At 42.1% G+C, this 53,101-nt stretch overlaps 2 protein-coding genes across 2 annotated transcripts; both read left to right on the forward strand.

Annotated features, from left to right (window-relative positions):
• The first annotated feature begins 5,460 nt into the window (after positions 1-5,460).
• On the forward strand, positions 5,461-37,919 carry LOC133544267 (SH3 domain-binding protein 4-A-like). The gene is made up of 5 exons (XM_061889429.1): positions 5,461-5,705; positions 16,009-16,158; positions 18,733-21,035; positions 35,263-35,451; positions 35,547-37,919. The coding sequence occupies exons 1-5, from the start codon at positions 5,603-5,605 to the stop codon at positions 35,769-35,771; spliced, it is 2,970 nt and encodes a 989-aa protein (XP_061745413.1). The 5' UTR covers positions 5,461-5,602; the 3' UTR covers positions 35,772-37,919.
• Positions 37,920-47,036: 9,117 nt separating this feature from the next.
• Positions 47,037-49,481, forward strand: LOC133544263 (ADP-ribosylation factor-like protein 4C). The gene has a single exon (XM_061889423.1). The coding sequence runs from the start codon at positions 47,613-47,615 to the stop codon at positions 48,192-48,194; it is 582 nt and encodes a 193-aa protein (XP_061745407.1). The 5' UTR covers positions 47,037-47,612; the 3' UTR covers positions 48,195-49,481.
• The last annotated feature ends 3,620 nt before the right edge of the window (positions 49,482-53,101 follow it).

The raw sequence follows: 53,101 nt of genomic DNA on the forward strand, positions 1-53,101 counted from the left end.
ACATGGGGAGACCCGAAAATAATACGTTACAGTAATCGAGACGAGACGTAACAAACGCATGGATAATGATCTCGGCGTCTTTAGTGGACAAAATGGAGCGAATTTTAGCGATATTACGGATATGAAAGAAGGCCGTTTTAGTAATGCTTTTAATGAAGACAGAATACTATAAAACACAACATGTAGGTGTAAAAAAGAATGTGCTTCTTCTATTTTTAAACAAAGAAAACAATCAGAAGTTGTCTTTATTTTTAAGTTATCGTGCCGTGGAGTAGATTTTTCTCCACGTGGCCGCTGATCTAAAATGAGTTTGACACCTCTGGTTTGGATAAACAAATAACAAAAAAATAAAGAGCCGAATCCTCTTGGTCTTTTTGCGTGTTTGTCTTGTGTGATGTATAAAATGTTCAAAGATATGATAAGGTAAAAAATGATTGGCTGCAAAAAAAAAAAAAAGTAATTTACTGAAATCTATCGAACAATTTTCTGTCGTCATGGCGCTAGCGAACGTGTCAACAGATGGAGTGGCCATCTCATGTCACATACCGAATCCCATAATCTTCTGCAGCCTGTACTCTCACCGCCCGATCGGATTAGACGTTCCTGGATCAGAGCGTCTAATCTGCACACTCCCACCTGATGGCCTACATATCTTCTTTCTCCTTCCAGGTTTGGACAGACCGGAACATGATTGACCCAACAACAACATAAACTTTGTTGTCTTGAGAGGATTCTCTCCATTTTCTTCTGCTCAGCACCTCTTTCAAATAAGTATCGGACCGTGAACTTCATTGAGTCAGGTGTGACAACAACAGAGAATAAGAACCAGACAGAACCAAATAAACAAAACTACTACAACACCATATGGGGGACACGTTAAGCTGGTGCCAGGTCAGGATGACAAAACCACAAACCCTCGGTTACTGACAGACTCAAGTCCTCAGTGATATTGTAGAACCCGGTGGTACGCTGGTTTTTGTTGGTAATCTGTTTCAAAAGGTCAGACATATACCGAATCGTTCGAAAACTGAAGTGATTTTTCCAATTAGACATTATCAATCAATGTTTACTTATATAGCCCTAAATCACTAGTGTCTCAAAGGGCTGCACAAACCACTACGACATCCTCGGTAGGCCCACATAAGGGCAAGGAAAACTCACACCCAGTGGGACGTCGGTGACAATGATGACTATGAGAACCTTGGAGAGGAGGAAAGCAATGGATGTCGAGCGGGTCTAACATGATACTGTGAAAGTTCAATCCATAATGGATCCAACACAGTCGCGAGAGTCCAGTCCAAAGCGGATCCAACACAGCAGCGAGAGTCCCGTTCATAGCGGAGCCAGCAGGAAACCATCCCAAGCGGAGGCGGATCAGCAGCGCAGAGATGTCCCCAGCCGATACACAGGCGAGCAGTACATGGTCACCGGATCGGACCGGACCCCCTCCACAAGGGAGAGTGGGACATAGAAGAAAAAGAAAAGAAACGGCAGATCAACTGGTCAAAAAAGGGAGTCTATTTAAAGTCTATTTATTAGAGTTATTTGTTATTATTATTATTTATTATTTAGAGTCTATTTATTTATTTATATATTATGTTAATTGTATCATTTTAACAATTGTTGATTTAAATAAAGAAACCAATGTCAAGTACATATAAATACATTGAATGGATAAATGAACATTCAAACACTTTTAACTACACTTGTGTTACTTAGAAGTTCTTCTTTTACGCATCTATTAGTGCTGGACATTTCCCCAGGATGCAGACGCAACTCCAGAAGTAGAGTGCAGGTAAAATAATTATTTATTTTCCATAAATCAGTCAGGCAGGAATACAAAACAGAACAAGCGTGCCGCTAGACCAGGAAGCTATGGTAAGCTAAAGAAAAAGCTTAGTATGGAACAAGGAAGCAATAATTGACTTGTCGCATGAAGCAAACACAACAGCCAGACAGAGTGCGACGAAAGGCTGGATTAAATAGCTCTCTGATTAATGTCCGGGAGCAGGGGAGCATCCCGAACACTAATCAGAGGCAGGTGAAAATAATCATCACCCATGGCAACCAAGAAACACAAAACCAGGTGTGCTGAAACAGAACTACGGGAGTCTTAAACTAAAACAAAACATTTTTTTTTTAAAAAGATAACCAGTCCCAGCTGGGCAATCCGGGCAACGGATCATCATATATTTCTTCAATCCAATAGTGTTTCGTGCTTTCTTTATCAAAGTTGTGGCACACATAACTTTCTGTGGCACACAGTGGGTTATTTAGCTGGCAAAATCAATTAAGAAAGACTTGTTGGCGATGACAACCTGGTGAAGGATCCGCCACTTGGATTCCTTCTTTAAATTCAACAGTTGTTCTTTGGTCCCTTGGTGGCCTACTTTGTATTTGTACTCAATGAAAATAAACTCAACGGCAAGAAATCTGCCTTCAAAGGACTCCGGCTTATTAGTGATTCCCAGAGCCCCAAAAAAGTCTGCGGGCTATAGAGCGTTTTCTATTCGGGCTCCAGTACTCTGGAATGCCCTCCCGTAACAGTTAGAGAGACTACCTCAGTAGAAGCATTTAAGTCCCATCTTATGATAAATGATAAATGGGTTGTACTTGTATAGCGCTTTTCTACCTTCAAGGTACTCAAAGCGCTTTGACACTACTTCCACATTTACCCATTCACACACACATTCACACACTGATGGAGGGAGCTGCAATGCAAGGCGCTAACCAGCACCCATCAGGAGCAAGGGTGAAGTGTCTTGCTCAGGACACAACGGACATGACAAGGTTGGTACTAGGTGGGGATTGAACCAGGGACCCTCGATTTGCGCACGGCCACTCTCCCACTGCGCCACACCGTCCCTTAAAACTAATTTGTATACTCTAGCCTTTAACTAGATCCCCTTTTTAGACCAGTTGATCTGCCGTTTCTTTTCTTTTTTGCTCTGCCCCTCTCTCCGTTGTGGAAGGGGGGTGGGCACAGGTCCGGTGGCCATGGATGAACTTGACTGGCCTGCACAGAGTCCTGACCTGAACCCGATAGAACACATTTTGGATGAATTACAACAAACACGGAGATCCAGGCCTTCACCTCACCAATGCGCTTTTGGAAGAATGGTCAAAAATTCCTATAAACTCACACTGCAACCTTGTGGACAGCCTTCCCAGAAGAGTCGAAGCTGTAATAGCTGCATGAGGTGGACCCACATCATATACCCTATGGGTTAGGAACGGGATGGCACTTCGAGTTCATATGTGAGTCAAGGCAGGTGGCCAAATACTTTTTGCAATATAGCGTAAGTGGCAGTTCCTTTTTTTGTTCCCCCTCGCACTCTTCTTTGTTGTTTTCATTGATTTTGACATAAACACCCAAACAATAATGAGGAAATTAACAGCACCACAACAGACCGATTTATCTTTGAAATGACCCCTCAGGGTCTCAAATATTATGTCGCCACAAGCAGTCGACCGTGTAAATCGATATCAGTTTAATCCGGCACTTTTTAGCATCTAGAACAGATCGTGCAGGAAGTGTTCTCTATGACAACTCCATTTTAAAGCTCTTGAAATCCATGCGCTGAAAAAATAAATATAATATTATATTGATCAGCCTTTAATGGCATCAGGGCTGACTTTGAACCCGCCGGCGAAACGAGATGAAACAACAAAATCGACACTTGCACGTACGAGTCGAAATGTGTACCAAATGTGAAATATGCAAACCCAAAGTGTGTTCCAGGTGGTAAAGAGGACTGGTGGAGAACTCGGGATAATAATCCTGCAGTTCCCATAACAGAGGTGGATGACAGGCGTGATTGTGATGCAAAGTGAGCTGTGCTGATAGCGAAGGTCCTTTCAAATCCCTCAGCGTCCATTCAAGGCCGCTAAAAGGAGTCGTTCAATTCACTCCAGCCCCCAAAGCACATAATAACAGAGAAACCTTCACGTCTTTGTATAATGCAGCTTTTTGTGTCGACTATCTCAGAAGCTATCTCGGGAATTTTCGCATTTGTTCATTCAAAATGCTTAAATAAATAAATATATATATTTTTTATCCAAACAAGCAGTATTTACTGAGTGTACATTCAGTGAAATTGAAAATCATGTCCAGATGTTTTTTGACGGGCCCGCGGCATCGTCTAAAAATACAATTAGAGCTGCTTTACTGCATGTCACGGTTAGGTGGATGATTGCAGGGCGCTCACAATTATTGTCCTAGTTCAATCAAACCATCCACACACACACACACACACACACACACACACACACACACACACACACACACACACACACACACACACACACACACACACACACACACACACACTACAGCTACCTGACAAGTGAAAACAATCACACCTACATTGAAATTCACAAAAGAGACTATAAACATATTCTGGAGGGGGGGCGTGGTCTGCAGGCCTGCAGCGGAGCGGGGTGTGTAAGGACCGGCCTCAAGGCCAGCGTCAGGTGAGTGGATTGGCCAACTGGGACTGGTTATCTTTTTAAAAAAAAATAAAAACATTTTTTGTTTCTTGTCCAGCTTCTCAAGCAAATCATATAGTTGATGTAGATGCCCATATCGGCTATTCAGATTTACTTTACAAAAGAGATGTGTAGGATACTTTTCTTGCTGCCTTATTTGTATTTGACTTTATTAAATGTATCTATATTTACATTACCCCCCCCCCCCTCCACCCGCAACTCCGAAAGGGACAAGCGGTAGAAAATTGATAGATGGATGGAATAATGCTGTATAATAGACTGTATTGATATCATTCACATGTGAATAATGCTGTATAATAGACTGTATTTATACTATTTATATTTGAATAATGCTATATAATAGACTGTATTTATGTTATTCACATGTAAAAAAAATACCTAAGTGTTTGTTGTCTGTTGTGAGCGAACTGTGGTGCTGAATTTCCCCCTGTAATAAATAAAGTACTTTCTATTCTAATCTGATTCTGATGTGGCGGGCCGGATCTGAGTTTGACTCGTGTGAGTTAAAGTCAACAAGTCCTAGTGTGTGAATGTGAATGTGAATGTTGTCTGTCTATCTGTGTTGGCCCTGCGATGAGATGGCGACTTGTCCAGGGTGTACCCTGCCTTCCGCCCGATTGTAGCTGAGATAGGCGCCAGCGCCCCCCGCGACCCCGAAAGGGAATAAGCGGTAGAAAATGGATGGATGGATGGAAGTTGTAGAAGGCTTATTTAGGAAATTTCAATTTAAAATAAAAAAAGAAATAAAAATTCATGATAATAATAATAATAGATTTATATATGTATAATTTGTATAATAATATATTTATATTTGTACAAGCACTTTACATTGAGCAAACAACCTCAAAGTGCTACAGTAAAAAATAAACAAACAATCCAGTTGAAGATGCGGGAATGTCTTTGTGCGCGTGCGCGGTTGTTCCCGCCCCTGGCTGTGACGTCACACTGCCTCCTTCATCCAGCAGCACTACAGCCTCCTGCCTCCTCTCACACGCTCACACAAACCCCGCAGATCGCAGCTCCTTGTCCGCTGCCCAACTTCTGCTCTTTTTGAAGTAAGTCTGTACTTCAGCCAACGTAATACATATGTTTAATGTTCTTGTGGGGATGTGAGGCGACGTCAAGACGGCAGGAAGAAGCGGGCGCGAGGTTGTCGTGCACCTTGCCAAAGTGGACGGACTTGGAGCCAAAAAGTGGTCAGTTGACGTTACTTTTATATTATTTGAACTAAAATTCACATCGAACTGATTACCTTTCGTAACAAAACAGATTTGCACACTGTGTTTGAGTAATTTAAGACACCCAACCCTAGTGCCACCATAATGACCAACATTAACATGCAGTAGCGTAGTAGGCCTAAAATTCAATGAAAACAAGACAGAGGTTTTATTTAACAAGTTTATAGATTAAAACTACTTTACAACCTAACCTCATACAAATGCAACTACTAGGGGTGTGGGAAAAAAATCGATTTTCACGTTGTGCGATTCAGAATCTTTTCTCATTTTTAAATAAATCGATTTTTTTATTTTTATCAATCCAACAAACCAATACACAGCAATGCAACCCAATTCCAAAACCAAACCTGACCCAGCAACACTCAGAGCTGCAATAAACAGAGCAATTGAGAGGAGACACAAACACCACACAGAACAAACCAAAAGTAGTGAAACAAAAATGAATATTATCAACAACAGTATCAATATTAGTTATAATTTCAGCATAGCAATGATTAAAAATCCCTCATTGACATTATCATTAGACATTTATAAAAATAAAAAAAAGAACAATAGTGTCACAGTGGCTTACACTTGCATCGCATCTCATAAGCTTGACAACACACTGTGTCCAAATAAGTCGTATTTTTGGTTCGTTTAATAGTTAAAACTAATTTACATTATTGCAATCAGTTGATAAAACATTGTCCTTTACAATTATAAAAGCTTTTTTAAAAAAATGTACTACTCTGCCAGCATGTCAGCAGACTGGGGTAGATCCTGCTGAAATCCTATGTATTGAATGAATACAGAATCGTTTTGAATCGTAAAAATATCGTTTTTGAATCGAGAATCGCATTGAATCGAAAAATCGATATATAATCAAATCGCGACCCCAAGAATCAATATTGAATCGAATCGTGGGACACCCAAAGATTCGCAGCCCTAATAATAATACAATATTTGTTACATTATTACATGGGTGTCAAACGTACGGCCTGTGGGCCGGGTAAGGCCCACTAACAGGTTTTATCCGGCCCGCATGCTGAGTTTGCCAAGTATTAAAATAAGCTGCTTTTTGCTTTAACGAAATAAACTGTTGTTTTAAATGTGTCCACTGGATGTCACAATAGCAATTCTGTTAGGCAAGCAAACGGTTTATACCGGGGCCAAGCAAGAGGTACACAGTCAAGGGTGACTGTGGCACCTTTGTTGCCTCAAAATGTCTCTGTCAAACAACCAGAAAAGTGAACTTAACCCTTTTGAATAGTTTTTACCTCCGTTTGTTACATTTTGTTGAGTTACCACCAGAGGTGGGTAGAGTAGCCAGAAATTGTACTCAAGTAAGAGTACCGTTACTTTAGAGATTTATTACTCAAGTAAAAGTAAGGAGAAGTCACCCAAATATTTACTTGAGTAAAAGTAAAAAGTATGTTGTGAGGTGGCGACTTGTCCAGGGTGTACTCTGCCTTCCGCCCGATTGTTGCTAAGAAAGGCGCCGGCGCCCCCCGCGACCCAAAGGGAATAAGCGGTAGAAAATGGAAGTGAAAAAACTACTCAAGTACTGAGTAACTGATGAGTAACCTGTTCGTTTAATGATGACGGCAACAAGTAATGCACAAAAACACAAAAATAGAAATGAACAAATTCAGAGCCAGGAATATCTCTTGAGCAACTAAAACAATAATATATATTAAATAATATATATTTGGTTTTACACTGTATTGAAAAAAAAATTGAAAGTAAATTTTACCTTTGCAACCTCTTTATACTATTGGCTAAGTTTTATTTTCATAAATGTAAGTTTCTCAATACCCGACCTGTTTTTTTTGTACCTTTGAAAAAGATTTAGAACTCTACATTACAACCCTCTACCTCTAACAACCAAAAAGCTGTGAAAACGATGATGCTGTGTTCCAAATTTAAGTTATTTACTGAGATTGACTACGCCTAAGGCTTTGCACTTTGTTTATTTTATATATATATATATATATATATATGTATATGTATGTGTATATATATATATATATATGTATGTGTATATATATATATATATATGTATGTGTATATATATATATATGTATGTGTATATATATATATGTATGTGTATATATATATATGTATGTGTATATATATACATATATATGTATGTGTGTATATATATATATATATATATATATATATATATATATGACCCACTGGCGCTGTTTTGTATGGTTTATATCCTGTTTGTACTGTTTTTGTAATTACTTGGATTATTTTCAACTGTTTGTATATGTTGAACTTGAAATTTATAAATAAAGGTTTGTATAAAAAAAAAAAGTGCAGTTAATCATGTGACCGCCTGGCTCTGTTTGATTGGTGAAATGGAGTCAATTGTCACCAGTGACTGCATTTGATTGGTGAAACGCAGGCATGTGATAGATCCTACTTTGAAGGTCTGTCTGACAACCCAAAACAAACAAAGCGTGCATTAACAGATCAATAAAAATCAGTAGCGAGTAGCGAGCTGAATGTAGATAAATGAAGCGGAGTAAAAGTAGCGTTTCTTCTCTATAAATATACTCAAGTAAAAGTATGTTGCATTAAAACTACACTCAGAAGTACAATTTATCCCAAAAGTTACTCAAGTAGATGTAACAGAGTAAATGTAGCGCGTTACTACCCACCTCTGGTTAGCACTGGATTGATACCTAGAAGAATTTACATGTGTTTTTTTGCTCCATCCCAAAAAGACTGTGACTTAAAGTTTAATCGTGGCGTTGTCGATACACGGAGACTAAGTCTAAGCTTAATGTGATTTTGAAGCTGTACCAATTTCCTCAGAATTTTCAACAAAGTTGAAGTATTTTGACCCAAGGATTATTTGGTCCTGATGGCTTCATCTGACCGGGATCTTCAGCTCTCGCTGGATCGGTTCACAGCCGAGTGTGAAACGACCGGAATGAGAATCAGCACCTCCAAGTCCGAGTCCATGGTTCTCGCCCGGAAAAGGGTGGAGTGCCATCTCCGGGTTGGGGAGGAGACCCTGCCCCAAGTGGAGGAGTTCAAGTACCTAGGAGTCTTGTTCACGAGTGGGGGAAGAGTGGATGGTGAGATCGACAGGCGGATCGGTGCGGCGTCTTCAGTAATGCGGACGTTGTATCGATCTGTTGTGGTGAAGAAGGAGCTGAGCCGGAAGGCAAAGCTCTCAATTTACCGGTCGATCTACGTTCCCATCCTCACCTATGGTCATGAGCTTTGGGTCATGACCGAAAGGATAAGATCACGGGTACAAGCGGCCGAAATGAGTTTCCTCCGCCGTGTGGTGGGTCTCTCCCTTAGAGATAGGGTGAGAAGCTCTGCCATCCGGGAGGAACTCAAAGTAAAGCCGCTGCTCCTCCACATGGAGAGGAGCCAGATGAGGTGGTTCGGGCATCTGGTCAGGATGCCACCCGAACGCCTCCCTAGGGAGGTGTTTAGGGCACGTCCAACCAGTAGGAAGCCACGGGGAAGACCCAGGACACGTTGGGAAGACTATGTCTCCCGGCTGGCCTGGGAACGCCTCGGGATCCCCCGGGAAGAGCTAGACGAAGTGGCTGGGGAGAGGGAAGTCTGGGTTTCCCTGCTTAGGCTGTTGCCCCCGCGACCCGACTTCGGATAAGCGGAAGATGATGGATGGATGGATGGATGATTATTTGTGATTTGTACATTTTCACAATGTGCGTGTTCTATTTTTGGCCAAAGTAAAACAAAGAAAACAACCTGGAGTTGTCTTTATTTTTGAGTTATCATGCAATAGGTTTTACCATTTCCGGCACACTTGGGAATAGATTTTCCTCCATGCGGCCATTGAGCTAAAATGGCTTTGACACCCCTGCATTTTTATATAATATTAGATATAAATGTAAGAATTTGCATGCAGTACATGTACTTTTTTATGTCACAGCGGAAAGAATAAATACATCTAGTAAAAAAAAGCATATTACTTCCAGGCTTTCGCGGGCCACATACAATGATCACCACATAAAGGATCACAGCACGTGCGGCTGGGGAAGATTATCTCGGACAGTCGGACCCTGAGCACTGGTACTCCACAGGGCTGTGTACTTTCCCCCTTGCTCCTCTCCCTGTATACAAACTCCTGCACCTCCAGTCAACAGTACGTAAAACTGATCAAGTTTGCGGACGACACCAGCCTGTTTGATATTTTTGGCCACATTACACGCAGTTTAACCAGTAACACTGTGTTTGAATATTATACTACTAGAATCCAGTAGGGGTGTCAAACTCATTGTAGATCGGGGGCCACATGGAGAAAAAATCTACACCTGAGTGGGTCGAACTCGTAAAATCACGGTGCGATAACTTAGAAATAAAGACAACTTCAGATTGTTTTCTGTGTTTAAAATAGAACAAGCACATTCTGAAAATGTAAAAATCATAATGTTTTTTTTTTTTTTTTACACTTACAAATCGCAGTTAATAGTAATCTTTGTTTTTGCATATATATACATATATATATATATTGATAATTTATGTATATACAAATTCATTAAGTTTCTACATAGAGTGAAGAGATAGCTCAGAGTAATTTACGATTTTTAAAGAAAAGGGGTGGGACTAAATAAGTGTAAACTTCTTCTCAATCCTTTTCCAATATGTAAAAGAAAAAAAAGAAAGTCCAATGCTCATTTGTTTTCGTTTTTTATTCTCTTTTGTTTTCATTTTGTTATAATGGCTGTTAAGGCTATAGCACTGTATTGGATCATTCTTGCTCTTGTTTTTTTTTTTAATATTTGAAATAAAACTATAAAACTATATGAATCAATCTTTATTTGTCGTTATTTATATTTTCTCAATAAATGATGCGATAAAGTTTGTCAGTCAACTCATTGGCGTTCATTTTTAATCTATCAAGATGAAAAAAAATCTATCAAGAAAAAAAAAAAATATCAAAATCAAATTACAGTATGTCATTTATATAGTTTGCTCATTTTCATTGACTGATGTACTAACGTTATACGGTTTATTTTGTACAAAGATACAAAGAATTGCTACTGCGACATCCATCCGTCCATTTTCTACTGCTTATTCCCTTTGGGGTCGCGGGGGGCGCTGGTGCCTATCTCAACTACAATTGGGCGGAAGGCGGGGTACACCCTGGACAAGTCGCCACCTCATCGCAGACTGCGACATCCAGTGGACACATTTAGAACAGCTGTTTCTTTCATTCAAAACATTTCAGGGTAATTTTTATACTTGGCAAACTCATTCTGCAGGCCGGATAAAACCTGTCCGCGGTCCTTATTCGGTCCACGGGCCGTACGTTTGACCCCCCTTTACTAGATGGCGCTCGTGTACCACTAATGGTACGCTTTTGATTGATTGATTGATACTTTTATTAGTAGATTGAACAGTACAGTGCACATTCCGTACAATTAACCTCTGAATGATAAAAACCGGATAAGTTTTTCAACTTGTTTAAGTCGGGGTCCATGTTAATCAAGTCATGGTAAATTAAATAAATTTGAGTTAACTCTGGACAAATTGGGCTTCACGGTGGAAGAGGGGTTAGTGCTTCTGCCTCACAATTCGAAGGTCCTGCAGTCCTGGGTTCAAATCCAGGCTCGGGATCTTTCTGTGTGGAGTTTGCATGTTCTCCCCATGAATGCGTGGGTTCCCTCCGGGTACTCCGGGTTCCTCCCACTTCCAAAGACATGCACCTGGGGATAGGTTGATTGGCAACACTAAATGGGCCTTAGTGTGTGAATGTGAGTGTGAATGTTGTCTCTCTATCTGTGTTGGCCCTGCCATGTGGTGGCAACTTGTCCAGGGTGTACCCCGCCTTCTGCCCGATTGTAGCTGAGATAGGCGCCAGCACCCCCCGTGACCACAAAAGGGAATAAGCGGTAGGAAATGGATGGATGGATGTGGACAAATTGCAAATTTTTGCGGTCAAATATTTTACACGTTTGAAAGTCCTATTCAAAACACATGCGAACACATTTGAGCTTTGTTTTGTTCCACCTCCTGCTTCATCTTCATGTTTTCTTCATTCGGACCGACCTTCTTCTTTCAGACTATTTTAGTACTGTATTGAGGGAGGTTTCCATCAACTCAATTAATCTTCCTTCCTGCTTCTGGCTGTGTTTAAATTTTATGAACCGGCCTGCTAGTCTTTGTCCTGCAACATTTCATGCAGCGGTGATGGGTAGCTGATAAAACTCTGCGCATATGGCTGCTGGAAATAGTTATTACAGCGACAGCCACCCAGAGATTAGAAGCTAATTAAACACGCGTCTCCCAGATGTTCTCGTCGCTGTTCAACCCCATCAGCTTGACAGGAATGCGTTGATATCGCAAAGTTCTTTGGCCAAGGGAAAAAAAATGCAGCAGCAGCATCCGTGAAGTGGTTAGCATCCAACTCCTTTACAGTTTCTCCAACAGTGCTGGATAAAAGTTCACGTGTAGGCATCAGAATGTGGGAATTCTTTGTCATCCTTTCTGAGCAGCAACAGGAGACTTGGTAAAGTCAAAAGGGTTTATTGTTGTTTATTGACAGTTTTTAATCTTCACAATTTAGAACATTAAAATGTGTCTGACGTGACACATTTTTTAAAGAGTATTTTTTTAAATTAGAACAGTTAACATTTTTTAATAGTATTTCTAATAATAGTAAATCACTACTTTATAACTTTATAATAGCGACTTTTGGACACATTGCGTGTATGATTGCCCTCCAGATTTTTGCCACGTTGCAATGGCACAAAATCTTACAAAAGTCAACCAATCCCCGTGAATAATGTGCCATCTGGCACTTTTGTCTAATCGTCGCAACTTCCCTACCATGTCATGGTGGCAGTTGCTCAGGAGATAGGGCAGGTCGTCCATAAACCAGCTGGGTTGGTGGTTCTACTTTGCGGGCGCATTTTTACGACACTTTAAAGAACCTAACGGCGCGTACTTGTAAAGTGCTACACTTTTACTACCGTACATTCTGGACGATAAGCCACTAATATTTTCTTACACTTTGAACCCTGCAGCTTAGACGAAGCGGCAAATTTATGGAATTTTCTTCGCTGACGGCCATAATAAGAATAATAATACAAAAAAAAACAACCAAAAACGCTAAGAGTGTGCTTTTTTTTGTTCTATGGCGCCATATTGTGGTCGGATTTACTCACTGCAGGTGCTGCAGTGTCCTTCCATTTAGTGCTTTCAACAACCGGAAGTAGAGTGCCGTTCTGTCTTCTAATCGCCCATAGCGTTTCTACTCGTATGGATTCTTCATTACTCTAAGCTACGTTTGTAAGTTTTACAGTAATACTAAAACTGTTTATACTCACTAAACCAGGGGTGCCCATTACGTCGATCGCGATCGACTGGTCGATCTCGGAGGGTGTGTCAGTCGATCTCAAGCCAGGCATTAAAAAATAGGGGCAACCCCCCCCTAGAGGGGGGGGGGTTGCCCACATCTGAGGTCCTCTCCAAGGTTTCTCATAGTCAGCATTGTCGCTGGCGTCCCACTGAATGTGAATTCTCCCTGCCCACTGGGTGTGAGTTTTCCTTGCCCTTTTGTGGGTTCTTCCGAGGATGTTGTAGTCGTAATGATTTGTGCAGTCCTTTGAGACATTTGTGATTTGGGGCTATATAAATAAACATTGATTGATATAAAAATGAGCAATCATCAATCATACCAAGACTTCACTTTCGTCAGTTGTTTGACATTCTCGGCACCCGAGGATCTTGTGAGACGACGCTGGCTGCTGCGAGCTCATATTTAAGAAAAAAATCACTAACAGGGCGGACGCAGAGAAACACATTTTATTTCTAGAGACTACGTACCTACTGTCAAAACTCTAAAGACCGACTGCACACTTCCTGTCTTCACCATAAAAGACCTGTTTCTTCCTGCCTGTGCTAACAAAATAAGAGTCTCAGAAAGCTAGCGTGCACAAGCTAGTAAGCTACGGAGTTTGATGCCAATGTATATCTCCCCCGCCCTCAGCGACTGCTTTCTCACTTGCTTGCCCACCCGCACAGTCACTGACGTCACTCACCTGCTGCCAGACATTAAAGGGCCACACACATATGCTACTCTCATAACAAAGTGTTTAAAAACGAGTATGCAAGTTGGACAAATGAGATGCCAAAAACCAACCACTTTCATGTGGTATTGGACAGAAAGGAGGACTTTTTTTTTCCTCCATTTGAAAATGTGGACGTTATCAGCACCACTGTCTAATTCCAATCAATGCAAGTCATCAGAATCAGGTAATACACCAACTTATATTATTGTCTTTGTGAAAGAAAGGAATCTATGTGTGTTACACATGCTTGTATTATCATTAAACACCATTAACTTGTTAACAAAAACGTCTGTTTCATAAATAAATACATATAAATTATAGATAGGAATGAGGTAGATCTCCTCGACTTGGTCAATTGAAAAGTAGCTCGCCTGCAGAAAAAGTGTGAGCACCCCTACACTAAACTGTCCCATGTGTGATATCTGTCTGAGTTTTTTCATGCATATTTGTATGTGCTATTCTAATGTAGTGACACTAGCGTCGTTAGCATTAGCTAGTGTACTTACACGTTCTCGAGTGTCTGTGTTAGTATTATTAACTTACAAAGGCATTATTTTTGTATTGTGTCAGTTTTACAAATTCATCAGTAAACTCACCGAGACGTCACCGTGGAGTTATTCAGTCTGTGTAGCTGATTGGAGTGCTAGCTTCTGCAGCTAGTAGGTCCATTACGATGACTTCTGTTTTGTTTGTTCCACCGTTTTACTGCCTTGTTACAGGCACCATATGCAACCAATTAAGGTATAAACATTTACAGAATCTTACTGTGTAAACAACTCATTTTGCAACGTATATCTGCGGCTAATATATAACTTTTTTTTTTTTTTTTCTAAAATGTTGTGGGTGCGGTTTATATCCCGGCGCGCTCTTTAGTCTGGAAAATATGGTAAATGCATTGCCAAGTCACCTCATGCACACCTCAATCAAGTTGTTCCATAATTTGATTCTTTAATACAATGCTTATTCTTCTCAGCACAGGTTGGGGCGGTATAGCTCGGTTGGTAGGGTGGCCGTGCCAGCAACTTGAGGTGTTCCAGGTTCGATCCCCGCTTCCGCCATCCTAGTCACTGCCGTTGTGTCCTTGGGCAAGACACTTTACCCACCTGCTCCCAGTGCCACCCACGCTGGTTTAAATGTAACTTAGACATTGGGTTTCACTATGTAAAAGCGCTTCAAGTCACTAGAGAAAAGCGCTATATAAATATAATTCACTTCACTGTCCTTCACATTCACTTTCTTTTGAACTATTCGCTTAACGATTTAGCGAGTCAGACACTGGATGTTTTTTTTGGAGCTCACTGAGATTTTAGGGCATGTACCCTGCCAACTATTGGTGGGGAGGCTCTTAACGCAATTTTTTTCAATTTAAAGCTCAACAATTAACCGAGAGAAAGCTCATGTCCTCCCAAACCAGTGAGTAGAAGTACCGCTGTAGATAAAGCCTGTATGGCAGGTGTCATTTCTTCATTGTGTTCCTTGAGTGTATTTAAATTCTTATTGTTTAGTTGTCTGCAGCATTAATGATGCTTAAATATGTTGTGAGATTCTATGTACTTGCTATGTTGACCTGTGAAAATGCTGTTTTTTTAGATTTAATTTCAATTTTTGGGGCTTTTAGACTATAGGTGCACCTTGTAGAAAAAATAAAGCCATTTATTATAGTACATTTACATTTTTGTAGTCATGGTAATCTTAATTTTTCATTCAGTTTTTCTTTTTTACTATTTTTTTTCCTATTTACTAATTTTTCAACACATGGTCCTATAAAAATACACAGAGGCAAAACTGCAGCTATTACGACTCGTATTTTTTCACGCAGTTTTATAATAACCAACGGCTGAAAAACATTTCATAAAACCGCCCATAAAATCAGACATTTAAGGCTACAATAATGTCAAAAATCATGGGAGATAATCTGAATACGTCGGTGTCTTCGTGTTTCCACCATAAAAAACAACATTATCATAACATTTAGTGTTAACATAATGTTATTATGACACAGTAAAGCTAACATTGTATTGAATTATCATTTAATGTCAGTTGTTGTAAACACCTGCGATGAGGTGGCGACTTGTCCAGGGTGTACATTGCCTTCTGCCCGATTGTAGCTGAGATAAGCACCAGCGACCCCAAAAGGAATAAGCGGTAGAAAATGGATGGATGTTGGAAACGCAATGACTTCAGTTAAACACAATTTCATTCATTTACAGATGAAAACCAGCCATCTTCTGGACGGACCATGGCTGCCCATCGAATCGTCCGAATGACAAGCAACAATCACCTCCTCCCTCGCTGCAAGTCAGAAGGGACGCTCGTGGAACAAGATGAGGGGGTGCCAACCAGCTTTACAGAAATCATAGGTCAGAATGAAAGGCTGCCATGTTCTTTTCAAATGAACAGTCAGTTCAGTTCGCCTCTAAAAATGTTCTCACGTCCCTTCACCCGTTACACTTTGTAACTGCTATGGTGATAAGCTTTATATGCACTAAGAAAAAAAGAGTAAATTATCCACCAAATCATGCACTTCCTCTTCTATGTTACATTTCTTTGAGAGTCCTGGAAAGTGAAATGAATTAAAACTTCAGAGGACATTTTAAGTTTATTTTTTCATGTGAAAGAAAACATGCTCAATATACACTGGAGCATTAGAGTAGGACACCAGGTGCTGAAGATAGTTGAAATGGAAGCAAGTGTTGACTTGGTCCACTCTTCTGTCAAGCCTTTGTAAGTTTTTGGAGTGTGTCTGTGGAAATTCTTATAAGATCAGAGAGTGATGTTGGCTCACATTTTTTGTTCTACTTTAGGGTTATTCAATGTTTTCCAGGTTAAAGACCCCAAAACAGAAATACAGATGGATCCTGGACCCCTTACTTACAAACCCCCGTTTCCATTCTGGAAATTGCGTTATATGTAAATATGAACGGAATAAGTGAAGTGAATTGAATTATTTTTATATAGCGATTTTCTCTAGTGACTCAAAGCGCTTTACATAGTGAAACCCAATATCTAAGTTACATTTAAACCAGTGTGGGTGGCACTGGGAGCAGGTGGGTAAAGTGCCTTGCCCAAGGACACAACGGCAGTGACTAGGATGGCAGAAGCGGGAATCGAACCTGCAACCCTCAAGTTGCTGGCACGGCCACTCTACCAACCGAGCTATGCCGCCCAATACAATGCAATACAATGATTTGCAAATCCTTTTCAACCCATATTCAATCAATCAATGTGTATTTATATAGCCCTAAATCACAAGTGTCTCAAAGGGCTGCACAAACCACAATGACATCCTCGGTAGAGCCCACAAAAGGGCAAGGAAAACTCACCCCAGTGGCACGTTGGTGACAGTGACAATGATGACTATGAGAAACCTTGGAGAGGACCGCATAAGTGGTCCCCCCACCCCCCCAGGGGACCGAAAGCAATGAATGTCCTTCGGGTCTAACATGATATTGTGGAAGTCCAATCCATAGTGGATCTAACATAACCGTGCATTCAATATTCAATTGAATGCACTACAAAGTCAAGATATTTGATGTTCAAACTCATAAACTTTATATTTTTGTTTTGCAAATAATAATTAACTTAGAATTTCATGGCTGCAACACGTGCCAAAGTAGTTGGGAAAGGGCATGTTCACCACTGTGTTACAACACCTTTTCTTTTAACAACACTCAATAAACGTTTGGGAACTGAGGAAACTAATTGTTGAAGCTTTGAAAGTGGAATTCTTTCCCATTCTTGTTTTATGTAGAGCTTCAGTCGTTCAACAGTCCGGGGTCTCCGCTGTCGTATTTTACGCTTCATAATGCGCCACACATTTTCAATTGGAGACAGGTCTGGACTGCAGGCGGGCCGGGAAAGTACCCACACTCTTTTTTTACGAAGCCACGCTGTTGTAACACGTGCTGAATGTGGCATGGCATTGTCTTGCTGAAATAAGCAGGGGCGTCCATGAAAAAGACGACGCATATGTTGTTCCAAAACCTGTATGTACCTTTCACCATTAATGGTGCCTTCACAGATGTTTAAGTTACCCATGCCTTGGGCACTAATGCACCCCCATACCATCACAGATGCTGGCTTTTGAACTTTAAGTCGATAACAGTCTGGATGGTTCCCTTCCCCCTTGGTCCGGATGACACGATGTCGAATATTTCCAAAAACAATTTGAAATGTGGACTCGTCAGACCACAGAAAACCTTTCCACTTTGCATCAGTCCATCTTAGATGATCTCGGGCCCAGAGAAGCCGGCGGCGTTTCTGGATGTTTTTGATAAATGGCTTTTGCTTTGCATAGTAGAGCTTTAACTTGCACTTACAGATGTAGCGACCAACTGTATTTAGTGACAGTGGTTTTCTGAAGTGTTCCGGAGCCCATGTGGTGATATCCTTTAGAGATTGATGTCCGTTTTTGATACAGTGCCGTCTAAGGGATCGAAGATCACGGGCATTCAATGTTGGTTTCCGGCCATGCCGCTTACGTGGAGTGATTTCTCCAGATTTTCTTAAACTTTTGATGGTATTATGGACCGTAGATGTTGAAATCCCTACATTTCTTGCAATTGCACTTTGAGAAACATTGTTCTTAAACTGTTTGACTATTTGCTCACACAGTTGTGGACAAAGGGGTGTACCTCGCCCCATCCTTTTTTGTGAAAGACTGAGCATTTTTTGGGAAGCTGTTTTTATACCCAATCATGGCACCCACCTGTTCCCAATTAGCCTGCACACCTGTGGGATGTTCCAAATAAGTGTTTGATGAGCACTCCTCAACTTTATCAGTATTTATTGCCACCTTTCCCAACTTCTTTGTCACGTGTTGCTGGCATCAAATTCTAAAGTTGATTTAACGAATAAAGTGTTGTGTCTGAATAATTTTGTCTGTTTAATGTATTTATCCTCTGACTGACCAATAAAACACTATTTTCTTTCAGCGCCTTCTCCGAGTGCCTTAAGACTGGGCATGGCTTCCTCCTGTGAGGGCATGCAAGAAGTAGTCGCCATCAAGGATTATTGCTCGAGCAGCTTTACCACGCTGAAATTTTCCAAAGGTGATCACCTCTTTGTGCTGGACACTTCAGGTGGTGAGTGGTGGTATGCACACAATAACACGGAGATGGGATACATCCCTGCTGCGTATGTCCAAATGCTCAACTTCAGGAATTGTTCGCTCAGCAACAGTGGAACGATTGACAGACTTGGGGAGGAGGACAGTCCGAAGGAGTTTGAGGAGTTAGGAGAGTGGAAAGGGGGGTCTTTTAAACCCTCACTGGCTATCAACAATCGTCCCTTGTCTTGTAAACCTCTACTGTGTTCGTTGGATCAGAATTGCAAACAAGCAAGTGTAACAAACTCATCTGATTCCATTATTTTAAACACACTTGCATGTCCTACAGACTTCAACTTGGACACCAATAATATCAAGTTTAATGGTTCTCCCACCCAAGAGACTGTGCAACATCTACACAGGGATGACGCCTTTTTTAGGAGTAAACGTTCCCAGAGTCTTTCCCAACTCACTGTTTTACAAGAGCAATCGAATCCAAATATGTCTGCTTGTTTCTTCAAGGGCCTAAAAGCCCCATCACCGGAGCAGTTTCAGAGCAGAGAGGACTTCAGAGCGGCGTGGCTCAAACACCGAAAATTGACCAGGTCTTGCCATGACTTGGAATCCCTAGGTCAGAGTCCCGGGTGGGGTCAGACTCAGCCGATTGAGACGAGCATCGTGTGTAGCTTGGACTGCAGTGGAGGTGTAGTTCAGCTCCCAGACACCCACATCACCATGCACGTTCCAGAAGGTCATGTCAGCCAAGGCGACTATCAGCAGATTTCCATGAAAGCCTTATTGGATCCTCCCCGGGAGCTCAATAGTGACTGTCGCTCCACTGTCAGCCCAGTGGTGGAGATCAAACTCAGCAACATGAATACCAAGTCTTTTGTCACCTTGGAAATGAACGTTTCAATGACACTAAAGACCGAGAGCAGCCCCTGTGAAGTGATGTGTGTTCGGAGTGACTGCAAAGACGGACCTTACACACCCATTACCGATTGTTACGTTTATAAAGACATGGTTCAAGTGCGTCTTGACTGTCATGAGCCGTGCATGTATGTGGCGGTTGTGGTTCAGTCCCTGTACATCAGTCACAACACAATCATGTGGGACCATGTGGAGAGGAAGGTAACACTTGCTGTTTATGGACCCAAGCATATTCATCCCTCCTTCAAGACCGTTGTGGCCATGTTTGGGCATGACTGTGCCCCCAAGACTTTACTGATGAGCGAGGTGTTTCAGTCAGCTTGCTCCACCCCTCCAGTCACCCTCCATTTATGGGGAAAGCATCAGTTTTTCCTGCGGTTCCCCCAGGACATACAAGTGGGGTTGTACCCTAATACATCCAACTATCAGGTGAAAGTGAATGAGGGTGGTGGGATAATCCAGGGATTTCATCTCAAACTGGGCAAGGTCAGCCGGCTAATCTATGCAATGTCATCGCACAATCCCAATAACATCTCAGACTTCACGCTCAGGGTCCAAATCAAGGACATGTTGGATTGTATTCTAACCCAGTTCTGTATCCAAACTCCGCAACCACCTCCAAAGTCGGAAGCCAGGATGCCAGGAGAAAGGAGGTTTTTAAAAAAGAAAGAGATGGACAAGATCATCCTGTCACCACTGGCTGTCATCTCCAAGTATCCCAAATTTCAGGATCGCTGTATTACCAGCATAAAATTTGGCAAGTTAATTAAAACGGTAATTCGGCAGCACAAGAGCAACTACCTGCTGGAGTATAAGAAGGGCGACGTGATTGCGCTGCTCAGTGAGGAAAAAATTAAGCTAAGAGGGCAGCTGCGCACCAAAGAGTGGTACATCGGATACTATCAAGGCAAGATGGGGCTGGTCCACGCCAAGAACGTTTTAGTTCTAGGCAAGGTCAAACCCATTTATTGGTGTGGGCCAGACCTGACCACAATGACTCTGTTGGATCAAATCCTTAAGCCTTGCAAATTTCTTACGTATATCTACGCCACTGTGAGGACAGTTCTCATGGAGAACGTGGTGAATTGGAGGGCGTTTGCCGAGGCGCTGGGCTACGGGAACTTGCCGCTCAATTACTTCTGCCGGACTGAGCTGGACAATGAACCGGAGAAGGTGGCTTGTGTTCTGGAAAAACTCAAAGAAGAATGTACCAACATTGAGAACAAGGAGAGGAAGTCATTTCAAAGGGAGCTCATGATGGTAAGTAAAAGTTTCGTCATAAAAAAAAACTAACAGGCCTCTTTTAAATTGTTTGTGGGATGATTTCAAATATCCAGGTCACATGATCTTCATATGATCTACAATTTATTAAACATTCAACAGGTACCTAAACACGTAGACTTCATTAGTAACTACATAGTAGGGTTGGCATCAAGCATCAATGGTAACAAGGGCATTTCAGTTCTTACATATATGTCCAAAATTACCGACCAGAGGAAATTGCTGCCACTATCTATCTAGGGTTGTCAACTCCCTGAAAAATAAATAAGGGACACCTTTTTAGCAGGGCTGACCAACCCAATTGTCTTCATCCCAACCAGTGGGATGATTTTCAATAAGATGAAAAAGCATTAGAAACAAATTGTTGTTGTTTTTTTGTTTGTTTTTTTGCAAAATAACACCATATTTACTATTAGGGGTCACCACGGTAAGACAATCACATGTTTTTTTTAGCTTAATGTTTCAATTGGTAGACCCTTTCTGTTGCTACTGTGACAATCTGTCACTTCATTTCTGTTAGTTTTTCGTGTTTTTCTATTTACTTCCTGTTCAGTGCTCTTATTTTGTTGTATTTCCTGTTTTATTCCCGGAGCACTGTTGTTTTTCTCTTTTCGTTGATTGGCAGCGGTTCACACCTGCTGTCAATCACACTAGTGTCTATTTATGTTTCACTCGAGCACTCCTCAGTGCTCAATGATAATATTATGTTGAGAACGTTTATCTGCACGACTGCTTTATGTTTGCTTTTGTTATTTTCTTATGAGTATTAAATATTCACTCAACTCTCCTGGATTTTTGCATACTCGGAGACACACAACTGCAGACATGCGAATTCCTGACAGTATATCCTGTGACAATCTGTCACTTCATTTCTGTTAGTTTTTTGTGTTTTTGTATTTACTTCCTGTTCAGTGCTCTTATTTTGTTGTATTTCCTGTTTTATTCGCAGAGCACTGTTGTTTTTCTCTTTTCGTTGATTGGCAGTGGTTCACACCTGCTGTCAATCACACTAGTGTCTATTTATGTTTCACTCGAGCACTCCTCAGTGATCGATGATACTGTTAGGAACTCGCATGTCTGCAGTTGTGTGTCCCCGAGTATGCAAGAATCCAGGAGAGTTGAGTGAAGGTAGTAATATTTAATACTCATAAGAAAATAACAAAAGCAAACATAAAGCAGTCGTGCGGATAAACGTTCTCAACATAATATTATCATCGAGCACTGAGGAGTGCTCGAGTGAAACATAAATAGACACTAGTGTGATTGACAGCAGGTGTGAGCCGCTGCCAATCAACGAAAAGAGAAAAACAACAGTGCTCCGGGAATAAAACAGGAAATACAACAAAATAAGAGCACTGAACAGGAAGTAAATACAAAAACACGAAAAACTAACAGAAATGAAGTGACAGATTGTCACAGCTACCTAGGCTGGGGATCGGGCATGCACCCTGCCGAAATTGTATTTTTTTTGACAATTTTATTGTCCTACTGGTGGCAGAGCAGGAATGAGCTGGGAATATGTTTGCCATAAAATATCATAAAAAGTGTCCTGACATTTAAAAATTTATTACAGAATGTGCATTTTTCTTTCTGAATGCAGGACAATTTCAAGGGCTGGGAACCTTGTAACAAGTTATAACTCTTCAGCAGGGGCTGAGCATGTGACTTGCAATTTTATAAAAAGCGCCAGAGGCAGTGTTTTTCTGAGTGAGAACCCGCACCTCTCGCTGACTAGTTATTTATCTTCCTGTTAAATTATAGAAAACAATGGCAGTCTACTGATGCGAAATCTAGAGTATTGTTGGAGCTGAAACTAATCGATGTGGAACGTCCGTCACTTTTATTACACATTTTGTTGTAGTATAAAAAATTTACATCAATTGACATCAATTTGTTTCATTCTAACTTCCCCCAGAAGGTATATGTAATTGCTGGGGTTTGTTGTCTGTCAGTTACTTAGTTGGCTGATTAGTAACATAAGTGAATTAAACTTTCAGGAAACGGGATAAGGAATAAGTGATTTGGTTTTGGGGATAATCCCGATAATTTTTACTATGCTACCTTACTTTTAAGTTAAAAGGCTGAATTTCTGTGTGTGTTTGCTAGTGGCTTCACCAAGCGCAGGGACATGGAGAGCAAATGACTGGCAAGAAGGTTTTTCTTTTTTTTCCCGCAAATAATCTGTCTCTTGCAGGCTGTTTGGAAGCGACAGATGAGCAAAACCAACACGTGGCCAATTAACCTCTCCTTAAATTATAGTAAATACTTTCGCCAGCGGGTTATATATTCGCAGGGGTTTGTTTGTCCGTTCTTTTAGCGACATTACTGATTTTAATTAAAGCAAGGTGGTCTTGCCGCTGGGCCTTAGGACTGTCGCACCTCCACCGGTGCCTGTGGTGGACTGTGCATGGTAGGGACGTCCTCTTCCCTGAGGCAGGCCTAGACCTGACCGCATACCAGAAAAGGTTTTGCTGCAGTGTCTCCAGCTGGGGACCACCTCTCATTGATGTTTCGCACTTTAACCCAGAACATCTCCTGGTGGCGGGGCAGTGAACACGGACGTCTCCCTGACACCCCTTGCAGCAAACCTACTTGGATGTTGCTCCCCAAGCCTTGTCGCGTTGTTTCAGCCGTTCTTTCTCTGCTACTTCTGGAAGTTCCTTGGTGGATCTGCTCAGGGTGGCTCCACGTAGTCGCAGGTCCTTGAGCAGGCGTGGTGTTGATCTGCCCACAAAGCCTCTGGCTCCCACCTCCACCGGGTACAGCCTCACACTCCATCCACTTTCTCTGCACTCCGCGACCAGGTCTGCATACTTCGCCTTCATTCTCTCGTTGGCAGCTTCCAGTCCCTCCTCCAATGGCACTGTCAGCTCAATCAGTAAAACTGACTTCACAGCTGCAGACCACAGCACAACATCTGGTCTTAGGGTGCTGCTGCATATCTCAAATAGTTAATGGTGGATTTTGATTTAACTTTCAGGAACTGTCAGCTATGGGATAGGCTAGGATAAGAAATTGATACCATTTAGCAGGTAATCCCTATTCACTGTCTGGATTCAGGATATTTTTTAAAGGTTAAAGGCCGGGCGCAGGTCTGCACTGTTTAAGGTAATTTCTAGTTTATATTTTTTTTAGCAAATTTTGAAAATAGTGCTTTCTTTGGAGGGAACAAGAGGACAGGCTTCATTCCAGAAATAAACAGCCGATCAATCATAGCTGTGCAATCTGCTTTGCTGTTGCTGTTAACATGAGGTTAGATGTTGGGCGTGGCCACCATAACATTCCAGCATAATGAAGCCTTTTGTTTACTATTATGTTCAGTCTTCAACTGATCTTGGGAGAAATCATTTTATTTTTGTCTTCAAGTTGTTCAGTAGGAGAGGAGATTTTTTGGTTTTATTAAACCAGCTCTACTCAAATATTTCCCTCCACTCTCCATTGTGACTATAAATAGTGTAATTTGTCTATAAAATTGTTACAACTATACATCTGCATTACATTGTAAGCGTATTAACATTAAAGGAAACAACACACCGGTCTTTCCTTGTCCCTGATTACAGTGAAGCCAAGTGCAACAGACACTTAATCATATTCAGGTACGACAAAAAAAAACATGTTCCCTGATGCCTCTGGCATCGCACCACGCCCCCCTCCATGGAGGCCCGCCCCACTTTTTGAGAAGGGCTGTATTAAATCAAACTTTATTCACAAGCATTGATCATTTGGATGTTACTGCTGAGGCTGCACATTACCTCAGATCAACCGTAATTTTAACCCCATGACTCTCAATGCATCTCTAAAGCACCCTGAAATGCGTTTTTCCCAGGCAACGTATGTGATTTTTCACAGCCAATAACAGACAGCCTGTCCTACACAATTGTTGATATACGAAATCTTTGGCTAATGAACAATACTTTCATTCTTTCTCTTGTTAATGTGGCTCAGGAGAGAAAAAACAGACGGATTATAATTCCACAATTTTCTAGAAGCTTTGGGCCGCTACCAGGTTGCAATGTGGGAACGTTGAAACCTGGGAAATGCTAATTGATACCAAATGCAGACCAAAAGTGTGGAGACTCCCATTTGAGTAGGTCATGGTCAGCTTCATTATTCCATTGAAGGGCAACTGCACTTTCTTGGAATATTGCTTATCATGCACAATCCCTATCGAAGACAATAATTGTAATGCATACTAACTCGTAAATAAACACTTACAAAAGTCAGCTAACAACAGAGGTATTGGGATTAATGACGTCATTGCATCTTTTGCACCCATAAAGCCCTTTAAAAAAACATTCAAAAACCGCCAACAGTATTCCATTTCCATCTCGTGACCTGGATATAGCTAAATATTAGCAATATAGTTGTTATAAGGCTAAGGTTAAGGGACTACTTTTAGTAAATAATAAATAAATAAATGGGTTGTACTTGTATAGCGCTTTTCTACCTTCAAGGTACTCAAAGCGCTTTGACATTACTTCCACATTTACCCATTCACACACACATTCACACACTGATGGAGGGAGCTGCCATGCAAGGCGCCAACCAGCACACATCAGGAGCAAGGGTGAAGTGTCTTGCTCAGGACACAACGGACGTGACGAGGTTGGTACTAGGTGGGATTTGAACCAGGGACGCTCGGGTTGCGCACGGCCACTCTCCCCACTGGGCCACGCCGTCCCAATAGTAGCGCTTTAATAACTGATAGCTAACTAGCTTTATGTTGCTATATTTACATATGGAGCCGGTGAGCTGCTGCTTCGCCTCTGAGTTGGTGAAAGTCAATTCCAGACTATAAATTACGTATCTCAGCTGAATAGGAGAAGGTTGTGGCCATAAACCAAGAAGTTGGCAAGAAAGACACAGATTTTTTTTTTTTTTTACTTATGTGAGGATTCTGATGAATTATTCATCTAAATAACTAAACATCGTCATCTCCACTTCTCTCTGAGCTGCCACCTTATTGTGGTAGAGGAGTTTGCATGTCCCAATATTCCTAGGAGCTATGTTGTCCGGGGGTTTCTATGCCCCCTGGTAGGGTCTCCCAAGACAAACAGGTCCTAGGTGAGGGACCAGACAAAAAGCAGCTCGAAGATCTCTATGGAAAGTCAAATTAAAGGACCCAGATTTCCCTCGCCCGGACGCGGTTCACCAGGGCCCCCTTCTGGAAATAGGCCCAGAGGTGGGTCTCTATGGCGTACACCTGGTTGCCTGTCCTGTCCCCATGGGGTCCGGCCGGCACCGCCCGAGGAGGCAACGTGGGTCCCCCATCCAATGGTGTCACCGCTCATAGAAGGGGACATAGAGGTCGGGTGCAATGTGAGCTGGAAGGTGGCCGAAGGCAGGGCACTTGGCAGTCTGATCCTCGGCTACATAAACTAGCTCTTGGAATGTGGAACCTCACCTCGCTGGGTGAGAGGGGCCATAGCCGATCCGCAAGGTGGAGAAGTCCCGGCTATATATAGTCAGACTCACTTTGATGCACAGCAAGGGCTCTGGAACCAGTTTTCTCTGGAGGGGCTGGACTCTCCTCCAGTCTGGCATTGCACGCAGTGAGAGGGGATGGGTTGGGTGGACATTTTTGTTGCCTGCACGTTTGGGTGGGGAGGGCGGGTCCTGACTGTTGTTTGTGCCTACGTACCAGACAGCAGTTTAGAGTATCCACCTTTTTAGATTCCTGAGAGGGAGTACTGGAGAGTGCTCCCTCAGGTGATTCCCTTGTTCTGCTGGGGGTTTCAACACTCATATTGACAATGACAGTGAAACCTGGAGAGGCGTGATTAGGAAGAGCGGCCGCCCGGATCTGAATCAGAGGGGTGTTTTGTTATTGGACTTTTGTGTCTCGTCACAGATTGTCGATAACAAACACCATGTTTAAACATAAGGTGTCCGTATGTGCACATGGCACCAGGACACCCTATGTTGCAGTTCCATGATCGACTTTGTAGTTGTGTCATTAGATTTGCGGGCTCATGTTTTGGAAACACGGGTGAAGAGAGGGGCGAAGCTTAAACCGATCACCACCTGGTGGTGAGTTGACTCCAATGATGGGGGAGGATGCTGGACAGACCTGGCAGGCTCAAACGCATTGTGAGGGTCTGCTGCGAACGTCTAGCAGAGTCTCCTGTCAGAGAGTATTTAAATTCCCACCTCCGGAAGAACTTTAAATATGTCAGGAAAAAGGCGCTGGATATTGAGTCCGAGTGGACCATGTTCCGTACCTCCACTGTCGAGGCGGCCAATCGGACCTGTGGCCGCAAGGTGGTTGGTGCCTGTCGTGGCGGTAATCCTAAAACCATGCTTTGGGACACCAGCGGTGTGGGATGCCGTCAAACTGAAGAAAGAGTCTTATCGGGTCCTTTTGGCTCATGGGACTATGGAGGCACTGGACAGGGACTATGGAGGCACTGGACAGGTACCAAGCGGTCAAAATCTCGGACGTGGGAGGAGTTCGGGGAAGGCATGGAAAACGACTTCCCTTTTAAAGCAATTCTGGACCACCATCCGCCGCCTCAAGAGGGCCGAGCAGTGCATTGTCAACACCGTGTACGGTGAGGATGGTGTGCTGCTGACCTCGACTCCGTATGTTGTGGATCGGTGGAGGGAATACTTCGAAGACCTCCTAAATCCCACCTACACATCTTCCTATGAAGAAACAGTGCCTGGGGAATCTGTGGTGGACTTTCTTATTTCTGGGGCTTAGGTTGCAGAGGTAGTTCAAAAGCTCCTCGAGGGCATTAGATCCGTCCAGAGTTACTCAAGGGGGAAGACAAGGAAGACCCAGGACAAGTTGGGAAGACTATGTCTCCCGGCCGTCCTGGGAACGCCTAAGGATCCCCCGGGAGGAGCTGGACAAAGTGGCGGGGAAGCGGGAAGTCTGGACTTCTCTGCTGAGGCTGCTGACCCTGCGTCCCGAACGCGGATAAACGGAAGAAAATGGATGGATGGATCTTAATCTAAACGGGAAGATATAAACATCCCATCAGTTGGCATACCAGTAAGAGCAGACATTGTACAGTAAGTGATGTGTTATGTCCGTAGATTGTATATCTTGTTTAGCACTTACCAATACTGCTGCATGATGCTTAGTGTTTCAAGTGTTTATCACTTGGCTTCTAAAACTTGTAGCTCATCCTCTGTATATTCGGGCTCAAAAGTATAAGGTTCTAGAGATCATCATATGTCTCAAAGTAGTTGTTGCTTCTCATGGACTCTGCCTGATTATTAGTAGTTGTTAAAGGGTAAAGCGAAAGTTGTGATGCATCTGTGAAATTAATACGCCTCGGTATGCTTAAAATGAGCAAAATATATAAATATTACATGCTGTTATAAATGTTCCTGTTACTAATTTATATATATACTTAAAAACATGTATATAAAATGTAAATTGAGTTTTTTTAGAGCGCTTTATTTGCGGAATATAGCAAATCCCATCCACTGTTAGCCGACTTTTGCTAGAGTATATAAACAAGTTAGAATGTATTAAAAAAGACAAACATGTACATAGATATTGTGATTGATCGACAAAATTCCCAAAATAAAGTGCAGTTCTCCTTCAAGTGAAACAATGTCTACTTTAACCGTCTGACACTCATTTAACTTCCTCTTCATGCTCTTTGACCACTCACTAAGTCACATGAAGATACAAAACCAACAGCGGTGTCACACGTTGGTTCCTTATAACAGGTGTTCCCAGGTGAAATGTGATCTGAAGGGTGGGGGGGCATCTAACACCGCTGTGGCAGATCTCTCCAAGCCTTGGATTGGGTTACAACACATGAGTGTGTTTTGAATTATAGAAAGGTGCATTGAAACACTCCAAAACATATTTGACGGCGTGGCGCAGTGGGAGAGTGGCCGTGCACAACCCGAGGGACCCTGGTTCAAATTCCACCTAGTACCAACCTCGTCACGTCCGTTGTGTCCTGAGCAAGACACTTCACCCTTGCTCCTGATGGGTGCTGGTTGGCGCCTTGCATGGCAGCTCCCTCCATCAGTGTGTGAATGTGTGTGTGAATGGGTAAATGTGGAAGTAATGTCAAAGCGCTTTGAGTACCTTGAAGGTAGAAAAGCGCTATACAAGTACAACCCATTTATTTATCCATCCATCCATTTTCTACCGCTTATTCCCTTTCGGGGTCGCGGGGGGCGCTGGCGCCTATCTCAGCTACAATCGGGCGGAAGGCAGGGTACACCCTGGACAAGTCGCCACCTCATCGCAGGGCCAACACAGATAGACAGACAACATTCACACTCACATTCACACACTAGGGACCATTTAGTGTTGCCAATCAACCTATCCCCAGGTGCATGTCTTTGGAAGTGGGAGGAAGCCGGAGTACCCGGAGGGAACCCACGCATTCACGGGGAGAACATGCAAACTCCACACAGAAAGATCCCAAGCCTGGATTTGAACCCAGGACTGCAGGAACTTCGTATTGTGAGGCAGACGCACTAACCCCTCTGCCACCGTGAAGCCCTCCCATTTATAGTTAAAAATATGTAATATGTTTAGTAACATGAAAATACAGAATACAAAAATTTGATGAGTTTTAGAATTGTCCTCATTTCAAGTGGGATGCAAACTCTAAAGCATGGGTGTCAAACTCTGGCCCACGGGCCAAATTTGGACCGTTGTGTAATTTCATTTGGCCCTTGAGGCAATAATAAATTAACATTAGAGCTGGCCCGCCGGTATTATACAGTGGCGGTGCCGCTATATCACCGCATTCAACGCTAATTCTCATAGTTGCCAACCCTCCTGATTTTTCCAGGCGAATCCCGAATTTCAGTGCCTCCCCCGCAAATCTCCCGGGGCAACCATTCTCCCGACTTTCCACCGGGACACCAATATTGGGGGCGTGCCTTAAAGGTACTGCTTTTAGCTTCCTCTACAACCTGTTGTCACGTCCGCTTTTCCTCCATACAAACAGCGTGCCGGCCCAGTCACGTTATATATGCGGCTTCTACACACACACAAGTGAATGCAAGCCTTTGGTAAACGCCGGAGTGAGAAGAGGTTTTAAATTAATTAGCGCCCCGGCGGAAATTCAAGGAAATACGGTACTCCCGTATCCAAACACAGGGCTAGCTGCTGGCATCCTGGTAGTGGACATGGTAATGTACCTGGATAACTTACCTTAAAAAGCAATATTTGTATAGAAGTCAGTGTGCTTCAACGCATGACTCACAGCTGGTTAGAGCTTATTCACCCAAAATCTACAGGGGTCTGCGCTCCTTAAAGGTGATTTCCAGCGAGAGGAGGATGCTGCAGTGGTGGTGTTGACACCTTCACAGACACAGCTGACGGTGTCCTCATGCAACATGAGCACCTTTGATCTCCATCTGGCATTGTGTGGATGTCAAAGAGGAGGATGAAGCATGAAATATGCACAGAATCTGTACTCTTATTGGTGGCAGGTTCGGCCTCTTTTATAACTGCTTGTTGTTTCGTGTCACATCTCCTACTTAAATGACAGTTGTGCTCCTAATGTAAGGCCAGTCCTTTCATGACACAGCCTGGTGCCTCGTGTGTCTTTGTCAGTCTATATTTAGACCAAAGCCCGCATACAACCTGAATCAGCAGATAAGGACGGCAAGTTAGAAGGCCGTCGCTCTACTTAAAGGGGAACATTATCACAATTTCAAAAGGGTTAAAAACAATCAAAATCAGTTCCCAGTGGCTTGTTGTATTTTTTTTTATTTTTTTTTTTTATTTTACCGGTCTCGGAATATCCCTAAATAAAGCTTTAAAGTGCCTTATTTTCGGCTCTCTGCGAAGACATTGGCCATTTCCCTGTGACGTCACACAGTGCTGCCAATGTAAACAAACAATGGGAATACCACAGCAAGATATAGATAGATAGATAGTACTTTATTTATTTCGTCAGGAGAGTTCCTTCAGGAAAATTACAATTTTCAGCACAATCCCATTTAAGATCAGACAAAAATTACAGGGAGACAGAAGAGGATCGCTGACGGGTCTGCCGGCTTCCAGCGCCCCTTACAAAAAAAGATGACATACAGGTAAACAAGGGGGGGGGGGGGGGGGGTGGGGGGGGGAATAGAAGATTAAAATAAAATTAAAAAATCGGTCTTAGCCTAGGCCCTGGAGTGGGGGTGCAGACTGAGGCAAAGGGAAAAAAAAACATTAGCTCGGATTCAAACTCGGATTTCAGCGATTTAAGCGATTCAAAAGATTACGCATGTATTGAAACAGATGGATGGAGTATGAAAGTATTGAAGAAGAAACTGAAACTATTGAGCGAATAGCTATTGACGCTATTCATAGCCATAGCATGGCCGAATAGCTGCGTTAGCATCGCCTTTCGCATCTTTTGACACTGGAGCAACTTAAATCCGTCGATTGGTAAGTGTTTTTTTCCGCATTAAATGTGGGTGGAAGGAAACGTAATATAGTTGCAAATGCATCTGCAGGTTATCCATACATCTCTGTTCCATGTCTGCTTTAGCACCGTCGGTAAATAGCATGTTAGCATCGATTAGCGTAGCATGTTAGCATCAATTAGCTGGCAGTCAACATCAACAAAACTGACCTTTGTGATTTCGTTGACTATCGTTGCAAATGCATTTGCAGGCTATCCATACATCTCTGTGCCATGTCTGCCTTAGCATCGCCGGTCAAATGTGGAGACACTCTGGCACATTCAATGGGGGTCTGGCGGGAGATTTCTTGCCAGTGGTGCAACTTGAATCCCTCCCTGTTAGTGTTGTTACACCCTCTGACAACACACCGTCGAGGCACGATGTCTCCAAGGTTCCAAAAAATAGTCAAAAAAATGGAAAATAACAGAGCTGAGACCCGGTGTTTGTAATGTGTTGAAAATGAAAATGGCCGGTGTGTTACCTCGGCGACGTCACATTCTGACGTCATCGCCTCCAGAGCGATGAACAGAAAGGCGTTTAATTCGCCAAAATTCACCCATTTAGAGTTCGGAAATCGGTTAAAAAATAGATGGTCTTTTTCCTGCACCATCAAGGTATATATTGACGCATACATATGTCTGCTGATAATGTTCCCCTTCAAGCAAGGGGTGGAGGCAGAGCGTGGGCGGTGCATTGGTGTCGTCGTCAGCATGAGTACAACTGGGCAGCGATGGATGTTTGGGAGAATCTGGAGAATTCCCTTGGCACACTTCTCTTTCGGTTCACTTTTATATTGGTTGGGGAAAAAAACACCATACAATTGTAAAACATTATTTTGTTACTTTCGGGAACCTCCACCCATCTTTACCCCTGATTTTTACAGAATGCTAAATGGCTGCGGAATGTCATCGCCACGGCGGTTGACACTTTCAGTTTTTATTCAAGTCAATGTGTCAGTTTAATTTAAGCGCAAATCTGCTTGTGTTGGACAGGAAATAAAATACCGTATTTCCTCGAATTGCCGCACTGGGCGCTAATTAATTTAAAACCTCTTCTCACTCCGGCGCTTACCAAAAGCATGCGGTAAATTTAGGCCTGCGCTTATAAATTTGAGTGCGATGTAAGGATACCATTATGACAAGCACATTTAATAAAAAAAAATGATATTAGGGTTTTACCTTTACTTATAAATGAAGTCCATGCGCAGCTCCTTCTGATCCAAAGCATCGATAACCTGTTTATATAAGTCTTCCTTATCTTTGTTCAGTTTTAAAGTCTCTCTGTCTCGATGGAGATCTTCCTTTCTTACCTCCTGCTTCGATTGAAAGTCCAGTTTAGAAAACTGTTTTATTTTAGATATGTAATCCTCCATGTTAAAAGTGCAAGCGAGAGGATAAAATAAACGATCGCTGCTCACTCTTGCTGCTTGTTGTCACTTCTTCTGCAGCCGAGTAGTCGCAAGAAGGATCACTAGCGCCCTCTACCATCAGGAGGCGGGAGTTATTTAATGACTCTTATTTGACACACGCAGCTATGGTATGGTTTTTTTCAGCATATTCAATAGCTTGGACCTTAAATCCTACTGAATAGCTCTTAATCTTCTTCCCTTTATGCGATTTCAAATGATTGAAATCAGCCTCCTCCATTTTGAAAATGATGACAGGTGAAGTGTCACTCGTGACGTGAAGAGTTTGACCCGACGGAAATTCTATGCATATGCTAATTATTTTGCGAAACGAGTTTGACCCGGCGGAAATTCTAGACATGCGCTAATAAAAATAATATTATGCAAAACGAATTTGACCCGGCGTTAATCCTGAGCCGGCGGTAATGCTAAGCATGCGCTAATTATTTTGCGAAACGAGTTTGACCCGGTAGTAATTCTAGGCAGGCGCATACTATAAACCCGGTGGCAATTCAAGGAAATACGGTAGTTCGTCTTCAAGGCGAATCGTATTTTACACTAGAGGGATGGAAGTCAACTTGTCAAAGGTTTTCAGACGTATGTTCACCTTGTTAACGCAAATGGGGAGGACATGTTGACTGTTGTAGGTCCAAAATTTAAGTAGCATATACAAAGGGTGTAACGGTACACAAACATTTCGGTTTGGTCACGTACCTCGGTTTAGAGGTCACGGTTCAGTTAATTTTCGGTACAGTAAGAAAAAACCAAAATGTACGTTTTCTGGGTATTTATTTACCAACATTTGTAAACAATGGCTTCATCCTTTTAACATAACAATAAGACACATATACACACAGGGTCGATTGCCAGGGTTAATGGAGTCAACATATATAAAATAAAATTTAAATAAGATAAGGCTCAGATTTGGTTTCTTAAAAAAAACCTTTCTACATATAAAGTGCAACATTTCCACATATAAAGTGCAACATTAAACTGATTCAAGTTGTTGCTCAGATTAAATAAAATTACAAAACTTTTTTTCTACGTACAAAAAGTGCAACATTAAACAGTTTCAAGTCAACTCAGCTTCAGATTAACTTTTCTTTTTACCCCCCAGCCTATAATCCTGGTGACTTTCATTCAATGTTCATGTTTTTTGTCATAAAAATCAGTGTATCCACATTGTCTGCAGAAAGCGCAGACCTGCTTGCAGTTAAAATGTCTCCAGCGGTGGAAAAAACCCTTTGGCTGGGCACGGAGTTAGCAGGTTTGGCGAGGTAGTGCCTGGCTAACTCTGCAGTAAGAGGATATATGGGCTCATTGTTCTTCCACCATAGAAGTGAGTCAAAATCTAGTTTTTAATGCAGTATGGTCTTAAATCTGCTGATATAAAAACACCAATGGCATTTGTTATTGCTTTAGCCCTGTCTGAGTAGAGGCTGTTTGAATGCGGTGGGAGCTGTGTTTGTTCGTCTTTCTCTTCGTTGAAGCGATATTATCCATTGTTGTATCGCACCGCGAAACCGAATTGTTTCCAAACGGGATATCTTAACGAGGCAGGAGGATCTTCCAGCTCTGTCTTTTGCATTTTGTAGTAGCCCGGTCGCTGCTAGCATGCTGTGTGTTGTGCCTCAGTGCGCATTGTTTACACAACGTGCGGTACGCTGCTTAATATGTCCGTGTGGAAACTCGTTTGGTACACCTCCGAACCGAACTGAATCCCCCGTACCGAAACAGTGCATTACAAATACACGTACCGTTACACCCTTAGCGTATACAGGCAGGTGCCCGGCAGCTATTTGGGGGCCTGTGTCAAATACCAGCTCATACTGGGCCAGGGATGTTGTTACTGTTGTGTTGCTTGCTTGCTACAAAAAAATTAAGTTGTCATTCTGCAAAGGAAAATGGTCGTCTTTTCCACAGGTCGAGTCAAGTAAATGCCGACTGTGGCATCGAGACAATTTGCGGTGTTTCCTTCAGCGTTATCTTTTTGTACATTTTTATGCGCAATTCGCAGGTGCTGTTCCGTAGTGGCTACGTTTAGCTGCCGTTATGAATCCTGTGGAAATCAGGGGGTTACTGTAGGTTATCCTACAGTAACCCTTGTGGGGACGGCGTGGTGCGGTAGGGAGAGTGGCCGTGCCAGCAACCTGAAGGTTCCTGGCTCAATCCCCACCTTCTACCAACCTCGTCATGTCCGCTGTGTCCTTGAGCAAGACACTTCACCTTTGCTCCTGATGGGTCATGGTTAGGGCCTTGCATGGCAGCTTCCGCCATCAGTGTGTGAATGGGTGAATGTGGAAATAGTGTCAAGGTGCTTTGAGTAACCTTGAAGGTAGAAAAACGCTATACAAGTATAACCCATTTACCATTTTACCTTTCCTTAATGCTGTCTGCCTCCCTTCATCACACCAGGCTTTGCTGAAGATGGACTGCCAGGGTCTGGTTGCCAGATTGATTTTGGACTTTGTGCTGCTAACCACGGCAGTGGAGGTGGCGTCCCGCTGGAGGGAACTTGCAGAGAAATTGGCCCGAGTGTCCAGGCAGCAGATGGAGGCTTACGAGGCACCTCACCGTGACAAAAACGGTGTGTTGGACAACGAGGTGAGAATGTGTTACTATTCATTTTCAGGTCGGACAAGTTTGTAAAGCTGTCGCTCAAAAATCTCGTTTTGCCTCCTCAACGCGGATCCTATCAGTCTATGTGGAAACCAGCCTACGACTTCCTGCTGACTTGGGCAGCGCACATCGGGGACAGCTATCGTGATGTGCTCCAGGAGCTCCACGTGGGCTTGGACAAGATGAGGAACCCGATCACAAAGAGGTGGAAGCACCTGACCGGCACGCTCATCCTCGTCAACTGCCTTGACATCCTCCGCAGCGCCGCCTTCTGTCCCACTGGCTATGGTGACTTTGCTGTGTAATGTTTGGTTTCATCATCCAGGGCGAGTCAAGTGTTTGCAACACTCTACCCGTGAAGCTATAGCGCTCACTGGGGCTCTTCTGCCAGTCCAGAACGTACAGTATCCCTTTTGCTCTAGGAGTGGCACAGAAGTTAATGCTGGTGCCTCACAATAGGAAGGTCCTGGGTTTGGCTCAGGGTCTTTCTGTGCGGAGTTTGCATGTTCTCCCCGTGACTGCGTGGGTTCCCTCTGGGTACTCCGGCTTCCTCCCACCTCCAAAGACATGCACCTGGGGATAGGTTGAATGGCAACTCTCAATTGGCCCTCGAGTGTTTGCCCTGCGATGAGGTGGCGACTTGTCCAGTCTGTAGCCTGCCTTCTGCCCGACTGCAGATGGGATAGGCTCTGAGATAGACGAGCAGTAGAAAATGGATGGATGGACTAGGAGAACTCTGGGGGCTTGCGTGACAGGTATTCTTTTGACGGACCCAGCCCCCAGAGTGCTGGGTCCGTCAAAAGAATACCTGTCACGCAAGCTCTGCGTGTCGTAAAGGCAACTAAAGGAAGACATGAGGGTCAACATAGAGCTGGATGCTGTCAGGTGGCGCTGACAGGGTCAATAAAACACCATATTCCTAGTGAAGTCTTGTGGTAAAGGCCATTTCTGACCGCCTTTCAACTCAGTCAGCTTTGCCTTGCATTCGGCAACAGTGATGCAGGACGGGAGTCTGACAGACGATCTAAACTTCGGCAGACTTCGACTTTGTGACAGCCGTTCTGGTGATCCCGTCAATGACCATCACACTGCAGTTTGCATGTTCTTCCCGTGACTGTGTGGGTTCCCACCGGGTACTCCGGCTTCCTCCCACCTCCAAAGACATACACCTGAGGATAGGTTGATTGGCAACACTCGACTGGCCCTCGAGTGTGAATGTTGTCTATCAGTGTTGGCCCTGTGATGAGGTGGCGACTTGTCCAGTGTGTAGCCTGCCTTCCGCCTGAATGCAGCTGGGATAGGCACCAGCCACGCCTGCGGCTCCGTGATGGACAAGAGACAGAAGATTGATGGATGGACTAGGAGCACTCTGGGGGCTTGCGTGGTAGGTACTCTTTTGACAAACCCATCACCCAGAGTGCTGGGTCCGTCAAAAGAATACCTGCCACGCAAGTTCTGCGTCTCGTAAAGGCAACTAAAGGAAGACTATAGGGTAAACATAGAGCTGGATGCTGTCAGGTGGCGCTGACAGAGTCAATAAAAAAACATATTCCCAGTAAAGTCTTGTGGTAAAGGCAATTTCTGACCGTCTTTGAAGTCAGCCTTGCATTATGCAGCAGTGATGCAGGACCGGAGTCTGACGGACGACCTAAACTCCGGCAGACTTCGACTTTGTGACGGCCGTTCTGGTGATACCGTCAATGGCCATCACACTGCGGTATGGAACGCAACGGAGAACGGCATCTGTAGACGTATCCCCAAAACCAATCATGGAAAATTTTCACAAACGTTTGTCGCCGGTGATATGACTCTTGGAGACAGGCTGTAGTTCTTGTTCATGTTCTGCAATTTAGAAATGATCCAAACCAGAATAAGTAACAAACCACATGGACTCACATTTACCCAGGATACAAACCTCTGTCCATCGTGAACTCTGAATAGGCTGTCCATTGTCCATCGCAACTGCAAAATTGCTATGTGATTCTGTACCTCTTATTTTTATATCAATAAATAACAACTTGGAACTATGACAACTGTGTGATGACACGGGACAACGTCAACTTTATAGTTGAGTCTCCAAAAGGAAAAATGCCCCAGCTCTGCTTTTCTGAAAGACCTCAGCAGTCTCAACCCTTTTTGAAAAGTACCACCACAATAACATATTTTGATTGTGCTTTTAATTGTTTTTAAACATGTTGTTTTTGCGGTGATTTCAGTTGTGATACCTGATCCACTACTCCCTTTCAGAGTAATCAACTGTCAGATGAGACACAAAGATGATTCTAGATACTCAACCTCTATATTATTGTTATTTTTTGTTTTTCCAGATGAAGCCAATTAGCTTCACCTTTCAAAGCCAGACGACGGCAGTCTCCATTTGTATAGAATAGAAAGTAGTTTATTGATCCCTGGGGGAAATTCAGCACCACAGTTTGCTCACAATGAACAATAAGAGGGGGTCCAGACTGAGGCCAAGGAAAAAAAAACCAAAAACATTTGTCATTGTTGTTTAGTGTGGTTTCACTATATGGCACATGTTTATGACAGTGTTGTTTAGTAGGGTTTCACTATATGGCACATGTTTATGACAGTGTTGTTTAGTGTGGTTTCACTATATGGCGCATATTTATGACAGTGTTGTTCAGACCACTATATGGCACATGTTTATGACAGTGTTGTTTAGTGTGGTTTCACTATATGGCACATGTTTATGACAGTGTTGTTTAGTGTGGTTTCACTATATGGCACATGTTTATGACAGTGTTGTTTAGTGTGGTTTCACTATATGGCGCATATTTATGACAGTGTTGTTCAGACCACTATATGGCACATGTTTATGACAGTGTTGTTTAGTGTGGTTTCACTATATGGCACATGTTTATGACAGTGTGGTTTCACTATATGGCACATGTTTATGACAGTGTTGTTTAGTGTGGTTTCACTATATGGCACATGTTTATGACAGTGTTGTTTAGTGTGGTTTCACTATATGGCACATGTTTATGACAGTGTTGTTCAGACCACTATATGGCACATGTTTATGACCTGTTGTTTAGTGGGGTTTCACTATATGGCACGTTTATGACAGTGTTGTTTAGTGTGGTTTCACTATATGGCACATGTTTATGACAGTGTTGTTTAGTGTGGTTTCACTATATGGCACATGTTTATGACAGTGTTGTTTAGTGTGGTTTCACTATATGGCGCATATTTATGACAGTGTTGTTCAGACCACTATATGGCACATGTTTATGACAGTGTTGTTTAGTATGGTTTCACTATATGGCGCATATTTATGACAGTGTTGTTCAGACCACTATATGGCACATGTTTATGACAGTGTTGTTTAGTGTGGTTTCACTATATGGCACATGTTTATGACAGTGTTGTTTAGTGTAGTTTCACTATATGGCACATGTTTATGACAGTGTTGTTTAGTGTGGTTTCACTATATGGCACATGTTTATGACAGTGTTGTTTAGTGTGGTTTCACTATATGGCGCATATTTATGACAGTGTTGTTCAGACCACTATATGGCACATGTTTATGACAGTGTTGTTAAGTGTGGTTTCACTATATGGCGCATATTTATGACAGTGTTGTTTAGTGTGGTTTCACTATATGGCACATGTTTATGACAGTGTTGTTTAGTGTGGTTTCACTATATGGCACATGTTTATGACAGTGTTGTTTAGTGTGGTTTCACTATATGGCACATGTTTATGACAGTGTTGTTCAGACCACTATATGGCACATGTTTATGACCTGTTGTTTAGTGTGGTTTCACTATATGGCACATGTTTATGACAGTGTTGTTTAGTGTGGTTTCACTATATGGCACATGTTTATGACAGTGTTGTTCAGACCACTATATGGCACATGTTTATGAGCTGTTGTTTAGTGTGGTTTCACTATATGGCACACGTTTATGACAGTGTTGTTTAGTGTGGTTTCACTATATGGCACATGTTTATGACAGTGTTGTTTAGTGTGGTTTCACTATATGGCACATGTTTATGACAGTGTTGTTTAGTGTGGTTTCACTATATGGCACATGTTTATGACAGTGTTGTTTAGTGTGGTTTCACTATATGGCACATGTTTATGACAGTGTTGTTTAGTGTGGTTTCACTATATGGCACATGTTTATGACAGTGTTGTTTAGTGTGGTTTCACTATATGGCACATGTTTATGACAGTGTTGTTTAGTGTGGTTTCACTATATGGCACATGTTTATGACAGTGTTGTTTAGTGTGGTTTCACTATATGGCACATGTTTATGACAGTGTTGTTTAGTGTAGTTTCACTATATGGCACATGTTTATGACAGTGTTGTTCAGACCACTATATGGCACATGTTTATGACCTGTTGTTTAGTGGGGTTTCACTATATGGCATGTTTATGACAGTGTTGTTTAGTGTGGTTTCACTATATGGCACATGTTTATGACAGTGTTGTTTAGTGTGGTTTCACTATATGGCACATGTTTATGACAGTGTTGTTTAGTGTGGTTTCACTATATGGCACATGTTTATGACAGTGTTGTTTAGTGGGGTTTCACTATATGGCACATGTTTATGACAGTGTTGTTTAGTGTGGTTTCACTATATGGCACATGTTTATGACAGTGTTGTTTAGTGTGGTTTCACTATATGGCACATGTTTATGACAGTGTTGTTTAGTATGGTTTCACTATATGGCACATGTTTATGACAGTGTTGTTTAGTGTGGTTTCACTATATGGCACATGTTGATGACAGTGTTGTTTAGTGTGGTTTCACTATATGGCACATGTTTATGACAGTGTTGTTTAGTATGGTTTCACTATATGGCACATGTTTATGACAGTGTTGTTTAGTGTGGTTTCACTATATGGCACATGTTTATGACAGTGTTGTTTAGTGTGGTTTCACTATATGGCACATGTTTATGACAGTGTTGTTTAGTGTGGTTTCACTATATGGCACATATTTATGACATTGTTGTTTAGTGTGGTTTCACTATATGGCACATGTTTATGACAGTGTTGTTTAGTGTGGTTTCACTATATGGCACATGTTTATGACAGTGTTGTTTAGTGTGGTTTCACTATATGGCACATGTTTATGACAGTGTTGTTTAGTGTGGTTTCACTATGTGGCACATGTTTATGGCAGTGTTGTTTAGTGTGGTTTCACTATATGGCACATGTTTATGACAGTGTTGTTTAGTATGGTTTCACTATATGGCACATGTTTATGACAGTGTTGTTTAGTGTGGTTTCACTATATGGCACATGTTTATGACAGTGTTGTTTATTGTGGTTTCACTATATGGCACACGTTTATGACAGTGTTGTTTAGTATGGTTTCACTATATGGCACATGTTTATGACAGTGTTGTTTAGTGTGGTTTCACTATATGGCACATGTTTATGACAGTGTTGTTTAGTGTGGTTTCACTATATGGCACATGTTTATGACAGTGTTGTTTAGTGGGGTTTCACTCTATGGCACATGTTTATGACAGTGTTGTTTAGTGTGGTTTCACTATATGGCACATGTTTATGACAGTGTTGTTTAGTGTGGTTTCACTATATGGCACATGTTTATGACAGTGTTGTTTAGTATGGTTTCACTATATGGCACATGTTTATGACAGTGTTGTTTAGTGTGGTTTCACTATATGGCACATGTTTATGACAGTGTTGTTTAGTGTGGTTTCACTAAATGGCACATGTTTATGACAGTGTTGTTTAGTATGGTTTCACTATATGGCACATGTTTATGACAGTGTTGTTTAGTGTGGTTTCACTATATGGCACATGTTTATGACAGTGTTGTTTAGTGTGGTTTCACTATATGGCACATGTTTATGACAGTTTTGTTTAGTGTGGTTTCACTAATGGCACATGTTTATGACATTGTTGTTTAGTGTGGTTTCACTATATAGCACATGTTTATGACAGTGTTGTTTAGTGTGGTTTCACTATATGGCACATGTTTATGACAGTGTTGTTTAGTGTGGTTTCACTATATGGCACATGTTTATGACAGTGTTGTTTAGTGTGGTTTCACTATATGGCACATGTTTATGACAGTGTTGTTTAGTGTGGTTTCACTATATGGCACATGTTTATGACAGTGTTGTTTAGTATGGTTTCACTATATGGAACATGTTTATGACATTGTTGTTTAGTGTGGTTTCACTATATGGCACATGTTTATGACAGTGTTGTTTAGTGTGGTTTCACTATATGGCACATGTTTATGACAGTGTTGTTTAATGTGGTTTCACTATATGGCACATGTTTATGACAGTGTTGTTTAGTGTGGTTTCACTATATGGCACATATTTATGACAGTGTTGTTTAGTGTGGTTTCACTATATGGCACATGTTTATGACAGTGTTGTTTAGTGTGGTTTCACTATATGGCACATGTTTATGACAGTGTTGTTTAGTGTGGTTTCACTATATGGCACATATTTATAACAGTGTTGGCATTGTTCATATTGCCACCCTTGGTGTGACATGTTTGGCTGTTGAGTAAGTATGCCCTTCATTCATCACAATCGCGATGATTGTGTCATTAGTTTATTATTATCGGGCACAATAAATCCTTGATTAGATGTGGTTAATTATAGACTATTTGATTACTGACTCTTTAATTATGTGAAATAGACCAAACACGCCACTAAATTAACAACATAATTGATCAAAAATTAATGTAAATGAATGAAAGTTGCCGTCAATCCCACGTGGGTGATCGGCATTGTCCGTGGGTGGTCGGGGCGGGATCGGCGCCTATGCATGTTCTTAGTGGAAATGCAAATAATGCAATCAAGAACTGAAGTGCACTTAATTGAGACAATTTCAGTAATTTTGCATTCGAAATAAGGCCGTGAAACGCGCGTTCCTTGCGTCTCTTGAGTCAAAACCCGTGTGACGCAACGCTGCTGCCACCTAGTGGCGTCAATAAGACACGTCAACATACATACTCCACTGCGCATGACCAAATGCAAAGCAATTTTAAATTAATATATATTTTATTTTACTATTAGTTTTTGTTGACTTATTTTACACTTTATTTAGTTTAAACATTTGTATGTAATGATGATATTTTTGTTACATTATCTTACAGTGTTGTATTTACATATTGTTGAATTACTAGTCACAACATATTTTCCTTTGCCTAACTTTTTCTATCCTGTGTTTTATTATGATTATAATCAGGATTAGGCTAAAATAATTTAATAAGTTATGAAAAATGCGCACCTAAGTGATAGAAAATTGGATGGATGGATGGAAAAATGTCAAGAAAAAAGAATGCTAGTCAACAATACTGTCAGCTGGTGAATGTCTTGCGCAGAGGAAACGTCGCCTTAGATATACCGAAACAAAAGCATTTCTCATCGCATCACTGGGCTTCCTGCATTACATCGCCACCCACGCGGCTCTTATTTTGACAAAAGCAGCAAAACAGGAAGTTGTCTTTCGTCACTATGCTTGTAACCAGTGTTGACTTTACACCAGGGATGGGCTTTGTGGCTCTTTTTAATTGTGCCGTCCTTTTAGAACGTCTCGTTGTTGCTAAAATGGGAGTTATGTGTTAAATAAAAATTAATTACATGTTAATATGTCTGGGTGTACCCCGCCTTCCGCCCGATTATAGCTGAGATAGGCGCCAGCGACCCCGAAAGGGAATAAGCGGTAGAAAATGGATGGATGGATGGATGTCTGTATATAGTTAATACGATAATTTCTATATATTTTAAGTCTGTCAAATAATATATGTATATATATATATATATATATATATATATTATCAGATCAATCACACTCTTGAGCTATAATTAAATATAATTAATCACAGTTTATTTATTGGCGTAAATAAAATTTGCTTCCAATCAATCAATCAATGTTTATTTATATAGCCCCAAATCACAAATGTCTCAAAGGACTGCACAAATCATTACGACTACAACATCCTCGGAAGAACCTACAAAAGGGCAAGGAAAACTCACATCCAGTGGGCAGGAAGAATTCACATCCAGTGGGACGCCAGTGACAATGCTGACTATGAGAAACCTTGGAGAGGACCTCAGATGTGGGCAATTCCCCCCCCTCCCATCCTCTAGGGGCTTTAAAAAAGATACCCTACTATGTGGATACAAATGCAAATTTTTAGTCGAAATCTCACTCAGCAAGGTTTTTCTTAATGTTTTTTTTTTTATTGATTGATTGATTGATTGATACTTTTATTAGTAGATTGCACAGTACAGTACATATTCCGTACAATTGACCACTAAATGGTAAAACCCCAATAAGTTTTTCAACTTGTTTAAGTCGGGGTCCACGTTAATCAATTCATGGTATTACTGGTTTTACTGAACAGATTGTTATGATCCGCTGCCCGGATCATTTATTATTTAGATTTTGTGTTTGTTTGTGCACTTCCTAGTTTGTTCTTTCTCCATGATTTCATATTAGTTCCACCTGCTACTTGTTTCCTGGACACACACCTGTGTTTATTAATCACGTTCTGTATTTAAGCCTGCCCTTTCCGTTCACTCGTTCTCTCTCCTCGTAGTTTGTGCTCCATACTATTGGTGTTTCACAAGTGACGACTCGGTTTTCTTTATTTGGACTCGCCAGCTTCCGCGTTTAACCTTTTGTTGTTTCCTTAGCTCACATGCTAGTAGCTCTTTGTTTTGCCTATTACCTGGTGCAAGTGTTTCTGTTCGTTTCCCTAGCTCCCATGCTAGCACTTTTGGTCTGCCTTTTCTGCTTAGCACCAGTGTTTCTGTTCTTAGCCTGTTTTTAGTTTTAATAAACCTTTATTTTTTACCGTACGCTGTGTCCGTGCCCGATCTGCACCCTGAAAAAGCGCCACCCGCACCTCGATGCCAGCCAAGCGTCACACGGATTCGCTTAAAACTTGGCGACAGTTAGTATAGTGAGAATTAGTATAGTGAGAATTAAGTGCACATTTTTAAAATTCTAGCAATAATATTGCAAACAAAGTACAGTTACTAATCAATAATGAAGTCAAAGCACTAATAATCAACTTAATCTGGTGTACCATCTTTAGTTTAACCAGTTGTTTAAAAAACAAGATTATTTACCTTTCCAGATGACAATATGTATGTATATATGTATGTACGTGCATATGTATAAATGTTTATATGTATATTCATGTATGTATGTACACATATATAAATGTTTATATGTATGTATATATGTATAAATATTTGTATGTAATGTATATATATATGATATGTAAATATATGTACATAAATGTATCTATGTAAATGTATGCATATATGTATATATGTTTACATGTATATATTTTGCATATATAATTGTGTCAGGTTCAAACACTGATGACATCTATTAAACAGACAAGAAGCAAGGAATTAATCAGAGACAGAATTCAATTTAGCTCAGTGAGGAGAAATGTCTGGGCTGTACTCTTTGTAAACAGCAGTCACCTTTGTTTGCAAATCAGTACAAAGAAAAGGTGCCTGGAGGAGGGTCAGGTCCTGCTTCCTCTCCGCTTTGTAGATCTCGGGTCAAGACAAAATCTTCATGTGGACTACGATAGATCAAAGAAACCAACGCCTTCATGTCGCTTCCCATCCTACACAGTGGAGTTTTACAAGCCTTTTGATTAGTAAGATCAAAGACAGCTTTTGTTTGCTCGCCGGGAACTCATTGAAACGCAAAGTTTTGTGATAACTTAGATACAAATATTCTGACAGTATGTATATACTTATGTATATATTTATTTATGTATATACATATGTATATATGAATATATATGTCTGTATATATTTATATATGTACAAACCCCCAAAACCAGTGAAGTTGTCATGTTGTGTAAATGGTAAATAAAAAGAGAATACAATGATTTGCAAATCCTTTTCAACTTATATTCAATTGAATAGACTTCAAAGACGAGATATTTAATGTTCACACTGGAAAACTTTATTTTTTGCAAATATTAGCTCATTTGGAACTTGATGCCTACAACTTGTTTCAAAAAAGCTGACACAAGTGGCAAAAAAGACTGATAAAGTTGAGGAATGCTCATCAAACACTTATTTGGAACATCCCACAGGTGAACAGGCTAATTGGGAACAGGCGGGTGCCGTGATTGGGTATAAAAGCAGCTTCCATGAAATGCTCAGTCATTCACAAACGTGAGCAAATTGCCTAACAGTTTAAGAACAACGTTTCTCAACGAGATATTGCAAGGAATTTAGGGATTTCACCATCTACGGCCCGTTATATCATCAAAAATTTTCCGAAAATCTGGAGAAATCACTGAATGTAAGTGTCAATGCCCGTGACCTTCGATCCCTCAGGCGGTACTGCATCAAAAAGCGACATCAGTGTGTTAAGGATATCACCACATTGGTTAAGGAACACTTCTGAAAACCCCTGTCAGTAACTACAGTTTGTCGCTACATCTGTAAGTGCAAGTTAAAACTCTACTATGCAAAGCGAAAGCCATTTATCAACAACACCCAGAAACGCCGCTGGCTTTGCTGGGCCCGGGGTCATCTAAGATGACAACCATTCTATTTTTCACTAAGAAGGGTTCGGTGAATGCGCATATGAAACTAACGGGGTTCGGTACCTCCAACAAGGTTAAGAACCACTGTGCTATATAAATAAAGTGGATTGGATAGGATTAATAACAGAAGTGTGAATGAGTGGGAAGGGAGGTTTTTATGGGTTGGTGCACTAAGATACACTAAGTCAGGAGTGTCAAACTCAAATACAGAGTGGGCCAAAATGTAAAACTGAACGAAGCCGCGGGCCGAGGTTGAACACATTAACCCTTTAATAGGGACCCAAACAAGTTTTGCATTGAATATTGACCAAGCAGGCTTATATAACTTTATAGTGACATGCAAAATCCAGTTTTAAATAATAATAATTAAAAAATATCAATGGCATATCAAATAAAAGAAAAATACAAATTTAATGCCTCTTTTTGACAGCGGGTTTGAGTTGGGGTGGGGTTTGGTGGTAGCGGGGGTGTATATTGTAGCGCCCCGGACGAGTTAGTGATGCAAGGGATTCTGGGTATTTTTTGGGTTGTGTTTATGTTGTGTTACGGTGCAGATGTTCCCCCGTAATGTGTTTGTCAATCTTGTTTGCTGTGGGTTTACAGTGTGGCTTATATTTGTATCAGTGTTAAAGTTGTTTATACGGCCACCCTCAGTGTGACCTGTATGGCTATTGACCAAGTATGCCTTGCATACACTTGTGTGTGTGTATGAGCCGCATATATTATGTGAGTGGGCCGGAACACTGTTTGTATGGAGGAAAGCGGACGTGGCGACATGTAGAGAACACCAAAGGCAGTACTTTTACGGCCCGTCCCCAATATTATTGTCCGGGTGGAAATAGGGAGAAATTCGGAAGGGGCACTGAACTTCGGGAGTCTCCCGGGAAAATCGGGAGGGTTGACGAGTATGAGTATTAGTGGTGAATGTGGTGTTACAGCTCTAATGTGAAGTGAATAATATTTATATAGCGCTTTTCTCTAGTGACTCAAAGCGCTTTACATAGTGAAACCCAATATCTAAGTTACATTTAAACCAGTGTGGGTGGCACTGGGAGCAGGTGGGTAAAGTGTCTTGCCCAAGGACACAACGGCAGTGACTAGGATGGCAGAAGCGGGAATCGAACCTGCAACCCTCAAGTTGCAGGCACGGCCACTCTACCAACCGAGCTATACCGCCCCATTAATTTGATATTGCCTCAAGGGCCACGGCGGGCCAGAGTTTGACACCCATGCACTAAGTGTATCTTGTGTTTTTTATCTTGATTTAATAAAATAAGAAAAATAAAAAGAGCCGTATCGTTCGCGAACGACCCACCACTCTTTCCCATGGCTTGTTTTATGCCCTCGCGTCACGCAGGGCGCGCGTTGGCGCACCCGCACCGCCGCCTGCGCACTCGCTCGCGCGCGGCAAACCCCCCACGGGCGGACGCAATGTCCCATCCACGCGCGTGTCCTCCGTCCACACCGGACGCCGTCGTCGGCGTGACGCCAGGGAGGCTGCGGCCCGCGCGGCTCCCGGAGAGCCTCCGCGCCGCGCCGCGGACGCGCTGATCTGCACCCGGGCCGCGTCATCCTCCCCGCAGGATGGGGACGAGCTTCTCCGGCCTGGCGGCCTTCCAGTCCCTGCACGTCGTCATGCTGGGCTTGGACTCGGCGGGCAAGACCACGGTGCTCTACCGGCTCCGCTTCAACGAGTTCGTCAACACGGTGCCCACCATCGGCTTCAACACGGAGCGCATCCGGCTGGGCGGCGCGGGCGCCTCCAGGGGCATCAGCTGCCACTTCTGGGACGTCGGCGGCCAGGAGAAGCTGCGTCCGCTGTGGAAGCCCTACAGCCGCTGCACGGACGGCATCGTCTACGTGGTGGACTCCGTGGACGCCGAGCGGCTGGAGGAGGCCCGGGCCGAGCTGCACCGGATCGCGCGCTTCTCCGAGAACCAGGGCACGCCGCTGCTGGTGGTCGCCAACAAGCAGGACCTGCCGCGGGCCCTCAGCGTGGCGGACATCGCGCGGCATCTGGCCCTCGGGGAGCTGCCTCCGTCCACGCGGTACCACGTGCAGCCCGCCTGCGCCATCACCGGCGACGGCCTGCGCGAGGGCGTGGACGCGCTGCACGACATGATCGTCAAGAGGAAGTCGCTCAAGCGGAAGAAGAAGAGGCAGTGACTGGTCACGTGACCTTCAGCCAGGGGGGATGGAAAGTGGCGTGGACGTGACGTCATCATTGTCGCGTGATGACGTCACGCAGCAAGTACTGGACGTCTGTTAATTCAAGTGAGCGCGGGAACGTCTCATCCAAAAAAGTGCCAAACATTTTGCCACCATCTCCGACGCCATATTGTGACTGTTCTCCCTTCCCGGATGTTACAGTAGCAGAAGATGCTGCATGCGAGCTTCGATACAAACACAGCATTGTTGTGACTAATAACTCCTCTTAAATGACTTAAAATATCATACTCAGCACAGCGGAAAGTATTTATTCGAGTTGAATGTTGAACGCGGATGAAGGGAGCATGTCTTACTTGAAACCGCCACCAGAGGGCGCGCGCCCACGTGTCCCAGAGGCGTGAGGAGAGTATGGCCAACTCGGTTTCGGGCTGTCTCCTATATGATTGGTCGGAAGGCATCACGTGACGACCGGGCGCCATGTTTGCTTCCAACTTTGAGCCGGCCACAGCTGGCGCTTTGCAGACTTCCTCCTTCGACCTCTTCTAATTGAAGAGTTGTGTTTTTTTGTCGTGTAAACATGCATATTATTACACAGCTGACATACTGTTTTTGTTATTGACAGGTTTTATTGATTTTAATGATTACAAACACACAAGCTCAGTTGGTAGAGTGGCCGTGCCAGCAACTTGAGGGTTGCAGGTTCGATCCCCGCTTCCCCCATCCTCGTCACTGCCGTTGTGTCCTTGGGCAAGACACTTTACCCACCTGCTCCCAGTGCCACCCACACTGGTTTGAATGTAACTTAGATATTGGGTTTCACTATGTAAAGTGCTGAGTCACTAGAGAAAAAACGCTATATAAATATAATTCACTTCACACAATAGTCACACACAATCCATAGTAGTCAATTATGGATTTCATGTGGCAAAAATAACATACAAAATGATATAAATAACAACTATATGAATTGTATTTACAATATATATCTGTATATATATATATATACGTATATATATGTATATATATATATATACATATATAAAGTCGAGGTTTCTGTGGTTTATCTGTTATACAGTGCTCAAACTAGTTATACTAGAGCGAGATATACGTTAGGTCGGAAAAAACACAGAGGCTAAATAATCCCTACAAGCCTGTTGGGAATTTAAAGTCAGGGAAATATGCGAAACAGGCTTGTAGGGATGATATAGACTCTTTATTTTTTCTGAACTAATATATATATATATATATATATACACACATATATAGAGACATGTATATATATATAATATCAGTGTATTTTTCTAAACTAATGTGTATATATATATATATACACACAATGTATATATACATACATACAGACATATATATAATATATAATATCAGTGATTACAAACAATTAATCACTTCTATTTTATATATATATATATATATGTATATATATATATATATATATATATATATATATATATACATACAGACATATATATATATAAAACATAATATCAGTGATTACAAACAATTAATCACTGCTATTTTATATATATATATATGTCAGAAAAAACAGAGGCTATATCATCCTTACAAGCCTGCTGGGGATTTAAAGTCAGGGAAATCTGCGAAACAGGCTTGTAGGGATGATATAGACTCTGTATGTTTTCTAAACTGACGTAGACACACACACACACACACACATATATATATATATATATATATATATATATATATATATATATACTTACAGACATATATATATAAAACATAATATCAGTGATTACAAACAATTAATCACTGCTATTATATATATATATATATATATATATATATATATATATATATATATATATATATATGTCAGAAAAAACACAGAGGCTATATCATCCTTACAAGCCTGCTGGGGATTTAAAGTCAGGGAAATCTGTGAAACAGGCTTGTAGGGATGATATAGCCTCTGTATGTTTTCTAAACTGACGTAGACACACACACACACACACACATATATATATATATATATACTTATATAATATCACAGTGATTAACAACAATTATTTGGAGGCAGCCACCACAGTTAGTATACTTCACACAAAACTCACAATTTCTCCCTAATTTTTGCTTCAAAGCTAATGAGGATTTTGGCAAAATAAGGGTCATACTTTTTATTGTTTGTTATGTATTTTCTTACTTTTAGTACGCCGTGGAGACTGTTAGATAGCCTGCTGGTCATTAAACACTGCATGCATGTATGCAGGGGAGTGCATAAACTACGGCCACACACTTATATATTGTCAAAATACAAGCATGTTTTAATGTGAGTTTATGAGCTGGGGTATGTTTAAAACTATATTTAAACGTATTAATAAGGATTATTATGTCAAAGAAAACTAATGTCAGAATGACCTCGATGCATGGCAACACACGTCCTTGGTAGCAAACATGGCGCCTGCTGTTCAGTTGGCCATACACTCTTTATACACGACTGACCGTGTCCTCACTGTGCAGTAACATAGTACTTGAAGACAGCAAAACCAAATGGGATGTGAGATGAAAAAAACAAAACAGAAAATGCATTAAAGAAGTATTTTGGGGATTGAGAATGTTGTGTGTCATCTCTAGTTAGTTCTTGTTTACAGTGAATGAGCAAAGTGTTAATCACGATGGGACTTTTCTGGGCAAATAAAGGAAAGTTTATTTGCATTTAAGTCTGACCTTAAAACTCATCTGTATACTCTAGCCTTTAAATAGACCTCCTTTTTAGACCAGTTGATCTGCCGCTTCTTTTCTTTCTCCTATGTCTCCCCCTCCCTTGTGGAGGGGGTCCGGTCCGATGACCATGGGTGAAGTACTGGCTGTCCAGAGTCGAGACCCAGGATGGACCGCTCGCCTGTATCGGTTGGGGACATCTCTACGCTGCTGATCCGCCTCCGCTTGAGATGGTTTCCTGTGGACGGGACTCTCGCTGCTGTCTTGGATCCGCTTGAACTGAACTCTCGTGGCTGTGTTGGAGCCACTATGGATTGAACTTTCACAGTATCATGTTAGACCCGCTCGACATCCATTGCTTTCGGTCCCCTAGAGGGGGGGGGGGGGTTGCCCACATCTGAGGTCCTCTCCAAGGTTTCTCATAGTCAGCATTGTCACTGGCGTCCCATTAGATGTGAATTCTCCCTGCCCACTGGGTATGAGTTTTCCTTGCCCTTTTGTGGGTTCTTCCGAGGATGTCGTAGTCGTAATGATTTGTGCAGTCCTTTGAGACATTTGTGATTTGGGGCTATATAAATAAACATTGATTGATTGATTGATTGATATATATTGATATATATATATATATATATATATATATATATATATATATATATATATATATATATATATATATATATATATAATTTTCCACCACAAGGGGGCGATATTGACGCGGTTGCATCCCACTCAATACGCCGACCCATCATCAAAACTTTCGGGAAGATCGGAGCATGTGGAAGGATGTTATAACTGCCGTAATTTTCCACCACAAGGGGGCGATGTTGGCACCACTGTAGTGATGCGGGTGCCTCTCACTCAATACTCTGACTCATCGTCAAACATTTCAGGGAGATCATCAAGGGTTGGAATTGGGAGTAAATCACCAAAAATGATTCCGGGGCGCGGCCACCGCTGCTGCTCACTGCTCCCCTCACCTCCCAGGGGGTGATTAAGGGTGATGGGTCAAATGCAGAGAATAATTTCGCCACACCAAGTGTGTGTGACAATCATTGGTACTTTAACTTTATGATCTGAGGATGTGTACGGTAGTTTTGTTATAATTTTCCACCACAAGGGGGAGACAAAGGCGCCACAGTAGTCATGCAGTTGCGTTCCACTCAATACCCGGAACCCATCCATCCATCCATTTCCCACGCAACAGTTTCCAGCTTGGACTGTTTGGTTTCACTTGAATCGGTACCAGGCAGTATCAAAGGAATTCGGTCGGTACTTCCTAAAGCACTAAATTCGGTACCTATCCCTACTGTGAACTCTCGCTCTACTCTGAAATCCTTCCCCTAAAGGTTGGTCGCCCGTCCATGACATCATCACTGGTGGTTCTTCTCATAAGTAACACAAGTTCAGCACAGATAAGGGCAATGGCTTTCATATACAAATACAAGTACGTCCATGTGACAGTTGCTCACTGTCGTGCGGGTTCAATGGACCACCAAGGAAGGACATCTTGCTCCCCGGTCGCTTTTCAGCCGCTGTTGTTGTCGTCTCTGTCGCTCCTGCTCTCCAGGCACTGCTGCGGGCTCTCCTCCTTCTCCCCTTTTATACATCATGAGGAGAAATGTTAATTGTGTACCGGTGCGCGATCCACGCACCTGAACTTGACTGCGGAGTCGCTCCCGGCACGGCCCGCCTCTCCGCTCGGTCGTCATCTCCGCCTCCTCGCCGCCATCTTGGGCCGGGTTCCAGCGTGCCCTCCCGCTCCGTCGGCTCCGCCTCTCCACAGTCCACAACTGGTTTATCAAAAAGGGATCTAAGTAGTATTAAAAAAACATTTTTACACTAAAAGTAAATTATTATTTTGTTATCCTCGCAGTGAGCATCCTGTATTCGCATTGATTAGACAACAAGAATTTGAAGTATAGAAAATAATTCAGTGCCTCACCAGCCTGCATGAACCTCACCCCATGTGACAGGAATTTGATTATGCAAGATGTGTAAATAGACACTCTAATCATTCTACGTTTTAGATGTGTTTTAGGAAGAAATATGATGTTCTTCAAAACCTCACTAGAATAAAGAAGACACCATTGTCTTTATGCCCGACATACTTAAAAGTGAGTTCATGGTTCAATTTGTGAAAGGCCTGTAAAAGATCCCCATCAGATAACAGCAAGTGAAAAAATTAATTAGGAAATAAAGTCAACTTC

This window comes from Nerophis ophidion, linkage group LG27, assembly GCF_033978795.1.
Source record: "Nerophis ophidion isolate RoL-2023_Sa linkage group LG27, RoL_Noph_v1.0, whole genome shotgun sequence".
Taxonomy (NCBI): domain Eukaryota; kingdom Metazoa; phylum Chordata; class Actinopteri; order Syngnathiformes; family Syngnathidae; genus Nerophis; species Nerophis ophidion.

Coding starts and splice junctions, on each gene's coding strand:
- LOC133544267 (XM_061889429.1), top strand. CDS start 5,603: ATGTTCTTGTGGGGATGTGAGGCGACGTCAAGACGGCAGGAAGAAGCG. Junction 16,159..18,732: donor CAGCTTTACAGAAATCATAG/GTCAGAATGAAA, acceptor ATTTTCTTTCAG/CGCCTTCTCCGAGTGCCTTA. Junction 35,452..35,546: donor ACGGTGTGTTGGACAACGAG/GTGAGAATGTGT, acceptor GGATCCTATCAG/TCTATGTGGAAACCAGCCTA.
- LOC133544263 (XM_061889423.1), top strand. CDS start 47,613: ATGGGGACGAGCTTCTCCGGCCTGGCGGCCTTCCAGTCCCTGCACGTC.